The sequence below is a fragment of the Pelodiscus sinensis genome, chromosome 14 (assembly GCF_049634645.1).
Source record: "Pelodiscus sinensis isolate JC-2024 chromosome 14, ASM4963464v1, whole genome shotgun sequence".
In the NCBI taxonomy this organism is placed as follows: domain Eukaryota; kingdom Metazoa; phylum Chordata; order Testudines; family Trionychidae; genus Pelodiscus; species Pelodiscus sinensis.
The window spans coordinates 36,242,501-36,306,279 of NC_134724.1; the positions used below are offsets into that span (position 1 = coordinate 36,242,501).

At 57.0% G+C, this 63,779-nt stretch overlaps 1 protein-coding gene across 2 annotated transcripts; it reads right to left on the bottom strand.

Moving 5' to 3' along the window:
- Positions 1-4,838: 4,838 nt before the first annotated feature.
- On the bottom strand, positions 4,839-50,018 carry RBPMS2 (RNA binding protein, mRNA processing factor 2). Of its 2 annotated transcripts, XR_012895811.1 has the most exons (9): positions 49,430-50,018; positions 21,555-21,632; positions 19,966-20,004; positions 19,232-19,294; positions 17,620-17,770; positions 16,959-17,107; positions 13,455-13,608; positions 6,634-6,703; positions 4,839-6,067 (listed from the first exon to the last, which is right to left on the bottom strand). XR_012895811.1 is itself a non-coding variant. In XM_075897472.1 (8 exons), the coding sequence occupies exons 1-7, from the start codon at positions 49,487-49,489 to the stop codon at positions 6,641-6,643; spliced, it is 603 nt and encodes a 200-aa protein (XP_075753587.1). In that variant the 5' UTR covers positions 49,490-50,017; the 3' UTR covers positions 4,839-6,067; positions 6,634-6,640. The 2 variants fall into 2 exon arrangements, 1 of the variants encoding a protein (XP_075753587.1); XM_075897472.1 differs by lacking the exon at positions 13,455-13,608 and having other exon boundaries at positions 49,430-50,017.
- Between the last annotated feature and the right edge of the window lie 13,761 nt (positions 50,019-63,779).

Here is a 63,779-nt window from a genome sequence, read left to right on the forward strand (position 1 = left end):
GCAAGGGCTAGGTCAGCACACACACACACACACACACACCCCAGCAAGGACTAGGTCAGCACACACACACACACACACACACCAGCAAGGGCTAGGTCAGTGCGCACACACACACACCAGCAAGGGGTAGGTCAGCACACACACACACACACACACACACCAGGAAAGGGTAGGTCAGCACACACACACACACACCCCAGGAAGAGGTAGGTCAAAGCACACGCACACACACAAACGCACACACACACGCGCGCGCACACACACCAGGAAGGGATAGTTCAAAGCGCACACATGCGCACACACCAGGAAGGGATAGGTCAAAGAACACACACCCCAGGAAGGGGTAGGTCAAAGCACAAACACACACACAAACACACACACACCGGGAAGGGGTAGGTCTCAGCACACGCATGCACACACACACACACACCCCAGGAAGGGGTAGGTCAAACCACACGCACGCGCACACCCCAGGAAGGGGTAGGTCAAAGCACGCACATACACACACACCAGGAAAGGGTAGGTCAGAGCGCACGCACACACACACACACCAGGAAGGGGTAGGTCAGCGCGCACGCACGCACACGCACACACACACACACACCAGGAAGGGGTAGGTCAAAGCACACGCATGCACACACACACACCACAGGAAGGGATAGGTCAAAGCACACGCACACACACCAGAAAGGGGTAAGTCAGAGCGCGCACACACCCCCCCAGGAAGGGGTAGGTCAAAGCACACACACACACACACACCAGGAAGGGGTAGGTCAGAGCACACACACACACACACACACACACCAGGAAGGGGTAGGTCAGAGCACACACACACACACACACACACCAGGAAGGGGTAGGTCAGAGCACACACATACACACACACACACACACACACACACACACACACCCCAGGAAGGGGTAGGTCAGAGCACACACACACACACACACACACACACACACACACACACACAGCTGGCGGAGGAGCCCTTGGAGCTGCTGACCTACTTTGGCGGCAGCATGGGCCGTGCGGTGGGCACCCAGCGTAAAGCTGCCTGGCGCAGGGTGTCAATTATTCATGGCCAGGCCATGTTAATGCATGTGCTAAAGGTTTTTTAAAATCTCCTCCATAATTTAGAGCCCCGCAGCCCGGCCGCGCTGGCCTCCGGCGCTCCCCGGGGGGGCTTTCCGCCTAGGTGAGCAGAGCAGAGATGTGGCTGGACCTGGCAGCCGGAGGAGGCGAAGGAGGAGAAGCCAGCCAGGCAAGAGCGCTGAGTGCTTGGGGGAAGGCTCCGGGGCAGGAACGGACCCCCCCCCCCCCAGCTCTGAGAGAACCCAGCCCAGCGACAAACCCGGCCCATGCCAGGGGCAGGCCTGGGACCCCAGAGCCAGCCTGGAGGGGCTCAGAGCTGGTGCTTGGCACCCCCCGGGGATGCTGCCCCCCGCCCCACCTCCAGCCAGAGCAGGCGCAGGCAGGAAGCAGCCCTGTGCCAGCTCTCGGGGGTTCACCAAAGCAGGGAGCCCAGGCGGGAGGCGCTTGGAGCAGGCCAGCGGAGGCTCCGGCTGCCCTGCTCCGAGCTGTCTCCTGCCCAGCGGACGTCAGCGCAAGCCAATTCCCAGGCACTGGGGCCAGGAGGGCTATTTTTAGAACTGACTTTTTAAACTCCTCGGTTTCACTTGTTGCCTTTATGAAGCCTCCCGGCTCTGCAGCCGGAGCGCTGGGCCCGGCTGCTGGAGGGAGAGCAGAGTCCCCAGGAGCCTAGGCAGAAGGAAGGTCCGGCGGTGAGATCCGGGCCTCTGCCCGCAGACGGCACGGAGCAGCACAGCGCCCCCGGAGCTGGCCTAGCTCAGGGCTAGGAGGGTCCCCGCCCCTGCAGCCAGCACTTCCCAGCCGGCCATTAGAAGCCTCTTCCTGGCTGTGGCTAGCGCCTGCACCCCTGTGCCCGGGCTCTAGCATGAAGGGTCCTGGTGGGATGAGCCGCCCCTCTGCCCCCCACTGAGCAACCCCAGAGCAAAGCAGGGGGAGGGGGAGACAGCCGCAACCAGCTCCACCTCCCCCCAGCAACCAGGCCACCAACAGGCAGCTTTATTGCCGCTTCCTCGCTGCTGGGACCCCGGTGGCATCCTGGGCCCATAGCAGCCAGGCCACCTGCACCTGGGAGCCAGCTCACAGCTGAGCTCAGACGCCCCATGCATCTGGGGGCCAGCGAGGTCCCTCAGTAACCCCATCAGCTGCAGGGCCTGTTTCTGCTCCAGCCCCACGGACCCAGTGTGGTCCCTTGTGCCCACCGGGCCCTTGCATCACCCACAGGAATGCACCTGGCCCTCAGCTCCTGCTGCGGGTGAGGGGGCTGCCTGTGCTGCCAGCCAAATAGCAAGAGCTGCTGTTTACCAGAACCCGCCATGCAGAACAGGCCCCGCCCTGGCACAGTGCTGCTTGCGCCTGGAGCACTCACACCGCTGGCTCCCGCAGTGACAGCCTGGGAAACGGGGGGTGCCCTGGCGGAGCTTTGGGAACCTGGAAGGGGCCTGTCAGCGTGGCGAGCAAGCTGAGCCTGGCCAACCGGCAGCTCCACCAGCCCCCCAGCCCTTGGGGGGGAGGGTGGCAGGCTGGGCTGCTCCCCACGTCAGGAGCACAGCAAGATGGGGGTGGAGACCTTGCCCACCAGCCCCTGCTGCCAGCTGATCAGAGCAGCTGGGGGAAGCTGCTTCAAGGTAGGCACCCGGGCTCGTCTGGTCTAGCTGCAGGCCCCAGGGAGGCAGCACTCAGCGGCTGGGCTAGTAGCCAAGGTGTAGGTGATGGGAACAGCTGCCAACAGCCCAGCCCACATCCAGGCCTACCCCGGCCAATGCTGCCTTGTACCCCACTCGCTGGTGTCTTCTTCCCTGCCTTGGGCAGGGCCATAGCAGGCAGCAAGGGCTGGGCTGCTGAGCCAGCCAGCTCCCTCCAGCACAAGGGCTCAGGGACAGAGCCCCACACTGAGGAGACGACAGCCCAGGCCATTTTCCCATCTAGGGAGATCTCCGCTTCCCTGCACTACTGAGGGGAAACAGCAAAGCAAGGCAGCTGGCGGGAGGGCAGAGGGGCCCAGGGAGTCGGCGTGTGGGGGAGCCAGATGGATGAAATCCACTGACTGATTCACCTACAGAGGGTGGGACACCTGCCAAAATCAGCCCCTTGATAAGCCCCCCCTTGTCTCAACTACAGTCTGACAGCTTCAGCCAGGCCCAGCCTGGTCCCCTCCAGCCGGGGAGGGGAATACAGTCCCTGCCAGGCCAGGCCAGCTTGCAGTGCACTGGGGGGAGTGATGCCCAGTGGGGAACAGGGCTACAAGCAGGGACATACCACAAAAGCAGCACCTGGCCCTTGGTTGTGGGAAGAGCCCAGCCAGGGCCAGCTACCTCTAAGCCTAGGGAACAGTTGGTGTTTCCAGGGAGAGGCCGAAGTGGGCCCTGCTACCACAACAGCAGCTGCCAAGGGCCTAAGGCCCTTTTAAGTGGCCCAGAACCCACTCAAGTGCACATGGGGTGGTAGCATGTGTGTGGGGGGGCAGGGAGAGGGGCAGGTGGAGAGCAGGGCACAGCCCGGGCATGCAGCACTGGCCACAGCTCAGGGGAACACATTGCATGCGTCATTGTACCCCATTGCTGGCCGGGGGAGGAGGAGGAGGAGGAGAGAGAGAGAGGACAGGAGAGAGACACACTCCTTTTGCCTCCAAGTGGCCCAGACCAGGCCTGAAGAGATGCTACTGGTGTGCTACAGCAGAGCTGCTGGGGGAGGCAGCTGCTGCTCTACGTGGCCTGCTAGCCACAGGCCGCCAGAGTTTACTTGTTGTCCTCAGTGCTCCCCTCTGTGTTGGCTGGAACTGGCCGCACAGAGCTGGTGGCACACCACATGCCAGTTGTCCCCACAGTGGAAGGGCCTGCAAGACCCTCATGCGTGCTCGATGCTGACAGGGAAACTGGCCCCCCTGAGACAGTCAGGGCCTGAAGCAGCTACTCCCTCCCACGCCATGCTGGGCCTACATGGCCTAGAGGCTGGACCTCAGCACCATCATGCTGTACACAGCTGGTCACAGCCTGGGGGGGGGGGGGGTTGTCATCCCCACGAAGACCATCCCTGTGGGCAGATGACTCTGCCTAGCTGGGGCCCCTTCAGCCTGAGAATGGAGTGCCAGCAGCTTGCTCGCATGAGGGGGATATTAATTGAGCAGGGGCATAGCCCCTTTACAGCCAGGGCATTGCCTGAGGAGCTGGGCCCTTCTGCCCAGCCCCAGGCCCTTGTCCACCACCTGCTGAATTTGAAAATCAAGGGCTACAGGCCAAGAGGGAGATCACAGCAAGGCCTCATTGATTACACAGCTCCTGGCACTTAGGACAGCCAGGGGCAGCTCCCAAGTTCGCCCAGGAAAGGGCAGGAGCAGCTCCCAAGTTTGCCTAGGAAAGGGCAGGAGCAGCTCCCAAGTTTGCCTAGGAAAGGGCAGGAGCAGCTCCCAAGTTTGCCTAGGAAAGGGCAGGGTGCACAGAGGGCGCAGAAGGGAAGATGCTGTAGGGCTGGTAAAATTTGTAGGTTTTCCCCTGAGAAGGAATCCAAGCTGCAGCCTGGGAACGGACAAGCCTACCGCTGCACTGCCAGCCACGCAAGTGAGGAAGTTGGCACACTTCTCCCAGAATGCCTGCATTCTGCCACTGACTTGCTCTAGGGCCTTAGGAAAGTCACTCATCCCTTGTGCCTCAGGTTCCTCACTCAGGACAGAGCTGAGAGGGAGGCCCACTAAGCCAGAAGGAGCTTTGAGATTCCTGGTGTTCAGCTGAAGAAGACACCACAGACAACAGAAGGGAGTCACAGCAGCCTCTGGGTATATTTTTTTGCATTTCATATATTATCCAGTTTCACATTCTCATAGGATCAGCAATTCTATAGCAACTTATTCTCAGAAGTCTTAATACAAGCAAAACAGCCATGGTCGTATAGAATACTTAAGCACTTCAATACCAAGCAATAAGATGCTAAAATAAAAACAAAAATTGCACAGTTTGTTTACTACGCCTGACGGAATCATGTTTACAGAAAAAACTTTTCTTTCAAGCTTTTAACTAAACATTAACTTATTACAGGATTACAGTTTCTCTTTAATAAATTGCACACAAAACACAAGTTCTTTATGATGCATAAATATTTCCTTATTACACATGGTACAAAAATACTCGTACTTTTTTGTTCTGAATTCCCATAAGGATAGCTGATTTGGCAACACTGGAATCTCTCCAATCGGAAGGACGCAGGAAAAAGTTAGATATAGAACAGCTGTAAAATATCTAAGTGAAGGGGGGAAAAACATAACCCTGACTTTAAAAACCAAGAGGAGAGAACAGACAAGAAATGAAACCCAGTGCATTGTACTTGAAAACGTTTTTCAAATCTGCTGGTGAGACCGGAGACTACAGGGCAAATGAGGAGGGGTGAAACAAGGATAGTAGTTTTGAAAGCCAAGTCTTTCACAGAAGCAAGATGAAAAAAGAAAAAACCAACCTTGCTGGATCAATAGTTAGGCCAAGACCTGTTGCTATGGTTACACAAACGCTAGAACAAACTTACACTCACACATACACAAAGTGTTTTAAATTCATGCCAGAAAACATGCAAAACTGATTGTCTTTCGTTTCCTTCAGCAGAGTGGCAGAGTCGAGGGCACGGCCGACAGGTATTGCTCTGTACAGGTAGGTCTCATTTTGGCACCAGTGTCTTGGTAGGGACAAACCTGCCTGCGGTAACCAGCAATGAGTCTCTCCATCCAGGCTTCGGCGGCACAGAAAGGAGAAACTCATCTGGGGGATCTATGAAGAGGGGAGGGAAGGGGGGGGGGGCGGGCAGAGCCCAGGCCGCAGAGCTGGGTTGTATGAACAGAGTCACAGTCTAAACGGGGGAAGCCCACAACTCCGTACCAGGAGACGTCTGAGGTTACTGCGGAGCGTCCACAAACCAGATGGATTCTGATGGATCCACTGCTTCATCCCTGGCACATCACTCCATGGAGAGACAAAGGGAACCAGCCAAGAAGCGACACTGGAACAGAAGAGCAGAGCGATGCTCAGGGCATGGAGACGGCCCCTCGTCACGCGGACAGAGGGCAGGCTGCCTCCTTGCTGAGGAGGTCACGTTTCCATGCATTAGAGGGACACCCGAGCATCTGCTCCCCAGGCTCTCCAATTAAGGAGAGGGCCTGGAGGACAGTTGTGGCCAGCTTGCTTTCTGCTAGCCCAGCAACACTCACTCTTCGTTAAAGGTTCTCCAAGCCAGTGGGTCGGTCAGCCCTTCAGTGCAACGCACCCAGGCCAACACTGAGCATTAATGGGACCCAAGTTCCCTAGAAAGTCTTTGCACCGAGGTCTGCGCATTCGCACACCTGCTCTTGGGAAACGAGGGCCCTAGAACTCATTCCGTTAGTGGAAGACCAAGGGAAACTGCTACTATACTGTCCGCACAGGATGCTGTTGGAGACAGGGCTGTTGAACACTTGTCACTCCAGCCAAACATTGCCTGGGTGGCTAGAGAGCAGGGACACCCCCACCCCACCAAAAAAAATGGACAGCAACACCGGTCCAGCCCCACTGCCAAGCAAAGATACTTACTGAAGAACTAACAAAACTGACGGGACTTCCATCCTTGCTGGGTAGCTTCGGAGGGAGGATACCAGCGCATCTGGAAGAGAAAGTCGGCCACTGTGACAACCCTGGCACCGTGACCTGACCCCCAGGGCGTGGGGTCTCAGACAGCTGCCCTGAGGCTGTCCATCAGCGCCTGCTGCGGGCTGCAATCCAGACCCCAGCACGAGTGACCATGCAAGAGCCCGTGAAGTTACTGTGGCCTGAGTCAGGAGACTCCTAGATCCCATTTTATAGGTTTAGCCTCCTGGAGTCTCTTTCCCTACTTAGCAGCTAAGATTCCGAGCCAGTTTGGAGTTGAGCCAAGAGCCAGAAGTGGTCTGGATTTGGAAATTATTAACTAACCCCCAACTCCCCCATCTTAGCAGCCCCTCCCAGACCGACACTGGCAACACCAGCCTGGCAGCGTAAAAGGAGCATGGGCTGTAGACCCAAAATAGGCCCAAACACGTCACTTTAGTCCTGGTCTTAACACCGACAGAGTACTTGCTTCACACCACTCTGCTTTGAGTCCAAGACCTGGCACATTGCCAGCAGCCTTTCGGTCTGTGTACACGGGCCACTCATTGGCAGCGGGCAGCCTAGGCGCTCCTGTTACACTTCTTCCCACGGACTCAGCCCTAAAACCAAGGGCATGCCTAGACTCTGAGTGGGAGGCAGCAGAGTCCCACTGCCCAGCAGTCCCGGCCTCAGGACAGGAAGCTGGAAGAAGTCCTGGGCCACGCCACGGTCTCACATGGAGCAAGGCAGGGAGGGCTCAGGCCCAGACTAACCCTCAGCATCCAGACACACAGGCCCCTGCCGCGACCCAGTAGCGCTGCACCCTGAGCAGGACGGCACTGCGGCGTGCTGCCTTTCCGAGAACATGGCTTCGCCCCCGCCCGGCTGCACACAGCCCGCTCCAGCACCTGGAGACAGGGAAGGGACACCTCCCCTTGCTTGCCACCTCCTCATCAAGAGCAGCAACACTGAGCGGCAGAAGATGCTCAGGCCACCAGCAAGAGGGCAGGGGGGCATCATGAATGCTACATGGTTTGAAGACCCCAGCTGGGTCCATCACCGTTACACTGGCGATCTTGGAAGCTGTGGGAGCAGGTTCCAGGATCACCTGTAGAACCAGAACCACCCCCACACATCTTCCCAGGACCGTCAATCCTGCCCCCCAGGAAAAGTGGCAGACACAGACATGAGCTTGAACAGATGGGCGAGGAGGGGGGTGTCCTGCCAGCACAGCTGGGTCCCTCGACCCACTTGCTGCTCCCCCCCTTCACTCAGTGGGCCCCAGTTCCAGCAACCCCACCTCCCAGTCTATCCTAAGATGGGGAGAACAGGTACCCAGCCATCCACTTTCCCTGCCTGCCCGTGGGGGTGAGCTGATCCTGGGCACGAGGCTGCATGTTACGGAGAAGCAGAGCCAGGACTCTGACTTCCCTGTGAAGGCCACGTCCACAGTGCAGGGGAGGGGTGTGCGCTGGCACAGCCATGACCACTGGTGATGGGAGCCTTGGCCAACATCAAGACCTGATGTCCCAGAGCTCCCCCGCACCAGGGGATCGTGACAGGCCAGCCCTGGGGAAGGGCAGCGCCTAGGTCCTGTGAGCAGCCCAGAGTGGGAATGTAGCAAGGTGCAGCCAATAGGGAAGGCAGCAGCATTCCCAGCACCTCCAAGCTGCCTGTCCTAGTACACACCGGGCCTCTCCAAGAGGGCAGGCTGGGAGGCATGTGGGCCCCCAGAGCTCCTGGCCTGCAGGAGCCAGCCTAGTGACAGAGCCACACAGCCATTTCCTGGCTGCCTGTTGCAAGCAGTGGACTGTCAGGATTAGCTGGGAGTAACCCCTGGCAGGCTACAGCTCTACTCCCGGCAGGGGCCCTCGCTCCAGCCCACTGCACGACTGTCTGGAGGCAGTGCACTGCCGCCAGCTCTTTGGAGGAGCGAGAGGTGTTGCTTTGGCAGCACCAGGACAGTCGTGTGCTGCTGGAAAGCTGCAGCGTTGCCCTTTGAAGCAGATAGCGGCACCTCCCGGATGCTGTAAGAGGCCCGGTGCACGGAGCTCGAGTGCTCCTTGGAGCTGGCACTTGGTCGGGGGTGAGGCTGGCATCTGGCAGGGCAAAGCCGCACCCGCTGTCGGCAAGCGAAAGGGCACCGAGCCAAACACTCTGGCTTCAACCAGACCAACATGAGGGAGGAGCATGGTGCTGCCCTCTAATGGATGGGCCGGCAGGCAAAGGGCCTTCTCCGCTAGTCCCGGCAAAATGGGCCTTCCCAGCTCCGTGGCAGACGCCTGTGCAGCCTCCTGGCTCTGCCCAGGCCAGGATTGTAGGTGCCCATCCAGTGACTTTTCCCAGCTCTCATGTGGGAGCTCTGCCAGCAGAGGCAGGGCACCGCTATGGGCTGGGCCACCAGCACGCTGGGGACAGCAAGGGCTGCAGGCAGGTGGGCTGACACCTCCAGTTTGCACCGACCGCAGGAGAGCCAGAGCCCTCCCTCCCGCTCAGCCAGCTGCACGGACCTGCCTGGAGGGGTTTTGAGGGCCCAGGCAATAAGCCGGCCTGGTGCACGGCCCCTCCGCAGAAGGGAGGAGCCATCTCTGAAGCTGATTTGGAGACCGAGTCCTGAAGTGCAGGCAGGGCACCGGGCTCCATGGCTGAGCTCCCGGCTAGTGGCCAGCTGCAGGAAGGTGCAATAAGCCGGCCCGGTGCACGGCCCCTCCGCAGAAGGGAGGAGCCATCTCTGAAGCTGATTTGGAGACCGAGTCCTGAAGTGCAGGCAGGGCACCGGGCTCCATGGCTGAGCTCCCGGCTAGTGGCCAGCTGCAGGAAGGTGCCACCCACCTGCTGCCCCTTGCGCTCAATCCTGCTTGGCAGCAGCAGGGTCAGGACAGGCTGGAGCCGGGCAAGCTAACCCCAGCCCAAGTGCAGGCCCGGACGAGACACCCAGCTGTGCCCAGCATCCAGGCCCACGGGCCTTGGCCCTGGTTTACAACGCAACATGGATGAGCTTGGGGTTTGGTGGCTTGGGGAGTGGCTGTTCTGGGACCAGCTGTGAGCCTGCCCCGGCACCAGGAGAGCTCGCAGCTGCTCTTGTCAACACTGGATTCCTTGCTCTCCTGCTGTGCCCAGAAAGCGTGTTGAGGTTTAGTGACATGAGCATCATGCAACCAGCTCCGGCGGGTCAGGGACCAGCGTTCCTGCGCGCCTGCTTTGCGCCAGCTACTTGCGGCTCTGGCAGCGAGATATTCCAGAGTCCAAGGGAGAGACGCCACCGCTGGACAGCCCAGGAGCCAGAATCTTGTGTTCTGCTTCTCCAAGGGCTTCCCCGGCATTGGGCTGAGCTAGGCGGCCCCAGCCAGGCCTGTCCCCGATTCTGGGCCGTGGAAACGTCAGCAAGTTTGAAGACGCCCCAGCCTGTGGGAGGAACTGGAAGGTTCAGGGCGGAGGGTACTGACCCGACCCACCACAGGTTGTGTGGCAGTTCCCAGCTGCAAAGGTAAACCGCCCCCACAAAGGACCGGGCCAGGCCAGCCACCTAGCATGTGTCCACACAGCAGAGACCCAACCAGCCTAGGAGGCAGCTCCTGGGACTGGCTGTTTAATTGCCATGTAGACACTTAGGCTCCAGCACCCTCCCATCTCATAGGCCCTGGGCTACAAACTAAGCCTGACACTTCACAGCCACTGGAGAGCTGTCAGCTGGCATGGACCAGCCACAGGGCTTCAGTGATGGCAGAGGTACCTCAACACTCCCGATAGCGTGTCCTCTGCGCAGCTCCTCACCGGGCCCAGACCAGCTCCAGCTGGCACAGCAGATCAGAGGTTCAGGTTGGGCAGAGGCCCCATGGCAGGCCCCGAGTGACTGTACGGCAGCTCCGTGCACTGAGCTCTGTCCGCCTCAGTTCCCACGAGGATGCCGGCTGGGGGACTGGGGCAAGCTCAGAGCCCCCAGCACCACAGAGATCCTGCCTGGCAGCTATTGATCTCCAGACCCTGCCTGGGCAGAAAAGCTGCAGCCCTGACCTGCTGCGAGCCCGTGGCCTGGCAAAGGCAGGAACATGCTGCCAGGACAGCCAGCCACAGGCAGTTAGCGGCTGTGTGTCCAGCTGGCCACAGGGCAACACGCTGGTCCCCACCCTGCCCAGCCCACAGGTCTTCAAGAGGCAGAGAAAAGATGTGAGCAGAGCCTAGCAAGGAGGGGGAGAGGGAAAGTGTTTTCAGCTGATGCGGATCTAGGGCCCAGGCTGCTCTGCAACATGGAAGTGACCATCATCCAGTGGGGTGGGGAAATCCAGGTACCATCAGCCCCCCACCAGCAGCAGCAGGCTCTCGACTCAGCTCTGCTCCCAGGGGGCTAGGACAGGGTGAGGAACCTTTTGGGGTCAGGGTCACTGACTCACAGGGGAAGAGCCAGAGGCCAAGGGCTGGAGTGCCAGTGCAGGCTCCCCAATGCTGGGGGAGGCCCTAAGCCTCAAGGGCCAGATCCAGGCAATCCGGGGGCTGCATCCAGCCCCAGTAAATCTCCAGGGGCCTAGCTGGAGGAGAGCTGCACCCACGCCGCGCCCAGCTCCCTTGCAGCCTTGGCTGTGGGGACAGGAAGGAGCTTCGCCTGCCGTGGCAGCCCTGGAAGGGGCACGGCTGGTCACTCAGAGGCGTTGCCAGGAGCCTTCCAGCCCCACCTCAGAAGGAAGCTCTGCTAGGCCTGAGCAAGCGGGACATAGGGGATGCGGCCACTTCTCTGGCCTGTCACTAGATGCTGCGGGCACCAGCGTCCCCGGCCTGCATCTGGCAACTAAGCAAACCGGCCCCTTCGCGAGGCCTGTTCAGACCGGCCCACACAGGCGCTGCGCTATGGGGCCACACGCACTCACGCCCCGGGGCCGGGAAAGGCCTGAGTGCGACGGGCATGGGGGCAGGACTGGAAGACGTTCGTGCCCGGCCTGCAGACGTGAGGCAGCTCTGGAGGACGAGTGCCGCCATGTTGCCTGCAGAAAGTCAGGCCTGCCCGCTGGTCGGTCACAGCTTCTCCACAGGTACTGCACCTCAGAGGCCAACTGTGTCCCAGCCACTGCTCAGAACCTCCCCTGCTCCAGCGAGTCAGAGAGGGAGCTTGGCTGCACCAATGAGACCTCCCCAGAGTACCAGTTGCTCCACATCAGCCCTGTGGCCACCACTGTCCTCCAGCAAGCGAGTGGCTGGCTCCCATAGGCCTGCGCAAGACAGAAATGCCAACTGGGAGGGAGACGGGTTAGCTAGTCACTGACCTTCCCCTCCAGCGACAGGCTCTGCCACCATTCACTGGGAAGCCCCAGGGCCATTGGCCTCCACGCTGTCTGGAGGAGGAGTGTTGGCAAGGAGGAATCCCTCTGCCACCTCCAGCTGGCTCAGGGACATGCCTTGGGGAAGGGAGCCAGCCATCGCCTCCAGGCAGCTGGGTGCAGAGACGGCCGCAGCCAGCCTCTGACCGGATGTGTTGCTGGAGTCCATCCCCTCATGCTCCGCTCTCCAGCTGTGTCCGTGGGGAACACTGGGGCGCTCGTTTCTGGTCTCTGCTACGTACAGGACCTGCCAAGGCAGCTGTGCAGGATGAGGCAGCCGAGAGAAGCCAGGGTAAAGGCCCGGGGAGCTGCAGGACACGCTCAGTCACGCGAGGGAGCAGCCAGAAGCAGGCAGGTTCGTCCCATCTGCCTGCAGGGAGCTCAGCGAGGTTCTCCCTCGTGGGAGGCCAGTTCCAGCAGAAGCTGGGATGCAGGAATTTCCAGGCTTGAACATGTTACAGATGCGGCCAGAGCCCCACACTCCCCTGGGCCGGGCATTGGCCACCACTCCGCAGCAGTAGCGGCGAAAGCAGACCCTTCGCCTGTGCTCCGTTATCTCTGGCTCAGTCTGTCCCTCAATCCAGCCAGGGCCCTGTTGTATGGGGCCAGGTGACCTGCCATGCCCGCAGCAGTGCCTAAGCCACAGGCTGCATGGGTCCTGGCCCTACACCAGCCTGGGCCCGGAGTAGGAAAAGCCTCCCTGCACCTCAGGCCAGGAGAGCCGCCCAGCGCCCAGATGCTACAACTAACCCCTCTGCTCGACTGGAGCACCCAGAACCCCCCCCCCCCCATTCTCCCCACCCCCAGGAGCACACGGCTGGGTTGCTCGGCCTAGCCCCAGACCCTCAACACCCGTTGTTCAGGCTCTCCGGAGCCACCTTCCGGCCAGCAGCCTGCCGAGAGGCGCCAAGCCGGCGGCAGGGGCTGGCTTTGCCTGAGGTAACTGAGGAGGAAAGGTGAAGGTTAGCCCTGCCGCAGTGGGGCTGGCTCTAGCCCCTCCGGAGCGTCTGCCGGACGTGCCTGACAAGTGCTGCTCTCGAACGTGCACAGGAGAGAATTTAGTCGTGTGCTTCCGGCGTCACGTCGCTCGCCTCCCCCACCACGTGACAGGAGTGAGACAAGGGTGTGGCCGGTGGCCTCGAAGTGGGGGGCTGGGGAGAGATGAACGCCTTTGACCCCAAGCAGCAGGGTTTTTCCTGCCATGGTTCAATGAGGTTCCTCTGCCCGGCCCCAGCCAGGACCAAGCCAGTCCCGGCTGGCTCGGGAGCTCAACGGAAGACGTGCCATGCTGTGGTGCCATGTTGTGCTGCCACGTTGGAGCTGTGGGTTAGAAAGAAGGCCCGGTATGTCATTCCCCAGGCTCTGGTGGGTGGGTAGCGTGAGGCCCATGCACTGGTTGCCACGGAGATCTGGGCTACAGAGATGGGCAGAAGCTTGCAAGTCCCGCTGTGCGCCCTGGAGAAGGGATGGTTACCTTACCAGTCTTTCCAGATGTGGGGGCCATCATGCTTAGGAAGGAAGCTGTAGTACAGCCACGCCACTAGCGGCAATTAGGCATCACTAGGGTGGCCCAGCTCCAGGGACAGCTCTGAGCTTCAGGGCTAGCCTGCGCTGGCATCATGGCTGGCGGTCACTGGGGACATCAAAGGAGGGATTTGAGAGAGGGAGGGAGGGAGGGAGGGAGGGAGGAAGGCAGACGGGTTCATTTCAGTCAGTGACTGGCCAACAGTGGCAACTATGGGAGGGCCAGCGCCGGGATACAGCAATGTCCAGGCACGAGTGGGATGGGCCGTAAGGGGGTTACTGAAAGTGTCAGGTTCAGAGTTAGGTCTACGACCAGCCCAGGAGCCCCCTTGCCAGCTAAGCAGGGGGCACGTGCACCAGGCCCCCCGGAGCCCTTAGTCACCTCAAGTTAGAGCCACGAAAGCAGCCAGTACCCACCTGTCCAGCTGCCACACCACAAGGGGCAGGGCCCGTACGGATGGGCATCTGCCACCCACCCAGACAGGCCCCAGCCCCAGGTCTGATGTTACTTGGGGTTGTTTAACCCTTTGGTAGGGTGTTCCCAGGCCAGGAGCCAAGGTTTCAGGAGTTTCTCCAGCAGGCCGGGGTGGGGATGAGGGAGGGGGTAAGGGGCAGCAGGGGACCATCAAGGCAGGCCAGCACTCCCTGTGCCCGATTGCCTGGCAGGGAGCCTGCTGGAGCCGCGTGCTCAGTCACTACCTCGGCAGCGTCTCCACCGGCCAGCAGGGACGGAGGCCTCGGCCCATGGCCTGCTTTGCTGTGCGTGGAGAACCGGGTTTGAAGGCCACTTACTTGGCAGCGGTTTCAGCCGCAGTTCAGGCGCTACAGTCACTCCCATCTGTCACCCCACCCTGCAGCCCCACCCAGGCCTCAGCGGCCGAGGGAGCTGGCGGCTCGGAGCTGCCAGCAGCTAAGTCATGTTTAACTCTAATGTTTTATGGGTCACACGTGCACTGTGGGAGCGGCTGGGAGGACAGGCCAGCACGGGGACAGCCCCCACCTCAGGATAGGGTGCCAAGCAAGCGCGAGGAGGGTCGGGTTAGACAGCCCCTGCCACGCTCCTTCCCTTCCCGCGTGGAAAGGCCCAGGGAACGCCGCTTGCACGGGGACAGTCTGGAAGAGTAGCCCTGGGACTGCCGTGGGGCCGAGCAGGCTGTCCTGCCTGGTGGCTGGGGCCTTAGCTGCAGAACGCCTCCCACGGGCATTAGTGCGACCCACTGGCCCCACAGGGCACCTGAGGAAGCCGAGAGACCAGCCCTGTTGGAAGTGGAACAACCGGAAACGGAGTGCCTGAGCGAAAGGGGGCAGAGTGGATCTCCTACAGCGAGATGCATAGACACTGCTCCCCCCCAGCTCATGTCCTAGGGAGCCAACAGCCCCCATGGGTCTCCATGCTCCCAGAAGGGGGCACCCCCCCAGCCTTCAGAGCCAGATGGAGCACCCTGTGCTCTGGCACCAATTTAAAGGGCCCGGAGCAGCAGCCAGGAGCCCCAGACTCCTTGAATCACTAGGCCCCGACTCCCTTGTGCCTCCTCCGTGGGCCTGCATAGATCAGGCTTCCAGCTGGTCTTGCCCATCAAGACATGTATGAAGCAGTTGCAACTGCTCCCTTCCACCCTTCCTCTAGGCATCTCCCAGGGCCCTAGCGCCCCACCCTGGCTCGAGGAGCCACCGGAGCCAGAACTCAGCCATTCTAGACAGAGGGCCAGATCCCATGAAGGGTGGGCATGCACTTCAGACTCGCTCCCACCCCGCTGTCAGGTCATGCCAGAACAGACCACCAGGTCAGCCCAGCCCCCCCCCCCCCCCCCCCAGGCCAACGGCAGCCACTGGGTGGCCTAGTGGCCCTAATGAGCCAGGCTTTGGCCCTTTAGTAAGGGGGAGGCCCAGCTGGGCCGAGACGGTCTTGCCAGAGCTCAGCCTTTGACGGGCAGGCTACGGGCAAGCCTGCATGTGCCAGCGCCTCCCACGCAGGGGGCAGAACCACACGGCAACAAGGACTAGCTTCCTGCGCCCTGGCTGGATCCAGACACTGAGCAGCAATACACGGCTGGCAGTTTGGGGGCGGGGAAGTATCCCCAGTAGCTCCTGTCCTGCTGCACACAGCCCTGCCCGGCTCCCACAAGGCTGTGCACAGGACAGGAATGGACCCTGATCTCCCATGGCTGCAGTAGAGCTCTAACCACTGAACCTTCCCTCTGCCACCCCGTGAGGATGCCAAGTACCTGGCAACGTTGGGGTTCCGGATCAGCGTCAAAAGCTTGTTTAAGCTACCGCAAGCTCTGACGTGCCCTCCCCCACAGGGCATCTTGGCAGGCAGAAGTATCCAGAACTTCACCATGTTTGGAATTGGGTTTAAGGGCAACTCTCTAGGTGGAGATTAGTAACCGTGACAGCAGCCACATTTGGGGGCCTCCCGGAGGTGCACGCCCTCCCCCCAAGCCCCATTTTACTCCAAGTAACCTTGGAATTCCATGGCTTTAACAGGGGAGGGTGTCAGACACCAACCTTAAGATGCCCAACAAGAACGCAACAGTGTTTAAAAGCCGGTTGTAGCCAACTCTCACGCTAATGTCAGAAAGGCAGATTCACGGGCAGGCCTAAGTACCCAGCATGCACCAGCTGGGTGAGCTTTGGCAGCAAACGTGTCAATCTGGTCCCAGTCAGAGCCTGGGCCAGGGACAAGACTCCAAAGCTCCTGCCTCAGTTTCCCCTCAGGGTTACCCTTGCAGCCAGGCCATTCAAGGTGCCTCAAGCAGTGCTCCAAGCCACACATGGCCAGACCAGTAACCAACGAGTCACATCAGCAAAGTGCCCTGACACATCCAGACTACCTCACTGCTGGAAACAGGATCACCGCATGCAGGCAAGCTACAGAAGGGCTTGGATGGGTGGAGCTCTCCGATTTGGCACCCGAGTTCTTGGGCCGCCCCTGGCTACAGCACAGCGAGGCAGAGTTCATTCTTGGCGGTCTGAGGGGACTCGGCCTATGCACAGGGGCTGACCGCTTTAGCTCCGAGGAGATCCAAGAGCACCGTTCAGAACAAAGCCGGATTGGTCCTCCACGCCCAGGGAGAGGGGTACACAGCCAGCTAGCCGCACACTTTCCTTTTCACGGGTCAACGGCAGAGTCTCTGCCCCACGTGCAGAGTGGACTGGGCTCAAGCCGTGACCCACCCTTCAGCTCACCCGTCTGCCAGACCTTTCCTCCCCAGGCCTGCAGGGCAGGAAGCCACCTGGGTGGGTCGCCGCCAGCCACGTCCCAAGGGCAGGCTCCCCTGCTGTCGGCAGCCAGCCTGCCCTGAATGCAGGGCCCAGCACAGGAGTGCACGCCATGGCTCAGCAGGTGGGCCAGGTGCCGAAACCCACGGCCAAGCCAATGGGCGGGGGGGAAGCAAACAAGGCTCCGAGTTAATGGTTCTCCAGCAGGCGCGGGAGGCTTCTCCGGGCGCGACTCACCTGAGCGTGAAGGGCAGCAGCGGCGGCAGCAGCGGCTGGATATGTGAACGCAGCATGGGGGATGGCGGGGGTTAGCTCTGTGGTGTACAGTGGGTAGGGGGCCCAGGCCTCTGGAGACGCTGGGATAAGAGCTGCTCCAGTCAGGTCATCTAGGTGAGAGAAACAGTGTTTGAGACACGTGCCGGGGTCTGCAGGCCCAAGCAGAGCGCCAAGCGAATGGGAGCTCCCTGGTAGCGCCCCGCCTCCGCGCCCTGCACAGCGCCTCACACCCGGCGCAGCTCAGCCGCTGGCCAGCCCCAGGGGCTTGGCACAGGGATGCCGGCCCTTTCCAGCAGTGAGCCCTCCCACCAGGGCAGCGCAGGAGGGGCTGACAGGAATGCAGCCGCCAACATGGCAGCTCCTCCAGCAGCCTGCACGCAGTGCTGTGTCCCTGGCGACCCTTGTGCTCCATGGAGCTGGCTGCTCCCGCAGAGCCCACCGGCAGGCCCTGCAGCACCCACAGGTGACACTGGACTCCCCCATATCAGCGCCCTTCCACAGCCAGGCTGCAGCAGGGACAGCAGCACACCCGAGGGCAGGCCTCAGCACAGCTATTCATGAACGTGAGGGAAGCTACCCCCACACCCGAGTCCCTCCTCCCCCAGCCCCCCGGGGCACTCACAGGGGTCCCGTGCGATGAAGTGTGCGCCCAGGGCGGGGTGGATGTTGGTGGGGTTCGGTGTGGCCATCAGCTTGCTCTTTGCCATTTTGGTGTTGGCTTTGGCAAACTCCAAGCGCAGGGTCTGCGGGTTCTCCGGGTCGAAGCGGATGCCCTGCAGGAGGGGAACAGCATCTTGCACTGCATCCGTGTCCCCCCCCCCCCTCCCCCGGTGGGTTCAGACGAGTGCTGGACTAGTCACATCTTCCCAGCCAGGGGCCACAGCCCACCCAGTTACACAGGGCAGCTCAGGACACTGGAGCGGCCCATAGCAGGTCAAGTCTCCCATAGAACTGGCAAGCTCTTCCCCCTCCTCCCAAGCAAGCTGTGGCTGATCTGGTGCCATGAGTGCACATGGGGGCAGGCCCCAGCCATGCTCAGCAGTGCCACGTGTCAGAGGGTGGGGCAACTGTGCCCAGGGCATGTCCGACTGGGCTGGAGACAGGAGAGCCCTGGCCCTGGGCACGGCTGCTCTCCTGGGAGCCCTGGGTGGGGACACCAGGCTGCAAGTGTCGTGGAGAAAACAGGAGCATGAGCCCATGCAAGCCACAGGCAGCAGCTGCTTAGCTCAAGTTCCGGGTGTGTATGGGTCTCTCCACATGGGCAGTGCCCCCTGCATGAGCCCGCCGGGCCATTGGTCCTGGCTGGTGCCTCCTGCCACGGGGATGGAAGTGGAGCCAGCCCTCACTGGAAGCCCCACAGGGAGAGTGATCCCAAGCCCACCGCAAGCCAGGTGAGCTGACCGGTCTCCTGGCTGCTCAGGCAGCACCCGCCGCCCCCCCCCCCCCGTGGTGGCGCCACCACATGGGTGTATCTACTGGTGCCCAGGGCTCTGTACGCCTCCCGTCTGTCCGCCCGTGAGGGCGCTGGTCACTGCTGCTCTTGGAGGACAGATTCCGTGGGGTCTCTCCCATCTAGCCAACAGCACGAGGCAAGATGTGGGCTGAGCAGAAACGGGGCACACGGGCGTCAGAGCAGCCTGCCACGGACTGCAGCTGCTTCTGCACCGCACAGGCTGGAGAGCTCTTGTTCAAAGGGAATGGCCACGGGGCAGGGGCAGGCCTGCATGCTGGAGAGCATGGGCACCGCTCTGGACACGCCCCTCTGTGTGTCTGGCCATCCCACCACGGGGAGCCAGAACCCACCTGCGTTATCCTCTCCCTCCCGCCAGTCCAATCCAGTTCTGCAGCCACCCGCTGCAGCGCCCAAGGGGTTCCCTAGCTGGGGAGGTGCTCTGGGCCTAGGAAGCGCATTGCCTTGGGCGCAGCTAGTTCCAGAACAGGCTGGAGCCCCAGGGCAGCTGCTGGTCATTGCCAGACTAGGCTTCTGAGGCCAGGACACAATGGCCACCCAGGCTGGCCAAAGGCCCATCCAATCCAGCAGCCCATGTGTGGCCAATGCCAGGTGGCATGACCCTTCCAGGGATGTATCCCGCTGGCCCTCCACGAGCTGCCGACAAGCCCCCTGTTCCTTCAGCTCGGCAACTGGCTGGACACAGCACTAGGTGAGCGGCCAGCCGGCCAGCCTCATGGGCAGCCACACGAGGCCCCCGCTGGAGTCCCCAACGGGCACTTACGTTCAAGGCATTCTTCGCTGCTTCCGCACCGGCTCGGCTATCGAAGGTAACGAAACCAACTGGCTAGAGGAGAGAACAGTGGGTTAGGTGCGAGCGCCTCCTCCCCACGCCGCCAGCCACAGAGCCAACACCTACGGCACTCGGCTAGGGAAGCCGCTCTAGCCTGGACTAGTCACATCTAGCCTGGAACTCAGGGCCGAGCTACATGTCAGAGTAGCAGAAGAGCTGTACGCACCCTCCCACCGTGACCTGGGCCTCGGGCTGCCCTGTTAGTTGCCTGGGACTTCGCCAGTGGGGCACTGGGCCGGAAAGAAAACACCGGCACTTCCTGGCCCTGGGGTGGTGCCCGATGGCAGCGCCAGCTGGTGTCCACGCTGTACCAAGAGCTGCTTGGACATGGGGCAGCCGACTGCTTACTCCTGGGGAGGGAGGGGCAGCATGCCTAGCCCCTGCGGAGGCTTCCTGCGAGAGCCAGCAGGTTGTCAGCCAGACAGGACGTGGCACAGGCCAGACGTGGCCAGTGGGCCTCTCCCCGGGCCAGGCTCCGCGAGACTCGCTGCCACCACCCAGCCGTGCAGAGAGAGCTGGGAATCACACCGGGGCATGTGCAGCTACTGCAGGGAGGTAGCTCAGCCCGCAGGGTCCGTGGGAGCCTCCCCCAGCCCAGACCCCTAACCCCAGCTGTTCTACCAGAGCCACGAAACAGTGCACGGGAGGGGAGCAAGGAGCCTTACCTGCTTGGAGGTTAGTTTGATCAGTGAGCCTTCATAGCCCTGAGGGAGAGAAACAGGCCAGGCGGTTACTGACCCCAGGCAGGCCTTGACAGCGCGCCCGACTCCAGGGACCCTGCCACCCCCACCAGCTCCTGACCCAGAGATCAGTGGCTGATCCAGCTGCACCCTGTGGGGAGGACAGGCCCCTTCCTCCCCCAACCCCTGATGGCCTTAGCAGCGCCCCCCCCCCTTACACCCCCACCCTCCCCTCTGCACACACGGGACAGAGGCAGTGGGCAGCAGAAGCCACTTCCTGGGAATGCCCCCAGCAGGACTTGGGGCTCCAGGAGCCTGAACAGAGGCGGCACTGGATGGGACATGTGACTTGGTCTGGGTACTGCCGTGGCCTGGCAGGAGCGCACAGAGCCCAGGGCCAGGCGGTGGGGAGGGTGAGACTTGCCCTGGCGAGCAGGCCTTGCCCTTTGGTGCCACCTGCTTCCCAGCCTCACCCAGCAGCCCAGGGAAGCTACCGTGGGCTGACACAGGAGGGGACTTCAGGGCATCCAGGCTCAGCTATGGGCCACCCCGTCCCTGCCAGCTATTGTGTCTGGTGGTCCCACACCCAGCCCAGCCAGTCGCGTATACAGAGCCCTCAAGGGCCAGGTGGGAGGTGTGGGCCCCATGGAAGTGAGGCACAAGCGGCAGATCCGCAGGGCTGAAAGGCGCCAGCCTGGACCATGCAGCCCAAAGGCCAGGAGCAGTTTCAGCCCATGGTCTAGCTTCCTGGCCCAGTCACATGCCCTGGTTTGTCCAGGAGGGAGGAGTCGTTTTGGGCCGGGTTAGGCCAAGTGACCCTACGCAAGGTTCCAGGGCCCCACAGGGTCACTGACAACAGGCAGCACCCAGACATCCCTGCAGTAGTGCCTGGCAGCAGAAGGCCTTGGCCTGCCCGAGGGGCGCAGGCCTAGCTGGAGACAGGTGGGCCCTGCAGCGTTGGGGGGGTCCATGCCCTTCTGAGGGGCTACAGCCGCCCCCGAAACAGGCCTGTCCTCCAGGTGCAGAGGGGAAGGAGCCCTGGGAGCTGTTAGCTCTACTCAACTCCTCTCCCCTCCACCCCCCAGCAAGGCCCTGGCCCCACTTTGAGCATCCCATGGAATCAGACTCCCGCCAGGGCCGGTTGTTCCACCCCGGGGGTGCTCTGGGCTTCCCTCAGCACCGTGAGCAGGATCCAGAGGGACAGCCACAGCCTGCTCCCTTGTGCTCCCCGGCCCCGTGGGAAGCAGGCAGCACCCGCAGTGGCTTTTAGTACCGGAGCACGAGCCGTGGGGGAGGCAGGAGCGGCCAGAGAGCCAAGGGGCTGGCAAGCTCATAGCCGAGCCTCTGCTCCATGCCTGGAGACTCTGCTATGGGACCGGCCGCCCCCAGGGTTAGAGGCCTCGCTCGCTCACAAGAGCATTTCCTGGGCTACACAGAAGCAACCCAGGTCCCTTCATTATTCCCGGCAAGCTCGGACCCACCGCACCTCCCCCAGGGAACCCCCTGCAGACGGTGGCCAGTGCTGGCCAGCCAGGCCATGTGTTCCCTACAGGGCTGGTTTTGCACCGACTCACCTTGAACGGCCGGAAGAGCAGGTAGAGCTCTCGGGGCTTGATGTCCACAGGCAGACCGCTGACAAAGAGCGTCCGGACCTAGGAGAGAGGGGCGTGCACTGAGCACCGGCAGGTGCATTAGGTACCACGCGCATGTCAGGGAGCTGGCCTCAATCCACTGTGTGCGCCCGGCCTTTCCCCGGCTCCTGGCAAGTCGGGAGTGCTGTCTGTCGCAGTACGGGCACGGAAGTTGGCTGCTCCAGTCCTAGAATTCAAGCTTCCTGCAAGGGGCTGGAGTTTCCCGTCTAGCTGGAGTGGTCGTTCAAGCCACCGGCCCACCTTGGCACAGCAGCTCCTCCTGCCTAATGCCCAGGGAAGCAGTGGGCCAGCATCTTCTGTAGCTGGCACCCCGGAGCCATGTAGAATGGCTGTCACACCCCAGAGCTGCCTGCACTCCATTGGCTCCACTAGGCCCAGCCCCTCAGTACGACCTGGGCACTAGAGCAGGGCTCGAGACCCTGGCTCGAGGGCTCGAGACCCTGGCTCGAGGGCTCGAGACCCTGGCTCGAGGGCTCGAGACCCTGGCTCGAGGGCTCCGAGGTGAGTTGCGTCGCCTCGGACGCCATCTTGCTGGGGGCCCAGAGCAGGCACCATGGGATTGATGCTGCAGACTTCCACTAGCCCAGAGAAACCTGCTGGTCACAGGAGTGAGACCTGTTCTGTCCCCATGCAGGAAGTGTCTAGCCACACTGGACAGGAGAGTCTTTCGGCTTCTAAAGAGCGCAGGGTGCTAGCTACTTGCAGGTGCTCAGCGGGCTACAGACCTGCCGGGACCCTTTCTGGCAGCCTCCCAGCAAGAGTCCAGTCCTTGCTACGACATCCATCCAGGGCCTCAACGCCTTCTCCAGAAGTGCTCAGTGCCACACCAAAGAGCATCTCTCACTCGGCCAGCCTCACCGCAGCTTAGGCAGTCGCTTTTAGACCTCTCCGGAGTGCCATTCCCTGAGGGAATTCGCCGCCCCCCCACACACAGCAAAGGGCTTTCAGCACAACTAGAGAAGTGAGGGGGTACGGGTGCCTCAAAAACCCTCCTGAGGCAGGGGCTGCCAAGTCAAGTGGCAGCAGGACAGCCCATGGAGACCATGCTTGTGACCATGCAGTGGTGACAACATTGGCCCCGATGGCTGCCGCAGCCTGCCCAGACTGAGTTACTGGCTCCACCCTCCACGTCCACGAGTCTTTGGAGCAGCCTGAGGACACCAGGCAGGCTCCAGCAGGGCTGGGTTAAGTCTCCCATGGGCCCCCGACTACTGGATTTGTGGGGCCCCAGTACACGAGTAATGTAGCACAAGTCACAGTTGTGTCCGGGTCTAGTACTGCCGCACTAACCCTGCCTTTTAGTGAACAAAGCTGTTCTGTGGCTACATTTCAGGCTTAAAACTCTTGTGGGCTAGAGTCTATTCAAAACAGCCCGCTCTTTACCTCAGAGCGGTCACTCCCCTCCTGGGAGAGCGTGGGGGAAGGGGGGCTCCAGGCCGGGTGTAGGAGCGGGTGAGGGGCTCTGACCTGGTAGTGTGTGAGGTGCAGGCTCTGGCCTCAGGCTGCCCCTGGAAACGGCCAGCCGCTGGCATGTCTGTGCACCCCTAGCTGGTGGGAGGAGGGGGGCAGCAGGTCACCGTGAGCTGTCTCTTCCCACAAGCGCTGCAGGAATGGTGCTGGTGCAGGCAATGCAGAGCCACCTCCCTGCCACACTCCAGGCCAGGTGCTGCAGAGACATGCCAGCTGCGGGTCACTTCTGGGAGTGGGCTGAGGCCATGGCATGCAGGCATCCTGCCTGAGCCCCATGGTGCTTTTAGCACCCCAGACAGTGTGACTGACTGGTTGTGACCCCTGAACAGATCGGGGCCCACAAAAATACCCCCCCCCCCCCCCCCCGCAGCTGCAACCATCTGGCCCCAGGCAGTCACCCTTCCTGCCTCAAAGGGGCAGCTTTGTGCCTGGCATGTGGGTCTGTCCCCCAGGAAGGGGGCATGCGGACCAGCAGGCAATGCACTTCTGCATGCGGCAAGTTGGCAGAAGCCTAGACCATAGCAAGCCAGTCCAGCCACCATGTCAAATCCTGAGCACGACAGTGGCTATGGAATGCCTCACTGGCCCCATGCCTGCCTGCAAGACGGTCCAGCCTGCTGACCCACAGAGCCATCAAGGCAGGACAGACCTGCTACAGCCTGAAGTTTGTAGCCCGAGAGGTTTTCTGCAGCCACAGATCAGACACAAACTTTATTCTAGGGATGCAATAGTGCAGTCAATTAACTGATAAGCAAAAGCGTATAGGATAATGCTATGGACTACATGCATTTCCCTCCCCCCAGTACTTTTAGCAGGCTAGCCAGGAGTCTGACTCAGTCCTGGCTCACACCAGGTCTGGGACCTACCCCAGCTGCGGCTCTGCATTTGAAGTGTATTAGGAGCCAGGTGGGCAGGCAGCCTGGCTCATGTCGGGTCCAGGAGCTCAGACCACCCCATCCTGCTGCCTCTTTCAGAGGAGGCAGCACAGGGTGACAGGGCAGCTGGTCCGTGAGGGGAGCTGGTTTTTTTAAACTGGGGCCCTTGTGGGCCAGCTCCCTGGCACCCCAAGCTGCTGCCTCTGATCCAGAGGCAGCAGCATGAAGTGGTAGGGGCTCCTCAGGAACGGGGCTATTGTGCACTGGCTGCCAGCCCCACCCCCGGGGACTATCACATAGTCAAGTAACCAATAAGAACTCATTAGACTGACTATTCAGTTAACCGATGTTTAACATCCCTACTTCACACCAGAGGCAGCTAGACCTGCTGTCAAAGGGCATCTGGGTTTGCTCGTGGCCTTGGTCAGAGGTGCTCAACCAGACCAAGCTTCTGGACCAGACCTTCTGGTCGGGAGGCATTCAATCCCGTACTGTGGGCGGCAGCACCAAGACCTTGAAGGATCCCACAGAACCACAAGCATAGGGGCAGAAGGGGCCTGGAGAAGGTCAGCAAGTCCAGCACCCCATGTGGTGGCAGGAAGAAGCCTAGACTATCCAACAGGGCTTGATCCAATTTGTCCTTAAAAGCTTCTAATGACTGTGGGACTTCCTGGGAAGCCTGCTCCAGAGCACAGCTACTCTTACAGGTCTAACCAAGTCTCCCTTTGCTGAAGATTAAGCCCATTGCCTCTGGTCCTCCCTTCCCAGGACATGAACAATTGATTAACTGTCCTTAATGTAAGGAAGACTTGAGAAGAGTGATTCAAGTCATGCCCCAATCTTCCCAACCCCCGAAGACCTGTGCCCAACCCACCCAGCCTTTCCTCGGCAGACAGGTTTTCTCCACCTTCGTTTGTTGCTCTCCCTCTTGGGCAGCACAACCTTTAGGGAGGGTGTGGACAAGCTGGAGAGTCCAAGACTGACCAGTATCCCCCTGGGTCCTAGTCACTGGTAGGACAACTGCCTCCTGCCGATACACCCTGGAACAGTGGTGGGTGGCCAGTGGCCCCACACTGGTGGGTTGTGGGAGATATTTTACTGCTGTCAGCCATCTATAAGCTCAGTCCCTGTAGCTCCCACTGGTTGCAGTTTGCCATTCCTGCCCAATGGAAATAGTCAGAAATGCCAGCCCACTGTGATCCACTAATCCCCAGTTCCCTTTCAGCTCTGGTCTGCAACAGCCCCCAGCTGCTCCTGCCCTACATTTTTAGTTGTGCATTTGATTTGTCCTTAAGTGAGAGGAAACAAAAATCCTTTCTACTGGCCTTTATTGGCTTTCACTTTGTTGAATTCAGACCCACTCAAAAGGGCTGACAATCCAGGAGGACAAGTTTAACAAAAACAAACAAACTACATTCTCACAATCCCTTCCAGCTGCAAGGATCAGAAGCTTGTCCGCCACTTCGTTAGGCACATCCTTAACGAGGAGGCTGGCCAGTACTGGACCTAGGGGCAGCCCTGCAGGACCCCACTAGATAGAGTAATGAACGCAGTAAAATATAATCCCACATAAACTGATGGCCTAAATTAGCGGAACCCATCAACAGAATCATTGTGGATAGTTCTGAAAGTGTTTGCTCCATGTCTAGTGACAAACTAAGAACATTGGCACTTATTGCTTTCCTAATAAGAGAAAATATTGCCTCTATAAATCCATGGTGCACCCTTCTAATCTTCCCACAGTATTCAATAGATCACCCAACTGCAATTAGTAAAGGTATAGAGATGGGCAAGAGAAAGTAGGTCCTGAACACAGTCCATATAAGGAGAGATTACGGAATGACTGGAACATCTCAAATTGGAAGAGATATGATTAAGGGGAAGATACAACAGCTTTAAATCATGACTGGAAAGAGTTGAAGGAGGAAGTGTTTTACTCCTTCAGCCACCACAAGAACCAGGAGTCACTTAATATGACTAGGCAGCACATTAAAGAACATTTTTCTTCAGTCAACCTGCAGGACCGTTGCCAGGAGGAGGTTTTTAGCCTAAACAGGGTTAAAAAAAGAATTCGGTAAATCATGACAAAGTCAGTCCCTCAATGGCTACTGGCCAGCATGGGCAAAGATCCAACACCATCTTCTGCAGGTCCCTCACCTCTGTTTGCCAGAAGCTGGGGATGGATGATAGGATGAATCACTCAGCGACTGCCTGTTGTGTTCATTCCTGTGAAGCAACTGGCACTGGCTACAGTTGGCAGACAGGATACTGGGCTAGAGGGATCTTTGGTCTGACCAAGTTTGGCTGTTCTGATGTTCTTACATGAAACCCAGTTGTATCTGCCCCTGCAGTAACCCACTAGACCCCACTTCTGTCCCAGAGTGGAAACAGCACCTCATTGTCCTGTAGCAGAACTCCTGGGTTAAGTAACAGCATGGATTTGTGAACAAATCACATCAAACCAACTGGATCAACAAGGCTTGTTATCCTACAAGGGGGAAGCAGCTGATGTGGTATACCCAAGCTTTAGTGAGGCATTTGTTAGTTTCATGACACATTGAACACACTAGGGAAATCCATAAGATGGGGCTACAAGATAGGCACGTAACTAGCACATAACTAGCTGGATAACTGTTCCCAGAGTAGTTTTCAATGGTTCTAATCAAGCTAGAAGGGTCTAATGAGTGGGATTCCACTGTGATCCATTTTCGGACTGGTTCTATTCCATATCTTCAAAACCGCTGTAGATGATGGCACTGAGACACATGCTTAAAGTTTAGAGGATACCAAGCCAGGAGGAGTTGCAAGTGCTTTGGAGGACAGGGTTATAACAGATTGGCTTGGACAAACTGAAGAAGTGGCCTGAGGTGAACAGGATAAGAACATAAGAACAGCTGTACTGGGTCAGACCAAAGGTCCATCTAGCCCAATATCCTGTCTACCGACAGTGGCCAGCACCAGGTGCCCCAGAGAGGGTGGACCGAAGACAGTGATCAAGCAATTTGTCTCCTCCCATCCCTCTCCAGCCTCTGACAGAGGCCAAGGACACCATTTTATCCCCTGGCTAATAGCCTTTTACGGACCTAACCTCCATGAATTTATCCAGCTTCTCTTTAAACTCTATTATAGTCCTAGCCTTCACAGCCTCCTCTGGCAAGGAGTTCCACAGGTTGAAAGTTCTTCTTCACACAGTGTGTAGTCTTTTATTAGTTTTAAACTGCTCCCCATTAATTTCATTTGGTGTCCTCTAGTTCTTCTATTTAGGGAACTAATAAATAACTTTTCTTTATCGGCCCTCTCCACACCACTCATGATTTTATATACCTCTATCATATCCCCCCTCAGTCTCCTCTTTTCTAAACTGAAAAGTCCCAGTCGCTTTAATCTCTCCTCATATGGGACCCGTTCCAAACCCCTAATCATTTTAGTTGCCCTTTTCTGAACCCTTTCCAAGGCCAAAATATCTTTGAGGTGAGGAGACCACATCTGTACACAGTATTCAAGATGTGGACGTACCATAGTTTTATACAGGGGCAGTAAGATGTTCTGGGTCTTATTTTCTATCCCTTTCCTAATAATTCTTAGCATCCTATTTGCCTTTTTGACCGCCGCTGCACTCTGCGTGGACGTTTTCAGAGAACTGTCCAGGATAACTCCAAGATCTTTCCTGATTTGTTGTAGCCAAATTAGCCCCCCATCATACTGTACGTATAGTTGGGGTTATTTTTCCCGATGTGCATTACTTTACACTTATCCACATTAAATTTCATTTGCCATTTTGTTGCCCAATCACTCAGTTTGGTGAGATCTTCTTGGAGTCCCTCACAGTCTGCTTCTGTCTTGACTATCCTAAACAGTTTGGTATCATCTGCAAACTTTACCACCTCACTGCTTACCCCTTTCTCCAGATCATTTATGAATAAGTTGAAAAGGATTGGTCCCAGGACTGACCCTTGGGGTACACCACTAGTTACCCCTCTCCAATCTGAAAATTTACCATTTATTCCTACCCTTTGTTTCCTGTCTTTTAACCAGTTCTCAAAAGAAGAAAGGACCTTCCCTCTTATCCCATGGCCATGTAATTTACACAAGAGCCTTTGGTGAGGGACCTTGTCAAAGGCTTTCTGAAAATCCAAGTATACTATAGCTACTGGATCCCCCTTGTCCGCATGTTTGTTAACCCCTTCAAAGAACTCTAACAGATTAGTAAGACAGGATTTCCCTTTACAGAAACCATGTTGACTTTTGTCCAACAAATTATGTTCTTCTACATGCTTCAATTTTATTCTTTACTATTGTTTCGACTAATTTGCCCGGTACTGAAGTTAGACTTACCGGTCTGTAATTACCAGGATCGCCTCTAGAGCTCTTTTTAAATATTGGTGTCACGTTGGCTACCTTCCAGTCATTAGGTACGGAAGCAGATTTAAAGGATAGGTTACAAACCACAGATAATAGCTCAATTTCCCATTTAAGTCTTTAGAACCCTTGGATGAATGCCATCCAGTCCCGGATGATGAAATTCAATAAGGACAGACCGACCAAGTACTCCCCTTAGAAGTATCAGCTGCACACATTTATTGTGTCCAGTTCTGGGGGCCACATTTCGTGACAGATGGGGACAAATTTAGAGACAGTCCAGAGAGGATTTTATTTAAAGGTCCAGGAAATCTAACTACTGGGTACTCTGATTGAAGCAATAGTAGGGAATGGAATCTTCTCCAGAAAATTCTGACGAATAGTCAATATTTTTTTTTCCCTTTACAAAAACAAAGAATTGAGGCTTGTTGACAAGGGAGACAAGCCAGTGGCTATAGAGCATTTAGATTCCCAGAAAGCCGTTGACAAGGACTCAAAGGTTCTTAAGCAAAGTCAGCAAACAACCCTGATTATATATGTAAAATGGGGTCTAGCTTGGGTCTAGCTTGCCTGCTACAAGATTTGAGTCATTGAGACTAGGTCGCCAAAGATCAGTGTGGAACAGTCAGCGATGCTGGGAATCATTAAGGGACAGAGAAGATCGAAGAGTGTTTCTGGATACAAATCCATGTTACACCCACATCTTGAATATTGAGACCACATCTGCCTGGTTCGTTGCAAAAACCACCACACACCCCCACCCAACACCAACCCATAATTAGAAGAGGGGCAATAAGAGTGACTAGCAGTATGGACAACTGCCCTATGAGGAGAGAGTATGACAGGGACTTTCCAGCTGAGAATATGAGAGCAGCCCATAAAATGACAGAGTGAACGAAGAATTTACTTCTTCCCATAACACAACTAGGGGTCACCAAGTGACATTAATAGGCAGGAAGTATTTCTTCACACAACACAGTCATCCCCAAATTCCACAGGTTAACCATGTACTCTAGTACACTGACAACGACTCATCACTTAACTCTCCATTCCATGCAGGGGCCCCAGCCCCCCAAGCCAGGATGCTGGTTCCCTGCACATGCGGGCTCCTGCAGAGCCACCTGCCATGCTGTCTCTGATACAGAGGCAGCAGGACAGAGGGGGCAGGGGAAGACCAAGAGCTGGTGTTCCTGGAGAGCCAGCTTAAAAGCCAGCTCCCACGCCCTCCCCCACAGGAATATGCAACCACTACATTTCTGTGGTTACATGTTTACACTCATTAACATCCCTCCGGGAACTCTTTTCCGTAAGATGCTGAAGGCCAAGACCAACGGGGTTCAGCAAAAACTAGATCAGTTCATGGAGGCAAGGCCCATTAGTGGCGACTAGCCAGGATGGGCAGGGCGGGTGTCCCAAGCCTGTCAGAAGGTGGGAATGGATTCCCTGTTTCTGTTCATTCCCTCTGGGGCACCTGGCACAGGCCACTCAGGAGATGGGATACTGGGCTGGACAGACTTTTGGTCTGACCCAGCGTGACCACTTACGACCGGTCATAACAGGTCATTAGAGCTGACTGAGTCCAATAGTTTAATATAGGAATTGCATACAGGGCTCCTGCCAGCTAGCTGCTAAATTATCTGCCAGAGTTTAAGTGTCTAAGTAGCTCCCGGGGAGCCATGGTTAGAGGTGCCCCCTCCAACCAAAATTCAAGATGGCGCCCTGGTCACTAGGAGACTGGAGTGGCCATGGCTTGTCTGCTGTAGACACCTGGGCTCTAATCCCGCTGGGAAGGGAAGCCTTGCTCAAGGGGCATATTAGCCACTAGGTGGGTATAGGATTAGCGTGGGGCTTCAAGCTGAGTGCATCCTTCCCTGGGTGAAAGGTGTTTAGATTGTCCTCCCCTTTCTCCTCCCCCAATTATCCTGAATCACCTGCAGATGAATGAGAGATTTTTTCCTGTGGCCAGAGTCAAAGGGAAAGCGACTGTAGTGACCACGTGTGTCAGCTCGGAGAGTCCCGTCTCAGTGCCCATGCGCCAACTGCCAATCATCCGTTCCGATTTGGTGATGGTCTCATGAGACTGTAGCAGTGGCACCTCCCAGATCTCGTTTATGGGCCAGGGATGTCCCACCTCCCTCTCCTTATATTGGGCATTGAAAGATCCAGGACCAAGCGGCCACTGCACCATTTGTGTCTGGCCTTGGAGAGTTGGTGAGGGAGGATCAGTTGGAGCAGAGCCGTGATAGGACCTCACGGCCTCCTCTCCCCCATGCACAACCCTGGTTTTCTTATCCAGTCCCACTCGTCGCTGGACTGGCTGCACTGCACCTTTGCTATGTTGGCAGGGAGGTGCACTTTTCCACCTTTCTGCTCATCAGTCAGAGCTAGCATTGCAACAAGCCCTTCTGCCCACTCGACCCTTCCCTCCCAGCCCGGGGAGCCGAGGACACAGTCCTAACAAGCTACATGAAGCCCAGGGTACCCAAGTGTCATGATCAACTAAAGCATCTCAGCCAGGCTGCTGCAGTGCCAGCTCCCCAGGGAGTGGCGAGGTCTGGAGGCGAGAACATGGGCACTCCCCCGGCTTCAGTTCCAAGGAGCCATTTTGCCCCTACTCTGGCACTTCCTTGCCAGCTTAGCTTGGAAAAAAGGGCCAACATGCAGGTGACACAAATGTGTCACCTCCTGGAGGTTCCAGCTGTGTCCAGGCAGCATGAGAACAGGATGGGCAGTGAGCAGAGTCTCCATCTCCTCGGGCCCCAGACCCACTTGGCTTAGGTAGCACCACCCGACACCTGATGCTTTCGAAGCCACTGGAGCACACCCCTATCCAAGTGCCTGCGACCGGCCAGCTTGGGGGGCGGGGGAGGCAGGACAAAGCAAACCCAAGACGGGGGCAAGATACTAGTGGGATGGGTTGTAGCCTAGCAGCAGGAGGCTTTCGCTACCTCAAGGTCAGCAAGTCCAACCCCCTGCCCAAGGCAGGAACATCCAACTAAATCAACCCAGCCAGGGCTTTGTCAAGCCATGATGTCCTACTCTAGCCATGAACTGCCTGCCACAGAGGCCAGTCAAGCCTTTGTTGCACAAGAGGACTTCCCAAACTCTTCCTCAGGAGAGGAGGGGTGTGGAGGGGGCCCTCCCCCGGTGTCTGAGGAAAGCTCTTGCCTCCATTCCTCGACGGGGCAGACCAAACAGAGCAAGCCTAAGTTGACTAGCCAGTTTCTGTAGCAGCTAGGAGGGCCTGACACCTTCAGGACGTTACCAGTCTACACACCTTTTGAAGGGCTCTGGATCTATGCACCAGGCCCATCCTGGCAGTCCATGCCACACAATCCCCTCGCTTCTCCCCTACACAGAAGACAGATCATTAGCGCCAAGGAGGCAGCCCATGAAGTTCTGCACTTGCACCTCGTGGCCTCATGTCACTGTCTGGAAGCCCTGGGTCACCGAGCCAGGCATCTAGGAACTAGCCACTGGGCAAGCAGCGCTTGCACCATTTCGTTAGATGGTACGCGGAACCTCAAGCTATTACCTGGGCAGCTGGTTGACTAGCAGATACCTAGAGACCAAATACCTTTTCCAATATAAAGTTCTGTGAAGGCAGGAGCCCGCCAGATGCTGCTGAGACTATGGCTTCCCAGCAGTCAGACTCCCCTGGGGAATGGCTAAATCGGCATTTGCTGAGGGAAGGGATGGTCCCCGAGGCCTGTTCAGGTTCCATTTAACTCAGTAGAACACAACAAGTTACCCCCTGCAACCACTCAAGTCCAGCAAGTGACTAAAAACTGCTCCTGCCCATCTGTAGAATTGGAATCTTCCTTCTTTGCTGCAGCAGCCTGAGACCAGACCTAGGCTCCTTCTGCCTCCTTTAGTCTGCACCTGGGCTTAGCAGGCTGGACCCTGGGGGTGTGTCTACACTACAGAGTTGTCAAAAAAATGGACTTTCCAAAAAACTTGAGGAATGTCCACACTGCAATTGCATTTTTTCAGAGGGGTTTTGGTAATCCTCATTCAATGAAGAATGCCTTTTTGCAGAAGAGCTCTTTCACAAAAAGGTGTGCATGGATGGGAAAGAGGGAGGTTTTCTGGAAGAGGGAAAAGCATGGGTGCTCTGGTGGCCACTCCGTCCATAGCAATTACTGCTTACATGTGAGACCGCGTCCAGGCAATCTGGACTCTTGAAAAAGCAGCTGGCTTGACACTTTTGCAGTGTGGATGCTCTTTTGGAAGATCTCTTCTGAAAAGAGCTCCTTGTGCAAGAAGCCTGCCGTCTGGACTTAGCCTAGGAGGCCAGTCCCAGGAGAGCATTGGGCTGTGTCAAAAGCTGCCATGGTCTCGCTGTGCGGGCCAATCCTGCAGCCCCGCTAAAGATCTGCATGAGAGCTGGTCACCACTGCTCAGAGCTGCTCCGATTAGCCAGGGACCCGGTGGCTCGGTCACAGCCTGTATGTAGCTGACGACAGCACCACCGGAGAGGTGGGGAGCAGCTGCTGTGCTCCAACGAGACCAGCCCATTCTGCGCACAGGCAGCGGCCATGTCACACCAGCGCTAGGCCTGTGCCTCAGTCGCCATGTGGAACTGCCTTCCCTGCCCAATATTTCAGGGTGTGCTCTGAGCAGCAACACCGGACAGATTGTTTGTTGCCAGGCCCTGCTGTGGTGACCAGCGAGCCTTTGCCAGCATGTTAGAATGGAGAAGCAGCTTTAGCTCAGGGGGACCAGAGCAGGTGACAGCCCTGAGGCAATGAGGTGACCCGGAAAGACCAGAGACAGGAGGAGGGTGCACAAAGCTCTGGCAGCCTCAGGACAGAGGGGGAGGTGGCTGGTATCCTACTCTGAATAGGAGTCCCACTGTATGAGGGATGGGCTGCCAGCAATGGCTCCCAGAGAGCCCTACGCCCCCATTTAAGATGGTTTTGCTGCTTGTGTGGCAAGAACAGAGCCTTTTCTGCACCATGGCAGAGACCTAGGTCTCACCTGCCGGCCTGTGATGGGAAGCCTTGTTTGGGCACCAGCTTTTGAAGGCTGGGACCCATCCTGTGGGGCCTACAGCCACAGCCAGCACCAGGCTACTTCCCCCTCAGAGGAACAGCCAAGCCAGCTGATTGCCTCCCTGCCTGGAGCACCCAGGCTGTGCCCCATGCCCCCACACCACTGGGGCGCTTCACCAGCCTCAGCTCCGGCCCAGCCCTAGCGCACAAACTTCTCCCCACCCCATCCACCTGGAGGGGAAGCAGCGAGACTCATCACCTCACCAGCGCTCAGCCAGGCGGGGACTAGACAACACCATGGCTGGCTTGTCCAGCCAGCGAGGTACCACGTGTGCCCGCAACATGCAGACGCAAGACGTGACGGTCACCCATTTCCACTAGCTCTAGTCCTAGGTCCAGTGATGGACGCGGGCAGGGGGCCCTCATCAGGCTTAGCCCCAGGGAGACCCTGCCCATGGCTGAGGGGTGGACTTCACCCTGTTCCAGAGATGGGACCACAGGAAGTGGTTTCCTACCCAACATTGGGCATGCAAGCCATTTGTCTCTACCCCTCCCTCTGCCCAGAGCCAGTTCCTACCCAGGGCCAGTGTGGCTTTAGCGATCCAGGCTCAGCTCAGAGTATTCTGCTGGCCCAGGCCGGCATGGGCCCTCACCTGCTTTAGTCTGCAGGGCGAGCCCCTGAGCCCCTGGCTGGTTCAGAGCAGGGCATGGCTGCAGGGCGGCTTTGGGGAACATGGTCCCTGACCTGGAACATTGTGTCTGCCTGCGCAGGGGAGATGTTCTGCAGCAGCCCAGCCACAAAGCCTTGGAGCCATTTCAGAAGCAGTGGAGGATTTTCTAGGTAATCCTGAAAGTCCAGGGGACAGAGAGCCTGACCCTGTGGGAGCAAGCCTGGTACAGACAAGGCAGTCATTCCCCCTCCCCCCTGCCCCACAGCCATCTGTGGCACCCTCCCAGGCAGCCCTCTCCTCAAACAGCCAGAGTGGCTGCCTGTCATGACAGCTAAGAGACCAGCAGGCTGAGACTGGAGAACCCTATTGTACCCCCCCACACACCCATCCACACACCCTTCAAAAGCTCTTGGAGCCCATGGGATCAGACAGAGCCCCATGGACCAAGGCTGTGCAGACTCTCCCCCTGGATTGGGAGCAGTCTTTTTAGGAAGCCTTAAAACCAGGGCACCTCCACAGGCAGCCGCCCTGTCAACAAGCCCTACCTCAGGCTGGAAGGGTGCGATGCCCAGGCAAGCATTGATGTTTATCACCTTGTGGATGGTGGTGAAAGTGTTTCCCTGTACCCAGAGAAAGCACTGCCTGAACTAGGAACAGCCTCAGAGAGGCCAGATTGCAAGGTCGACGTTTGAATCGCTAAAGCGATTCTGAATTTCAGCGATCAATGACACCCACTCACTCCCCAAACTGATAGTCAAATGGTAACAAGCCTGTAGAGGAACATTTTAGCCTCCCTGGACGTTCCAATACTGGATTTTAAGAGTAGCCATCCTTCTACAAGAGAACTTTGTCACCCAGTTAGAGAGAGCAAACTAGAGTTCTTACAAATTCAACACTATCAACTTAGGCTCGAATAAAGATCTGAACTGGTTAACACATTACAAAGGCCATTTTCCCTCTTGATGTTTGCATCTCCATATCCAACGCTGAGAGAGAGACAGACAGAGACCGCCACCCTGATGTTAACCTCGTTAACACCAGCCCTACAATTAACAGGTAGCTTCTGCTGTTATACATCCCTCTCTGGATTCTGTCATTTCTGCTCCAACTCATCTGATGAAGTGGGTTTAACCCATGAATGCTCATGCTCAGAGGTGCAACAGGACTGTTTACAGTTACAGACTAACCCTTTAAGACAGAGTTGGAAGCATGTCCATATGCAAAGTAGGATGTCACAAGGGGGCTGGGCCAGACAGAGGTCAGAGCAGACAGATGCTCTTGGCTTGGCCACAGGCCGCTAGCCCCAGAGGGCTGTCAGCGAAACGCCGCCTCCCAGAGCACGGTTCTAAATGTCGGCCATGCCACCCTTTAGGCACAAGGTGCTGAGTGCCCTGCTCATGAGGCAGCAGGGCAAGGCTTGTGGGGGGCTAGGCCAGCCTGTTCTCCGATCTGGCCACTGCACATGGCTGCTGTGCTGCAGTTGTGTCAGCGCTGGATGAGATGCAGCTGGGGCACTTGACGCGAGCCTGATGGAATGTCGAGGCAGCGGCCGGCTCTAAAACCCGGGACTTATAAGGCACTGAGTGATGCAAGGAGCACGGGGCTTGCAAAACAAAGCCGGCAGGAAGGGAACATTTGGAATCTTAGCCATGAAGATTACAAGGAGGACGTTCGCTGGCAGCCTAATCTTTCCGGCCCAGCTATTCCAGCAGTGCGTGTTAGCGACAGGCACATCAGCCCCACATTAGGGGGAGCAGAGCCAATGATCCTTGGAAACTGAGCCCCACACACACCAGTGACTGTCCCCTGCCCACCTCAGGCTGCTGCACTCCCCTTTACAGTCTGGCCCTTAAAGGGCAAAGTGCTAATGGGACGTAGTTAACTAGTCAAGTCCCAGCAAATTCTGCCTTCTTAGAGCTCAGAGTCAAGGCCAGAATCACAGGAGCTCTGGTGTGGCTCAGAAGAGGAGTCCTGCCTGAAGTCCCAGTCCCCTGCTCTAGCAAGAGGGCATCCCACATAGGGTCCAAATGCCGGAAGCCCTGTAGACCTGAGCCCCAGCGCAGGGTGCAAGGCTGTGGCTCAGCTAGCCCAGTGGTGGCCTCAAGCCTGGGGGAGAACCCCCCACAACACAGAGGGTTTGGTTTGGCTGGTCGGCAGCCAGGCGACTTCACATGGAAGCAGGCGTCTCCCCATCACTTGGGCTGTGGGCCACATGGCTGCAGCAGGTACCATTTTGAGTTAGGAGGCTCCAGGCAGGGGAGTTCAAAGCCAGTGCCGGATGGCTGGCAGCCTCCCCCTTTCGGAAGCGGAATGGTGCTGGCTGGCGCCAGGCAACCCCACACTGCAAGGCCCAGCCCTCAACCAAGCAGGAGAGCTAATAGTGGCTCCCAGTGGGGGGTGCCCCCACATCCCACCTTGGAGAGTCCAGCTCCAGTCAGAGCCCTCAAAATGCACCATAAACTATTCAGGATGGGGGGGTTGTTTACAGCCCTACTGTGCATGGAGGACCAGCTGCGGTGCTGCACCCCAGAAGTGGGCGCATCCCTGGAGGGGCTAAGGAAACACCGAGTGCCCGCAGCCGTGCTACAAAGAGACTGTTTACTTGTCCCTTCAACACCCCCCACCCAAAGCAGATCCAGGCAGGCCGCTGACAAGCATATGGAGCTGCCTCTGAAGCCCTGTGGTTTGTGGCTTGGCCACACTGATCCAGTTGCTGAGACCAAGCCAAAGATCTTTCCACTCATTTGCATGTAGAAGAGTTGCCCATCCCCTTTACCCTCCATGCGGTCAGAGGCCACCCTTCCCCTTGGGTCACTAGGGCAGGGGGTACCTGATCCCACTAACAGCCGGACACTTACAATGGCAAGCCCCGCAGGGACGTCACTCTGGTGCCACAAGCCTCTATTGGATCAGAGACCCAGCCAGTAGCAGAGGACGAGAACGGGGAAAGACTTGGGTGCCCTGTGTGTCGTACATGGTGGTGAGACGCAGGGTTCCCTGTAAGCTGAGTAATTGGGGGGCCACCCAGGAGAGATTCAGGTGCTGCCCAGAAGTAATGCATGTGATGGATGCTCTACTAATGGTGCACACATGCACATAACTTTTTCAGCCCATGTGTGGAATAAATTGTAGGTAAGAGGGAACATTGGTGGGACAAAGACTTGTTCTGAGAGCACCAAGAGACTAGCCATTCACCTCCCACCCTCCTTGCTGCCTGGCTCCCTATGTACCATGCCCAGCCTAGCATGTTCAGCCTTTACAACTGGGACTGTCAAGCAGGAATGACACGCAGTCCTGGATAAGAATGATGGATGGAGCGAGAGGAAGCCTGTGCTAGTCCCCCCCAGGAGAGCATCAATATCTGGGCCCCACAACGTGCAACCGCTTCAAGGAAAGGGAAGGCAGCCTGAGGAAGCCTTGGGCGTCCATGATAGTCCGGGTTTGTGGCAGGTACTGGAAGCCGATACAGATACAGCTGTGCTGGCTACAAGGCAGAGCCATGTGCACACTTGGGATGTTCCCTGCCTCATCCAACAGGAGAGCAAAGAGTCCAGCATTCCTGCACATCTGGGTGGGAGCTGCTCTAAGCCAGGCCTCTAGCCCAGCCACAGCGGGTAGGGCAGGATACAGCCCCGAGCCAGGCGGGAAGTCGTGGGTTTCTGCCTGACGGAGCAGGAAACCTACAGCTAGAGATTAGCGTGGTGCACCAGGCTCAGCACCGTGTGCACCCAGCGATTAGGCTCGCGGGCCCTGCCTGGTGTCCCCCTGTGGTGCAGTTGCCAGTTCAGCAGCAAGCCGGTTTACTGCTCTGCTTGCCCGGCTTCCCTCTCTGGGGCGTTTTGGATGGTGTCGTGGCCCCGTCGGCCACAGGAGCACCTGCTGAAACGGCAGCTTTTCGCTGGCCCTGCCATGTGATCAGGGAACACAAATCTGCCATTTAAACAGATCGCTCACATGCATGATGGGCAAGAGATGCTCCACCCCAGACACCCAGAGCTCAGCAGAAACCATCAGTTCCAGAAAGCCCTGGCCTGGTCCCAGGCTAGCCAGTGGCATCAGTAGCGCCGAGTGCCGGGATGCAGCTGGGGAATAAGGAACAGCCGCCATCTCACAGGCCACGCAGCCAGGCCTGTCTAGTGTTCGTTGTACGAGGCGACAGTGCCCCTTGAACGTGAGGTTCAGAATCCATGAGGCGCATCTGCCTGGTGCTCACACGGAGCTGGCTGGGGAAGGTTCCTCACACCGAGGAGTCGGGTCGCCCCGGCGACACCACACAACCGGGCCATTCAGGAAGCGGGTGTTGAGACCACAGGGGCGATAGCTCACAGGCAGTCACCCTGCTAGGCAGCTTGTGTTGGAGGCAGGTGAGGTGGTCTGGCCAGGTCCTAGTGACTGAGCCCTTGCGCTACAGTAGCACAGAGCCCAAGGCCTGGGGTGACTCCGGACGCAGCTGCTCACCCCTACAGGAGTTTGGGGCAGGGAAGCTTGCCCAGCCTATGCTGCATCTGACCTGGGGAAGCAAGAACACCTGGATCCACAGCCACCAGCCTCCAGCAGAGCTGTCAGGGCTGCCCCTCGCCTAGGTGTATATCTGCTCTGCAGCTGTGGAGCACTGGCTTTACCAGCCCCTCTGCCTGGCTTTACTAGGCCTAGATGTTCAGTTTGAGGGACATGCATGCCAGTGAGCAGCTGCCCTCTAGTTCCTCAGGGGGATGGCTCCCTGCAGATGTGCTTGCTTAGCACCCCTAACAGGTACCCCCCTCACCTGCCAGCAGTACCCCATCCCAGCCGGTTGCCAAGCCCTGGCACATGCTAGAGCCCTAGCGAGCCTCACACCAGTTGCCTTCAAGCTAGCCCCTAGCCTGGCTCTGCAGCATCCTTCCCGAGGCTGGGAAGGGAGGTGCCAGCTCTCTGGAGATAGCCCCTGACCGAGGAGCTGCAGGGGTAACAGGAGTTGCCTGAAGCAGCAACAGGCCTTGCCCAGCAGCCCCACAGCTCCTGAGGCCCTGTAGTCCGGACACCAGCTTCAGCAGCCCACGGGAGGCACTGAACCCAGCCTGTACTAGTCCTGGGCCAGCGCTGCTGGGGATAGGTCTACATTAGGGATAGGCAAGAAGGTCTCCACAGGCCAGATCTGGCCCCACCAAGCAGGTGGATCCAGCCCAGAGACCCTGCTGCTCCCCCGCCCCCAGGCCAATTAGGACCTGGGGGTAGGGGAGCATGTAAAACCTTCTCCGCTCTGAGTAGCGCTTCAAAGCACCACATGCTCCTGGCAGGGTGGGAGGAGACTCTGTGCACTCTCCCACCCCCCAAGTCCTAATTGGCCTGGGGGCAGGGGAGCAAGGGAAGTCTCCTCCCACACCAGAGTCATGTGCACCTTGGGGAGGGAACATGGGGTGGGGGGAAGGCACTCCCTCACCCCCATACCAATTGTCTGGGGAACCCGGAAATACTGGCCCCACCTCTTCCACTCAATGCCCCGCCCCTTCCTGTGGAGCCTAGGGCCCCTTCAAAAATTTCCAAAGTGCCCCTGGCAAAAAATGATTGCCCAGCCCGGTTTACAGGGAGCCATGCTCTGGGCCCCCTCCCACGGCTAGCCCTGGGGTGGGGATGAGGTTGAGGTGTCCGCACAAGGGCAGGAAGCCCAGAAGGGTCAAAGAAAGGGCCAAGTTAGGACCGAGAAGAGGGACAACGCTGTGAGAAACCAGTCAAGAGAACACAGCTGGGGAGAACACAGCTTCCCACCCCCTCCAACCCGAGGGAGCCCTGGAACAGCTACCAAGGGGGCCATGGGGCACAGAGTGCTGGAAGGGCTGCATGCAGGGCTACCCATGCTAGCTGGGCTCTTGGTACCCAAGTGACCAGTTCCAAGCCACCACAGCACAAGCTTAGCCAGCTGTGCTGCTGCCAGGGCCTTGATTCGAGCCAGCTCAAGGATCTACCCATGCAGGCTCCTCTGAGCCACGTGTCCCAGCAGGGGTTATGCCCAGAGCCCAGGCAGCCCACCTAGGGGGTGTTTGGGCCATTCCCTAGGTCAGCTCAGGATGCTCCAGAAACCAGGTGGGCCAGGGCAGAGCCCAAGAGGAGCCCTGTCTGGCCAGGCACACCAAGGCCTTTAGAATAGCTGCAGAGCTGCCATCTTCCTTCCACATCCCATATGCCCTGCCCCCCGGGGAGCTGAACGAGAATCACAAGGCAGAGGCTGGGCCCCAACCCACTTGGTTCTTTCCCAAGCTTGGGCAGCCTCTGTATAGCCAGCCTGTTGCAGGGGAAAATGCAGCAAGATCCCCTGACCAGAATACCCTGCACCTCTGGGATTCTCCCAATCCCTGGGCCCAGCTCACCCACCCGGTGGTTAAGGTCAGTGCTTTGAGGCCACGTGGTGCCGGGGCTCAAGGCAAATCCCTCCTACAAGCCACTGCGGAGCTCCTGGCCAGGATCCATGCATGGCACGGCGTGCAGGCAGCCATGGAGTCGGGGAAGCCATGGGACAGGGCTGTCTGCCTTGGACTCCCATCTAGGGGCTATGAATGGGGACCAAGGATTAGTACGTGACAAACCTGCACATGGGGTAGCTCAGCCTAGGCCAGGGTAGGCTGAGTACAGCCCGTGGGCTGGATCCAGCCTGCTAAGCCACCAGACCTGGCCCACCACAGCCCCATGGGGCAATGGCCAGTCTTCCTGCCTGCCACTCAGCGCCTGGTTGTGGGGGCCCATGTTCATTTGTGCACCTGAAAGGGAGGGGCTTTGCATGCTAATCCCAGCACAGCTGTGCAGTTCCCATTGTCCAGAAGCCAGCCAATGGGAGCTGCCTGGGCCGTGCTTGTGACACAGGCAGTGCGTGGCCTGTAGGGTGCAGAGCACATGGCCCATGCAGCCAGCTGGTTGAACAGCATGTGGGGCTGCTGCAGGCAGGGAGCCTGCCCACAGGTCCCACCAGGCTGCTGGCCAGGAGCTGCTTCAGAGCAAGCAGCTCCCAGACAGGGTCTATACCCAGCACCCCAGTCACAACCCCCTCCCAGACCCTGCACCCCCCCCCTCCAGGTCAGACCCCCTTCACCCAGCCTCCAGCTAGACCCTGCCCCTCCTCCATTAGGACCATAGAACAACCTGGCCCTAGATCAAAGTTCAACCCCCTTTCCCTCCCAGATGATCACTGCTGTTGGGGCTCCCCTCTCCACTGCACCTTCATGATCACCCCCTGCTATTCCCCACCCCAGGCAGCAGCACCCCTGGGGAATGCAGGCCGGACGACTCTGGTGGCTGCACATGGGCCCTTGCTAGGCCAGAGGTCGCTCTCTGTCTGCAGCTCTGGCCCCAGTGCAGGAAGTTCCTGAGGCACCTGTTTCTGCCAGCCCCTGGCCACTGCCTTCTAGCAGATAGGTTGGCACCGCCTCCACCCCAGGATGTCAGCAGCAGGGGGCACCATCCGCCTGGACCACTGCCTGGAGCGCTGCTTGCTGAGGTCTGCTACAGCTGGTCTATGAGGACATGCTTCCCCTCCTCCCACGCATGGGCCGGAACTCCGCTTCCGCAGGAGTGCCTCCTCGCTCCACCTGCCAGGCTGGCACCACAGCCCCTGGCCCCCTGCGCAAGCGCCTCCCAGGTCGTAAAGGGCCGGTTTACGAGAGTCCTGGAGGACTGAGACAGGTTTCTGCGAGTGTGCCCAAGGGGGTGGGGCTGGCTGTGCACCAAATGCCAGCGAGGCCACGGAGCCCAGGAGCATGTTCAGGCCCCTGGGACGCACCCCTACTTTACTTGGGCTAGGGCCTCCTCTTGGTATGCAGCTCGGGCTTGGACTAACACCACGCCCAGCAAGCAGCTGGGCAGACTTCACTGCTACTCCGACCTCTGAAAGTCCCCAGCATCCTCTCCCACTGTGGCTTGGGTTTTCCTTGGCGGGACGGGAGACCCCTGATGTGACGGCCATGTAGCCACCCCAGCTGTCAGAGGATTGGTACCACAGCGCACCCGCGAATATCAGGCTGGGACAGATGAAGGCAGCAATTTAGGGGTCTAATGAAGTAATTGGCAGACAAACGGTACCCTCATGACGATCACGTTGAGGACCCCGTCCAGCATTTCTCAGGTCAGCAACTGCATCATGTACAGCCACTCCAGAAGATGGTAACCTAGTGCAAAGATTTCTTTTTACCTTGAACTGGGCCTTGAAACATCACCAGATTTCAGCTCTCTCGCCATGCCACAGAGGGAGGGGTCACTCCACCATACGCATGTGGTGTCTTTACAGCACAGGCGTTTCCCTGGCCTTCTGCAGAGGCAGCTGCCATTTCAGACTGAGTCACGTGACTGGTTTTCCTGCTCTGACTACGTGTCAGAGGGGAGAGAACACGTTAGAGTTTAATCTTACGACTTGCCTGAATGGGTGCACCACCTTAGACAGGTCACAGGGAAGGACTGGTTGAGCTTTTGAGATTAGATATTAAATTCTTCCCTGTTAGACCAGTGAAGTGAATCTAAACCAAGCCAGGAGGTCCCATTTGCTTGCCTGCTGTACAGAGGTAATGCCTACTGAGGTTAGAACTAGTCAAGAAACATTACAAGATGCTGGGGACCGTGGAACTCACTTCCACAAGATGGAAGCCAAGAGCATAGGAGGTTTCACAGGAGAAACCAGGCTATGTACATGAATAGCCTTAGGACAGACATTTATCGTGACAAAGCCTCCTGCAAGATGGCACTCAGCCATTAAGCGGCCAAGTAAATGGATAGGTGCCAAGTAGACACTCGACTGGTGTGCTCATGGCACTGGTAGGATTCTACCTGCCCCCTCAGAGCAGGACCGCCCCCCGCTGCATGACGTGCCCAGTGCCTGTCGCATCAAAATGCAGCTGTGGATTTAGAGGCAGAGCTTTTTGCCCAACAGCTGTGGCCTAGGCCCAGTTTCAGTTTTGTATTCAGAGCGATGGTGCTTGGCAGCAAAACCAAGGAAGGTTTTAGGATTGGACAGCAGCTCCCTCTCCCCGTGTCTCCCACATCGCAAGCAGCATACGAAGGAGGAAACCCAAGACACCATTTGACTACATGGAACAGGGGCACGTTGCTTGCACAGCTCTGCAGGGAAAGCTGGTGCTCATGACCACGGGACCATAGGCAATGCGTTAAGGAGACATTGGAGCAGGGTTGTTTCCTCTGTCAACTAGAGACTAGGGCTAAAAGCCTCCTGCTTTAGCAATGGCAGGGATTTCAGGGAAGGGGAACAGCCCAACAGATAGGCTTCACATCAGAACAGTTGTGTTGGGAGAGGTGTCATTAAGACTACATCGTGTCTGCTGGAGAGGTGCAGAAGTGGAAGACAGGGTCCTAAAGCCAGGCAGTAGTTCCCCCCGGGAATCTGTAGCCATGTTCTAGTGGTAGCTCTCAAACTGTGATCCTGACACCCTCTCAAGTGTGCTGGAGGTTTGCAATCGCATTGTACTGTCACCCCTACTTCTGTGCAGCTGGTAGAGGCACTGCCTTCTCGTATTGCCCAGCTCTGAGCAGCAGCTGCTGGCCAGGTGCCCCAGCTCTGGCAGCAGCAAAGGTGGCATGGTATTTCTGTACTTCTTGGTCCCACCACCCTAGCAGAGTCCTCAGACCTTTAAATAGGTCACCTATTTTACACTTGTCAGAAGGCCCCCATGCTTTGACTGCAGCAGTGAGAATGGTACCACATGTAGTACCGATCACTTGAGGGAATCATCACAGCCTGAAATATTTTGGGGGGCCCAGCAAAGAGTTTGAAAACCCCTGTTCTTACAGCATGGGCAAGCAGTGCATAAAGGTGCTCAGCCATGGAGACAGAAGTCCTCAGCTGGGAGCTCACGATAGCTACAGCCAAACTCTACTGGGGTGCAGACCAGGGAGAGGGGGAAAATGGTCACTGCGCATCAGAAGCATTTGCAGCGAGATCTCATTGGACCCTTGCGAGTTATTGAAGGACGTGGAATTGGGAATCAGAAGTAGGTCCACAAATGCACCATCTACCACAGGAATAGGATTCCTAGATCTGTCCTCCAGGCACTTTAGTGACATACAATGCCGACGCCCCCCTCCCCCCACCACCACCATGAGACTAGAGGCTGTTAGGAGAACAACGCTGGAACCTACCGAGATGTTCTCAACAATCCTGGCAATAAAGGCACTGGTACAGCCCTGGCTCTCCTGTTTTCCTACCCTGCTCAGGAAGCAGCAACTGAGGATAAGAAAGCATGTGGGTGTGGTGCCAAAGAGTGACTAATAGGCCCTGTGGTACAAGGCACAGGACAGAGAGGGGGGAGTGTAAAGCGATGGCAGCTAGTGCTACTAGCTACCCAAACTCTCCATAGTAAGGAATGGAGACCTTTCGAGGTCAGGAGAGCCCTCTTGGAGGGGTGGCAGGAGCCTAGCTGGAGACAAGGACGTTCACTTGGGGAGAAGGCAGCTTAAGCATAACTGAGGTCAGACTACAGTCCCTTTAAAGGGGGAAAGAATAAGATCTGGCCATATGGTCCCATGTGGGACACACAAGGCTCCACCAGCAGAATTCGCAAACAAAGTATCTTGCCAGCTGGAGACCAGTAAGAGTGATGAGCAGGGAGGCTACCCAGAGCCTCAGCAGGTCAGTCTGGAAGAGGTTGAGTTTCCATCAATCACTCTAGCCAAGCCTGAATTAAACTCATTTTGTCCAAGGGAGACAAAGCCAGCCTGGAACCGGAAGGTGGAGAATAGAAGAACTTCAGCAGGAGTCGGGATTCCTGTTGAATGCTCAGGTGAGGTAGCCTCTAGCTAGGGTAGCAGATGGACAGAGATTAGTCTCGAGTCAAATGAGATCCCACAGCTTCACCAGGTCTCTGCCCCAACCTCACAAGTGCCTCCAATCCCCCCCATTGTTTGTGCTACTGGCTAGTAGCCATATGGAACCTCGTGGCGGAGGAAGGTAAAAGTTAAACTCCCACCATACGAGGGGGCAGCATGACAGCCATCTAGCAGATCACAGCAATACTGCTGGGAATTCAGTGTTGGGGCTCCATTGCACTTCCCTGCCCCTAGCTGTAGGTACAGCACCAGGCCCACGGGGGCCCTGAGGTGCTCGTGCAGCAGCAAGATGTGGACATGTGAATTTGGTACACAGGCTAAACCAAAGCAGCAGTGCTGCATGCTAGGACGGCTTGCCTGAGCCAAGTTGGGGGCTGGAGGAAGGGCTGTAGAGACAACTCTGTGTATCAGTTGGGAATAGCTTGGCACATGTCTCGTGGACAGATGACTGGCTTCGACATGTAAACAAAGGCTAGCGCTAAGTGGCAGCGTATCAAGTTTGGAGGTGTCTGGTGAGGTAGGCCAGAGAATGGTGTGAGGCCCTACTATTTAAGCTTTCCATTATGGCCAGCAGTGGGAGAGAGGCATATTAACGAGATCTGCTGAGGACTGTAATCAGGAGGGATTGGGAAGGGGAAGGGCTAGGAGATTAGGTGCCAGTGAGGTTACATTTGGGAGCTACCCAGTGCCAAGTGGGGAGAAGGAGCATTAAGCCAAGGTACGTGTCCAGTGGGAGAGACATTGTTTTGAGGAGACATTTAAAGGCTCCTTATCAGAGGGGTAGCTGTGTTAGTCTGAATCTGCAAAAACAAGTAGTCCTGTGGCACCATATAGACTAACAGATTTATTGGAGCGTAAGCTTTCATGGGCAAAGACCCACTTCGTCAGATGCATGTAGTGAAAGTTACATGCATCTGACGGAGTGGGTCCGTCAGATGCATGTAATTTTCACTACATGCATCTGACGAAGTAGGTCTTTGCCCATGAAAGCTTGTGTGCTAATAAATCTATTGGTCTATATGGTGCCACAGGACTCCTCGTTGCTTTTAAAGGAGCCTTATGGACACCAGCTTTGATGGAAGTTTACCATGTTAATTTGGTCTCCTGTGCCACATCACCCATGCAGAGGAAGTCTAGGAAGAGACGTCAGAGGGCATTCTGGGCACAAAGCAGTGTTCCTGGGGCAGGAAGGGTTGGCTCCGAGTGAAAATGCCAGGTACAATACTGCTCGCCTCAAACCATGAGGCGCAAGAATAGCCATCGGTCAGAACTCAAGTGAGCTATGGGTCAACATTGGCAACACTGACTACAATTCTAGTCAGTTTCAGGACCCAAAGGCAAAGAGACAAACAATGCCCTGCTGGCGTTAGTCACTTAAGCAGATCTGAGACCCCCCACGCAGCAGGGGAATGGGCTGTACCAGGAAGAGGCAGTCTTGCTAAGCATATTCTCAAGTGCTCAGAGCACACATGGAGGAGAACTCCCCTCCATGCCAAGCCCCCCAGGTGGCATTTGTAGCCCAAGGAGCAGAGCCGCTAGCCTGATGTGCATTCGGCATTGGACGCGTCTCCCTCAGATGCAGATACCAAGGCGAGAGAGGCAGGTGGGTCTGTAAACAAGGGCTTATGCGATGGAGAAAGGGGGAGGGGTCAGATGTGAGAGGACACCACGTGATCCTGTCCAGCTGCACAATGCTCTTCCCCAAGCAGCGGTTCAAGCCCTGTACCTTTGGGCATTAGGCAGCTACACCCAACAAGGAACCCCGGGCGTTCCCTAGAGTACAAGGCTGCTGAGGGGTGGGGCCAGCCCTGTGGAGACCTACTGTTCTCTTCTCTAAGCCCTCGCTGCTTGTCTGCGTCCTCAACACACCCATGCAGCTCTGCCAATTTTAGGATTGCAGATGCTGCCTTCCCCCTAACCTGGGGCATGCACAGCAGCTCCCGCCATGGGAGAACCAGGAGGGGGAGAAGTCAACCAATTGTTTCATTCACCTTGGTTCTCACCCGGCTTGGTGGGCAAACATGGACACCGTTTAGAAACTGGCTTTCTTGGAAGAGTCAAGTCTCATGCTTATGCCACACGTCAGTCGGAAGGGCCAGATGTTCCTACCTTGCCATGCTGTGGCAGTGTCATGACAATGCCCGGGCATAGCCAAGGAGAGCAGAACCACGAGTCCCGCCTTCACTAGACCAGCCACAGCTCTCAGCCAACACAGCAATAGGAAACCTTACTCCAGCATGAACATGGGACAAATTACCTTGCCCAAGACTTGCTAGTGCACCCCATAGTGGGCCAGTTAGTAGCTGAAATGACTCTCACCTGACAAATTAAGTGACCCAGGAGCTCGGATTTCAGACATCCTGCAGGCCAGCGAAGAAGCAAATCAAGGACCCACAATGGGTTTCCCAGGCATTAGTAGCTAGGCTGTACTGTACGAGACTGCCATAGCTAGTGCCCATCAGCTGCTGGTAACAAACCCCTCCCTGTGTTCTCGGGGCATTAATTGGACTAGCCTGTGAATTGGGGTGAGAGGGAGAGGGGAGATTAAGGAAGTGCCAAGTGGGGGGCAAATCTGAACCTAAATCATGACATGAAAGCCAGGTGGGCGTGAAATGCTGCTACCGCATCTCTAGAGCCCTGCACAGACAAAGTGCGTATCTGCATCTGCAAAAACAAGCCATGGATAGCCACACCCATGGATGCGGGTTCCCACAGATATACGGCAAGTATCCACGGATCTGCATCTCCAGCTGTACCGGGGCACTAAGCGGTCAGTAGTCCCCCTTTGCCACCTAACCCCCCCCCCCCCCCCAGGGTGATGGAGTAGGGTAGTGCCTGTCCTTTCCAACCGTACAGCGCTTTGAGTCATCTCACACCACTTGCCAGTCAAATCTTCCCCACCACTGCTCAGAGATCTCCTTTGTTCCAGCAACCCCCCCCCCCCACCTCCAAAAACAGCCAGAGGTAGGGCAGGCAGCATCAGAATTAAGAGGTTCCCAGATGCAGCTGTGGGGAGTTCATTGATCAAGAGCGCCACATGTGTCGCCAACGTACAAGAGTGTTTCGTCCAATGCTGGGGTGGAAACACGGCCGCCATTCTGCACCAGCAATGCTACACGGCTCCTGCTAGGAGAGCTGGGGGAGGGGGCAGGAATAGCCTAGCCAACTGAAGCCGCAAGGAAATCGGCACGTCCCTCCAGCCCGGAGGGCTGCCCACACATGGCAGATATGTCAGCACCCAGAGGTCAGCATCCTTGGGACTTACTTCCAAGGCTTCTTGGAGCCCCAGGAAGGGTCAGAGAGCATGCGAGGGTCCCCCAGAACAGTAACTCAAGGGGGACAGACTCTGGTGCAGGAGGAGGATATCATGATCCATGGATCATCTCCCCTGCTGCCCAGCAGTACGCCACAAGGAAGGAGTCAGAGCAGTGCACCAAGCAAAAGGGTGTTGTTCTGGGTGTCTCCAGCACATGCCAGTGTCCCAGGCTGTTCTGCTTGCCCTTGCCGCACAGGCGCTCAGAGCCAGCCCACTGCCCAGCACAAAGCGAACCAGAGTCCAGATCTGCACCATCACCAGGGAGGAGACAAAGGGGGCAGACAAGCCCGCAGGGGCTCTTACCACCCTCCCCCCGCAGTACTGGAAGGGGGTGGATGTCTCCAGCCACACGCAGCAGTGCTGTGCTGGGGCAGGCTCAGCACACTGCAGCCAGGGGGTCCCCTCAAGGCTACAGGCTAAGGGGCCTTGCTCTCCTGCCCCCTGGGGCTCCAGCCCCTGGCCAGCCTAGCCTTGCCCACCTCCCCAAGGTCACGCAGGAGGTCAAACCAGAATGAGACTGGGTGATGGGCCGGACCCCACCTGGCCCCCGCAAGCTAGTGCTGTCCAGGGGCAGAACAGGGAGTGGACCATGCCGATCCCCCAGACTGGTGAACACACCGAGGCCCCTCTCCACACCCCGCCAGGCCTATGTCATCCACCACACCGGGGACTCTACCAGCCCCCCCCCCCCCAGCTTTAGGGTGAAGGGTGTCACCCTCCCCCCCCCCCCCCCAGCCTGCAAGACCCCTTCTGCCCAGCGATACCAGCTGGAACCGGCTGCACCAAGTAAGGGGGGGGGGGGGGAGAGAAGAGGTAGGACAGATCCTAGACCCAGCCAGGGTTTCTTTGGACAAGATCCAGCCAGGTCACGGAGGGCTCCCCAAAGCTGCTGCTTTCGGGTTAGGGCAGCCCCGCCCCCGCCCCCCAGCCACGCAAGGGGCTCCGCGGTGAGCTAGGAGGAAGAGCCCCCCCCGGCCAAGCCACCCGCAGCTCCACGCCCGGGCTCCCACCCGGCAGCTTTTCGGAAAGTTAGTTTGCTCCGCGGCGGCTCCGCTCCGAGCCGGAAGAGCGGGGCTCTGCCCGCCCAGCGAGCCCGGCCCCAGACACGGGGGCCGCTTCGGGACGAGTGCGCCCCCCCCAAGGGGAAGCGGGGCGCGCTTGGGGACCAGCCCGGGGCAGGCACCCCGGCGAGCCGCGCTCAGGCCCCCCCACCCGGAGGGGGGCAGCCCCAGGCCCTCCCCGGGTCCCGACTCCCCCCTGCACCCCTGCGAGCCCCCCCCCAGGCAGGGGCAGCCGGCCCCGCTCCCGGCCCTACCTCCTCCTCGAGGTTGTTGCTGCTGGCGCTGTGCTCGCTCTCCTTGTTGAGGTTGCTCATGGCGGGGGTGCGAGGGGCTGAGTGGCCGGTCCTGGGCTCCTTGCAGCGGCTTTGGCCGGGGATCGTAGGGCTGCCCGCGGGCTTGGCTCGCTTGGGGGCGGGGGGGAGCTGCGGTCCCGGGCCGGGCTGGGAAATGGTGCCGGGGGGGTGGCGCTGGGGTGCAGCCGGGTGCGGGGTGCCCTGGTGCTGCCCGGGAGGGTGCGGGCCGGGCCGGTTGCTGCCCAGCGCGGAGGGGTGCGGCGTGGGCGAGGTGCGCGGTGCAGGGGGCCGAGGCGGTGCGGGGTCTTTGTACCCGGCCGGGCTCACATGGGGTTGGCGGGGCAGCAATCAAGGGAGGGGGAAGGTGCCAACGAGCTGCAGCCGGCCCCGAGTGCAGCCCCGAGCCGCCGCCTGCGCCTTTTCAATACGGTCATCAATGGCTCGGCGCAGCCCGCCCGGGCGGGGAGGGGGCTCAGCTGGGCTCCGGCCCGGCCCCTCGCCCTGCATCACCGTCTCCCGGGGAACCCGCAGCCAATCCCCGCCGCCCGCAGCCAACTTTCCTGCCCCCCCTCCCCTCCCGGCCGCTTTTTTTTTCCACGAAAAACTTTTTAAACTTTGATGAACTCGCACGATTGAACTTTCTTAAAGGGCCAGCGGCCCCGTTCCGGGCCCCCGCTGTGCCGGGCCGCTCCCCCGCCTCTGGCCGAGCCCCCGGCTTCCCCCACGCCGCAGCAGGCCGGCCACGCCCCCACACGGCACCCCCCCCCCCCGGGCGGCTTTGGCCCTTCCCCTCCCCCCGCACAAAGCCCGCAGGCAGGCGCCGCCGGGTCGGATCCGCCCGTGGGCCCCGAGGTGCCTGGGCAGTGGCAAGGCGACGGGCCTTGCGGCTGGGAACTCCCCAGGCTGATCTCCCTAGGGAGAGGTTGGCTGAAGCCCTGAAGCAGGAAGTGCCATCGAGCGAGGGGAGTCTGGTGCATCTCAGCACGTCGCCCTGGGCCCCCCTCTATCCCCTGGATCCAGCCCAGACGTCTCCCCCCGCAAAGACCGGCGGGGGGGGCGGTTGGCCCCAATGCCCTCTGGACCTGCCTGTGGCCTGGCAGCAGGGTAAAGAGCCTGGCTCAATCCTGCCGCCTGTGAGCACCCAGACTTGGTTGGCTCACCCAGTCTCTGAGGGGCCCCCTGTTAGTCTGGGTCTGCAAAAACCAGGAGGCGGCTGGGGCACCTTGAAGAGTAACCCATGTATTTGGGCATAAGTGTAAAATTAAGGCATCTGGCAAAGTAGGTTTTACCCAGGAACGTTTGTGCCCAAATACATCTCTTAGGGTGTGTCTACACTGCACACTTATTTCAGAATAAGCTATTCTGGAAGATATCATCCAAAATAGTTTATTCCGAAATACCACGTCTACACTACAGGGAAACCTGGAAAGGAGTCCCAGGCAGGCTCCCCTAATGTAGACGCACTACCTTGATTTAGAGCCCCAGGAAGCACTGGAGTAATTAGTTTGAATGGGGAGGAACTATTTTGAAATCGCAACAGTGGAGCGTCCACGCTACAGCTATTTTGAAATAGCTGTTTCAGAAGAGGCGCTATTCCCCGTGAAATGAGGCGTACAGAAGTCAGAATGAGCCACCTGTTATTTCGATTTCCAAATAACAATTGCTCGCATTGTTATTTCGGAATAACGGCTGTTACTCTGAAGTAACGCTGCTGTGTGGACGCACCCTTCGTCTCTGCGGTGCCACAGGACTCCGGCTTATTTTCCCCATGAGAAGTTGGTCCGATAGAAGATATCACCCCCCCACACACCTGGTTTCTACTCTTCTGGGGCCCACAGGGAGTAGCAGTGGATGCATTCCCCTCACAGGCTCTCACACTGTCGCCCCAATTCTAATGTCTGAATTAAACACATTTAACTGCTCCTACTTCCGCAACAGCATCCAGAGACCAATGTAATCCAGGACGGTGGCACCACCCAAACCCAGTTCTAGCATCCGGGGGGATTCTATGGAACCGGTGGAATTTTCAGGATGGGGGGTCTAATAAGGGCTGGATCCATGAGATCCATTTTTCCGGTGTGGTTATGCCAGGATGCGTAGATCTCCTTCCTTTGGCTCCAGGGAGCAGCTAGATCTGATCTCCATTTAAGCCAGCAGAATTTACCAGACTGCTAACCGCTGCTCATCTCCCTACTGTTGGAAGGCCTGCCCCTGGGGTGTGGGGGAGAGAGCAGGAGAAACAGTGATCCTAAAAGAGAGGAGGGAGCCTGTGAGCTCTGTGACAGCAGAGCACTTGGAATCGTTCGTCTGCCTTTGGACTGTGTGCTCCAGGCACAAGGTGGGGTCTTTCCTTTGTGTGGCTTGTGACTATCTGCCGAGTGGGATTTTTGTTCTTGTGCCTCATTGAAAACATCAGTAAATGTAACTTCCCATGACGGGAGGCAGGAAAGAGCCTTTTTGGGACATGCACATTTGGATTTCACTGTGCAAAACTCACACACCAGACAGGTGGGAATTGTCAGATCCGAAAGAGGTAACGAATCCCAGGGCTTCCCAGGGTCACTAGGCGGTGTGACACACATGCTTTGTTCATGAAGATGGCAATTCTAGTCCCGCTCGCGCTAATTCTGCTGTTTACATAGAGAACAAGACTAGCCATTGTGACTGCACCCATAAAATCCATAGGGGTCCCACCAATAATCAGATCTAGCATCTGGGCCCAATGAATTTTGACCCTCCCCTGCAAATTCCGATGCCTGGATAGAGAACTGACACTGGTCCCTGTTGTGTTTGACTGGAGGGTTGTTGAATAATCCTGTAATTGCTTCTCCGCCCTATCCTCCTCCTTGCACTTCTTTGCTCTTTAGTTTAGCGGTTCCCTTGGGGGCAAGGAATCATGTGATCGCCACGGCGGCTCCTTCCCGTAGCTGGGGTTGCTGTGGATTTACCAAGCCTGCCGTAAATGCGTTTGAATCTTCAGCTCCACTCTTGTCTGCAGAGCGAGGCCACGTGCGGGTAGAAGGCCTGCGTCCCGTTCTACGCTGCAGCGTCCATTGCGAGTGGATCTGCCACCGCGGATCTGCAACACCTGCTTCTAAATACGGCAGGGCCGTCACAGCTCTAAAGCAGGCCCCACCCCCAACCTCGGGGCGGCCTCTACTTTGTTTAAAACTTCATTTCCCCCCACCGGCTCTTGTTGCCTGGGGCTGTTCGGGCAGGTGACTGGCAGGCAGTGGGATCCAGCAAGCAGCGTGTGGGAGCTGGAAGCAGAGATGGGCCCGTTTGTCCCAGCAGACGGCGTGTCTGGTGAATTTCGGTTGGTGAACTGTCATGCTTCGGCAGAGTGCATGTGAACCACTGACGTGACCATTCGCTGAGGATGCCCTATTGAGGCCATGTGTTTAGTCCCCAAAGTCAGAGCTTCCCAGAGTCTGCTCCGTGGGATCTAGCTGATCACACCGTGCGGCTCTTCCAGTGCACAGCTGACTGCAGCACAGACAGCTATAGTACATTCAGTGCCTTCCGGGAAGCAGGCTGCTGTTGGCACGGGGATGTGGGATGGGAGGGGATTGGGGCAGGGATGGCTGTGAACGGGAGGGAGGCCGATGGCTCTGAGAGGACACGGAGGTGATCTGTGGGACCACAGCAGGGAATTGGGGAGACTGGGTCATTGTGGGCGGTCGGGGAGGTGGTTTGTGGGATCATAGACCATCTCAGCAGCTTTTCAGGTGAGCATGGAATGAGCTTTGTGTAAAGCTGTGATCCAAAAAGTCTGAGCCCCTCCGACTTGGGAAAGCCTCTGTTCTCCGACTGGGCAACCTACCCTTTAGCATCCACTTCCCCAGCTGCCCAAAGTAAACGGAGTCTCATGACAACGTTCAATTTGTCACCCTGTGGCCTTGGTCTTATCGCTCACAGCCGCCATGGATTTGGGGTGACTCCAGCTGGAGACACAGGAAGCAGGATTCTCTGAGCCGCAGAGAGCTTCCCCATCCCCCACCCCCACCCCCACACACAGTTCTCCTGGGCATTTCCACAGCTCCGACCCTACCCTTTTAAGCAGGGTGCCCAAAAATCAGATATGCTCCAAATCAGAAGCTGCTGTTGAAAATTCCACCCCCTCCCCTACAGACCAGACTCCCCCTCCCACGGCTATTGCTGCAGCTCCTTGGGCTTGCGGAGGGAGGTGTAGAAGGCTGGCCCTGCAGCTGGATGGAGTTACAGTTGTGGTGCATGCTCTGTGGTGGAGCTAATCATAGAATCCTAGAACACTAGACCTGAAAGGGACCTTGGTAGGTCATCAAGTCCAGTCCCTGCCCTCACAGCAGGACCAAGCACCATCTAGAGTGACCATCCCTGATAGGTGTCTGTCTAACTTGCTCTTAAATATCTCCAGCGATGGAGATTCCACAACCTCCCCAGGCAATTTATTCCAGTGTTTAACCACCCTGACAGGATGTTTTTCCTAATGTCCAACCTGAACCTCCCTTGCTGCAATTTAAGTCCATTGCATCTTGTCCTATCATCAGAGGACAAGGAGAACAATTTTTCTCTCTCCTCCCTGTGGCACCCTTTTAGATACCTGAAAACTGCTATCATTGTCCCCTCTCAGTCTTTTATTTTCCAAACTAAAGGCCCAATTCCTTCAGCCTTGCCTCATAGCTCATGTTCTCTAGACCTTTAATCGTTCTTGTTGCTCTTCTCTGGACCTTCTCCAATTTTTCTACATCTTTCTTGAAATGTGGTGCCCAGAACTGGACACAATACTCCACTTGAGGCCTAATCAGCGCAGAGTAGAGCGGAAGAACGACTTCTCGTGTCTTGCTCACAACACTCCTGTTAATGCCGCCCAGAATCATGTTGGCTTTTTTTGCAACAGTGCCACACTGTTGACTCATATTTAGCTTGTGGGCTACTATGATCCCTAGATCCCTTTCAGCAGGACTCCTTCCTAGACAGTCGCTTCCCGTTCTGTATGTGCGAAATGGATTGTTGCTTCCTAAGGGAGCACTTTGCATTTGACTTTATTGAACTTCATCCTGTCTCAGACCATTTCTCCAGTGTGTCCAGATCATTTTGAATTATGACCCTATCCTCCAAAGCAGTTGCACCTCATAGAGTTATAAGCGTCTGTGAAAGGGGGAGTAGACGACATAGACTATTGGGATCTTCAACTTTTCATTGCCTTGCTGCAGTCCATTAAGAGCAACCTTAACTCACATGCAGCACCGAGTTTTTGTGCATTTGTGTCCCAGTCATTTCCAATAGACAATGACAAAGCAGCGACTCCTTTTTACTAAGATCCTGGGTGCATGAAATGAGCCACTGCTAAGTCAGAGATCCGGAGCGTCATCAAATTGGCTCTCGAGCTCTGGCCTGAATCAGCTAGAGCAGTGCTTCCAACCTGTGATCCGCCGACCCCTGGGGGTCCGTGACTGTACTGTAGGGGTCTGCAGAAAGTTTAGGAAAGGAAAGGAAAAGTAAGGATCGGGCCCACTGCGGGACTGGGACTTTCCTCCCGGTGATTCTCGCCCAGGGCTCGCCGTTCGCGACTGGCCGCACACTCGCTGCTTCCCGCCCTTGGGATGGGAACTTGATACCCCAGGAGACACAGTCCCTCCTCCCACTGCCAGCTGTGCTGCCCTGTATGCTCCAGGCCTCTTCCTCCACCCAGTCCTGCAGTGGACCCAATCCTGACTTTTCTTTTCCTTTTTTCTCTCCAAGGGCTCCATGCCCAGGCAAGAGCAAAGTGACAGGGCAGGAGCTGCCTTTGGCCCCCAGATACCTCCCTTGCTGTATAGTTCATGGATGGGCAGAGGATGGAGGGGGCAGGAGCTGGCCACCGCTTCCTGCCCCTCCCCTTGGGGGTCTGTAAAATTTTAACAGATTGAAAAGGGAACTTAAATAGGGTATGCTTGAATAGGGTATGCTTGAATAGGGAACCACTGAGCTAGAGAGTAGAAGTACTTGGCGTTTTTTAAATACGGATTTTTGTATACAAAATCCTGTGCCTTATTTTTGTCTGAAAACGCTCTATTTATGTTTGTATGCATGTATGTATTTAGTTATTACAAAAATGATTCACTTTTTACATTTGCTTTAAAGACCATTATCTGAAGCACGGGGAGAGGGGGATTTATCCAAAAATCTGGCTTGCAAAGAGCCAGATCTTTGCCACAGTGATGGCTCTGCTCCGTCAGTGCAGAACAAGCAGCGCTGGATTGTCCCACATCCTGTTCTTCTTTACAAGCTTCGGCCGGTTCAGGAGGTCTCAAGAGTTTCCCGCAGGCCTCCTCTCTGAGAAAGCAACAGTTTCTATGGTGAAGATCCTGACTGTCAGGAAACTATAACACTTGGGTCTCACTGGTTCCTGGATTTGGTGTCTGGGGACTGGGTGATGCTGGTGGCCTGTGAGACACTGGAGGTCAGACTAAAAGATCTGGTGGCAAGGCCTGGGGCAGAAGCAGAGAAGCTGCCCTCAGCTCCGCCCGGACCAAGCCACTTCACTTCCCCACCCGCGCCGTCCGGAGTGCACAAGGGCTGGACCAGGCCGGCTATGCTTTTCTTACAAGCAGCCTTCACAGGGCTTAGATGTGTACATAAATCAATGGAGGTTCGGGGGCGGCGGAGCCAGGGCCTCCAGCATCGTTTCCCCATTTCTTGCTGGCTGGCTGTGATAACAGCAAGGCCTGGAACTCGTCCCAGGCCAAAGGGGAGAACACTGAGCTATTTCCTGCTTGTTTAGATTTATGACCGAATTTAGTAGTTGTGAAAGCAAGGCTGAGAACCCTGGGTTCCTCCAAATACAGCAGTAGGAGATGCTGGGAATTTCCTCGGACGGCTCTGCCCACATCTCATTCACCACATGGAGGTCCCTTTCTATGCCAGTCCTGAGCTCTGCCACATCAGAACTATTGGGCTGTGCAGTGAGGAGCCGTGTCCCCCCCTCCCATACAGATGCGGAGGAGATGCCACAAGCCACCTGGTGGGAGGAGCCAGGAGAGCCACACCTCACATGCTGGACGCAGAGGGGCGGGACAGGAAGGGGAACGATAAAAGGCCAGCCCGGCTGCTCAGTTAAGAGGAAGTTGCCAGAGATCATAGATGCGTCTTCCCCACTTCCATTTGATCTCCGCTGTAGGGTAGACATGGGTCTTGCACGCACATGTCCAGAGACTGCTGCCCCAGGCTAGCTGCTGTCTGCAGCCAGACTTGATCAGGCTCTCTATTACCCAGTGCCCTCGTCTAATAGGCATTACATACGGTGCGACTCGACACCTAGGAAGGGAGCCTCCGGGGCCATACACTGACCCTAAGAACACGCAGGTCATGTTGCATAAGAGGGCAGCCTCTCTTTGTATGGTTAGACTGAGCACAGCAGACACTGTCCACATGGTGTTCCTGAGCGGCCGCCAGGGGGCCTTTGTAGGTTTGGTACTGTGGTAGCTCCTGGGGCGGGGTCACTACAGTATCAAAGATCTAGAAATGTGTCTACCCGTGTGATGCCTCTGAGGGTTGGCGTCTGATGCTGACCCATCTCTCCTGCTACAATACCCTTAGCATGGGCCCTTGTTTGGGCTACTCTACCATTGGTTTCTAGCCAGGCCTCTGTCTTCTCTGCTGCCTCTTTGGTAGCACACGTCTGAAGGTTTTGGATCCAGTTTTGGCCTGCAGTTGGTAAGACCTGGAGACATTGAATGCGACTGAGTCCTGGACTTTTGAGGCTTAGAGAGCAGGGTCACTTTAAAACTTCATCCTGAGGGAGAAGAAGTGATTGTTCCAAGGGGGAGGAGAGTTAAAGTGGGGCAGGGGTGAGCAATCATTTTTGATGGGGGGAGGGGGCGATTCCAAGATTTTAGTAAATGGTCAAGGGCTGCACTTTTCTATGGCAAGGGTGCAGGGTCTGGGACAGAGGCTGGGTGCGGAAGGGAGCTTGAAGTAGAGGACTGGGGTGCAGGAGAGCGTGTGGGATCTGAGAGGGAGTTTGGATGAAGCAGGGGGTTATGACCTGGGGGAGGGGTGCATGAGGGAGTGCAGGGTCTGGGAGGGAGTTGTGACCTGGGGCGGGGGGCAGGGTTTAGGTGGTGACCTGGGCAAAGGGATTGGGGTGTAGCAGGGAGTGCAAGGTCTGGGAGAGGGTATACGTGCAGGAGAGGATTCTGGCCTAGGGGATGGAGGTAAGAGGGGTACAGGGTCTGGGAGGGAGTTGTGACTTAGGGCCAGGGTTTTGGTGGTGACTTGGGGCAGGAGGGCGAGGAGTGGGGGTTGGGGTGCCAGAGACAGGCTCTGGCCCGGAGGACCTTACCTAAGTGGCTCCCAGCCAGCAGCCCAGAGGGACTCTCGGGCAAGTTTCCTGCCTGCCGCATCCCCAAACCACTAATTGGACAATGACAAGCCAAAGCCGGACCCGGTATCACTGCTGCACAGAGCTCAATGGGGCCATGGATACTGGGGTTCATGACTTTGCAATGAGATCAGGAGGGAGGCTGTAGCTAGTTAAGTAGAGAAGCTGCCACTCTGTGTCCGTTTGCAACAAGCCGCCAAAGAAGGTACCAGAGCAGCTTGTAAGGGAAGGATCTACTATATTCAAGGTCTAACTATGAAGCGAGGGGCAAAGACATCCTGTGATATTGCTTCCTAGCCAGCTGTTTCTTTTGTCTAGATGAAACTCTGTGGACTTTTGGGAGCAGATCCAGGCCTGAAAATTCAGTCAGCAGGGTTAGAGGGAGCATGTGGTAAGGGAATTCACCTCGAATGACATCTGATTTTAGTATGAGGAAGCATTTTATCTTTACTCTCTTGTAACCATTTCTGACTTTAATATCTTTTACTTGTACTTGCTGAAAGCCTGTCTCCTTGTAATTACAGAAACTTGGTTTATTCTTTAATGAAAACATTGTTGTGAACTGTATGGGTAACTCCATGTAAGGATAGCAAACTTTTATCTCTTGATCCGCTTAGAAGGGCCACAGACGTAATATATCTGGAGTGTCCAGAAGAGAGTTGGACAGGGCAGAATGCACCTTTTAGGGGAAAATCCAGAACTGCGAGTGTGTTGGTGTCACCGTGCTAGTGTTCACCAAAGCTGCTGGAAGCCAGAGTGTGACTGATACATAGCTGGCAGGCTGCAGCTATACACATATTCACAGTGTGACCTGCAGGCTGGCTGTAAGCATCTCAGCTGGGAGCTTCAGTAGCAAAGTATTGGGAGGCACCCAAGGTTGTAGGGCAGGGTGACACTCCCCCTCACTGGTGTGGTTTGCACCCCACAATGTCATGCTCTCCCTGGCTTTTTTCCTCCATTCATTCCTCTGTAAATAAATGTTTTGCTTTCCTGTCTCCACTGTACCATCGTGGAGCGTGTTTACTCCAGGGCGGTTGCGGTGCCCATGGGGTAGAAGGGTTTTTTTCTGCTGTGTTTCTGCATGCATCTTTTCTTTTCCAGAACCACCCACAGAGTGGACTCCATTTTTGCCATTAGTTTATCTAATGAGTTTAGTTCAGGATGCAACCACCGTGTTGCCAAGATCTGTAGGTGCTGATTCACCATCATGGGACAGTAAACCCCAAGGAAAAGGCTCTACGCTAAGGCGTGTGCCTAGGCTTTGGAGAAACCAGTCTCAGATTACCATACAGGAGGCTATGAAAGATTTTGCTTGATCATCTGGTGGGGTGTGATATGTGACTTGTGCTTCTCCCACCCAGGCTGTCCAAGACACAAACCAGTTCTGAACCCCCATATCCACAGTTCAGAACTAAATTCTAAGGGTCTGCAGGAATCCTGACATTCATTTTAACGTGTTTTTTTCAAATCACTAATTTTTTTTAAAGGTTTGCACTTCCAAAACCTGTGACAGTCAGGGTACGTCTAGACTACATGCCTCCGTCGACGGAGGCATGTAGATTAGCCAGATCGGCAGAGGGAAATGAAGCCGCGATTAAAATAATCGCGGCTTCATTTAAATTTAAATGGCTGCCCCGCTCTGCCGATCAGCTGTTTGTCGGCAGATCGGGGCAGTCTGGACGGGCCGCGCCGACAAAGAAGCCTTTCTTGATCGGCACAGGTATGCCTCATGAAACCAGGTTTACCTGTGCCAATCAAGAAAGGCTTCTTTGTCGGCGCGGCGCGTCCAGACTGCCCCGATCTGCCGACAAACAGCTGATCGGCAGAGCGGGGCAGCCATTTAAATTTAAATGAAGCCGCGATTATTTTAATCGCGGCTTCATTTCCCTCTGCCGATCTGGCTAATCTGCATGCCTCCGTCGACGGAGGCATGTAGTCTAGACACACCCTCACAGCTGAAGGGAAACTGTAACCAAAAACCAGTCTCTAAAGTGACAACTGCTTGCATACATTTCACAGCACACAGACACAGAACCATGGTTCATTTTATTATAATAAGTTCCAGGCATTTTCATGTGTAAACTTTTGTTTTAAATAAAATGGTATTCAGTTAAAAAATCATTTCGAGGTGCGTTGTCTCTCTTCTCAGACTCCAGGGCTATGTCTAGACTGGCATGATTTTCTGGAAATGCTTTTAACGGAAAAGTTTTGGCACGGACGTTTTTCTGCAAAAGCACTTTTTGCAGAAGAGCATCCGTGGCCAATCTAGACACGCTTTTGCGCAAAAAAGCCCCGCTCGCCATTTTCGCCATTTCAGCTGTCTACACTGGCCCTTTTGCGCAAAAGTTTTGCGCGAAAGGGACTTTTGCCCGAATGGGAGCAGCATAGTATTTCCACAAAAATCACTGATTTCTTACAGTAGGAAGTCAGTGCTTTTGCGGAAATTCAAGCGGCCAGTGTAGACAGCTGGCAAGTTTTTCCGGAAAAGCGGCTGATTTTCCGGAAAAACTGGCCAGTCTAGACACAGCCCAGGTGTCCCGAGGCATGGTCTGGTCATACTGACAATCTGTGCTGAGCGGTGGCAAAATGGCTGCCTGCTTCTGTGGAAACTAGAACAGTATTTTCAGTGATTTCAAAGATCCAGGACTCAGGCCCGTAGCTCCAATTCATCACATCTCCTGTCCAGAAGACTTTCATTGAGGGGCTAAACCACCATATTTCCTCTATAGTCTCTTCTCCCCTCCCCCCATTTCCACTTCGTCCCCCTACTCCCAGACCAAGATGCAACTGGGCAAAAATGTCAGGGGACAGATTATTTTGCAAGCCTGTTTGCTCCCCCCTGGGGTGACACTGGCCTCTGAAATGAGGACCAGGCTCGCAGCCAGCTGTGCATCTCAAAATCACCTCAGGTTATGCACAGGTCTTCACCTGGGTGCCCAAGGGGAGAGGCTGGGGAAACTCCAGCCTGAGCTTGGGCTGCTCAGTGCCCCTGAGTCAGACTACCGGTGTCTGAAGCTGGGCCCTCCCGTGAGCATGGGAACTACGCGCCGAGGTAATTCTGGGGGCAGGCAACACATTTTCCATTCCCCCCAGGAGATATTGGACAGAATGCCGAGCCTGGCAAGACTTGCCCCTCTCAATGATGGATCCTAACCTCCACCGCCAGCTTCCATACAAACAGCACCTCCCCTAGCCCGGCTAAACCACTAAACAAACTCTCGGCCCGGCAGAGCCCCGCCTTTTCAGTATCCGTGACACTCTCCCCTGTGCAGAGGGCCTTAGGCAGCTCTTTGTCAGGATGCTAACCCGGGCAATCAGGACCAAGCATCAGAGCAGAGTCAAACCAGAGGCTGGGAGTAGCCAAGGATCACATACCCAGGGTCAGAATCTGAATGCTTTCAGGGGCCAGGTCAGGAGGTGAAGTCCAAAGCAAGATGAGGTTCATGTCAGGAGTCATGGTAGCTACAGGCAAACCACACTGCTGCCTGGGCATTTCCTGGAACGCCCCTTGAGTCTATATAGGGTGGAAGCCAAACAGGAACCGGGAGGCTGCTGCCTGTCAGATCCTCTGAGGCAGGACTTCCAGTGGTCTGGATCCACAGCAGGTCATGGAGAACAATTTAGGTACAGCATCTGCTGGGGGTCAGCCTGGAGATGCTGGCTGCCAGGTAGCTCCCTAGACCTGGGTTTTAGACTCCCGGGACCTCATCCTCTTCTAACCTCAAAACAGAGTTTTTGTTAGATCCCCTTAACCTTAGGGTGGCTGTTTGCACAGAGGTGAATGCCACTTCTGCTCCAGATTGGATGCCTCGCATACTCTCCTGTGCTGCTAAATGTGTCGCAGTTCCCGTCCAAACACTATGAAAGACTAGCTGTTAAAACAAGAATCTGAGTAAATTCAGAGTTTGTCTTGGCCCAGCCTGGATTCCTCTAGCAAGTGAAAAGTGATGTATCCTCTGTATGCCCCAGGGAACGGAATGCTGCCTCATGTACCGCCTTGTCAAACGGTACCGGCCTTTAGAACACTTTGCCCCCTGCATGGGAACCAAACAGCAGAGGAGAAGCCACTTGGAGTCTGGAATAGATCTGATGTCAGGATGTTTTCCATTGAAGACGCACACTTCCATACGCTGCTTGGAGCAGCGTGGCCAGGGCCCTGGGGGGTCTCCTGGAAGACTTTCAGTTTGCAACTGGGTTAAATAAATTAAAAATTAAAAAACAAAGAATCCAGCCAGCCAGGACTGGCACGCCTGCCCGTTCGCCCCCACACAAAGCCATCTGGCATTGCCTCCCAGCTGGGAAGAGGATGATGCTTGTGGCAGTGCCAAGGGGCCCCTTTGCACTACGTGAGGTACACAGTATAGTAATGCCAATAGCAAGGGGCATGAGGCTCTAGGCTTTCATTGTGTCTAAATAGTTGTCTGGAATTTGGCAGCCTCCTGGCCCTTTGAGCCCTGGTAACTGATTCAATGGCCATTGCTAAACTTTTACCCGACAAGGTTTATGAATCCTGCCACAAGAGAGTGAAGGTCAAAACAGCTTCCTCGCCCTCCTCTCCCCCAACAGAGTCCCTCAGCCTGCCCCATTCCAGAGATGCATGCGAAACCCTCCCAGCTTTTAACTTCTCTCGCCTCCTTTCTCTGAACTGACTCAGGTGAGAGCCAACAGTGACACAATCCATGATCATGCAGGCCCCCCCTCACAGACTGACCATCCGTGGCCACACAGGCCCCCCTCGCAGTCAGACTGTCCATGGCCGTGCAGGCCCCCCTCGCGGTCAGACTGTCCATGGCCACGCAGGCCCCCCTCGCAGTCAGACTGTCCATGGCCGTGCAGGCCCCCCTCGTGGTCAGACTGTCCATGGCCACGCAGGCCCCCCTCGCAGTCAGACTGTCCATGGCCACGCAGGCCCCCCTCGCAGTCAGACTGTCCATGGCCGTGCAGGCCCCCCTCGTGGTCAGACTGTCCATGGCCGTGCAGGCCCCCCTCGTGGTCAGACTGTCCATAGCCACACAGGCCCCCCCTCACGGTCAGACTGTCCATGGCCACACAGGCCCCCCTCGTGGTCAGACTGTCCATGGCCACATAGGCCCCCCTCACAGCCAGACCGTCCATGGCCACACAGGCCTCCCTCACAGTCAGACCGTCCATGATCACGCAGGCCCCCCTCACAGTCAGATTGTCCATGGCCGCGCAGGCCCCCCTCACAGTTAGACCGTCCATGGCTGAGCAGGCCCCTCCCTCACAGCCAGACCGTCCATGGCTGATCAGGCTCCCCATCACAGTCAGACCGTCCATGGCTGAGCAGGCCCCTCCCTCACAGCCAGACCGTCCATGGCTGATCAGGCTCCCCATCACAGTCAGACCGTCCATGGCTGCTCAGGCCCCCCCCTCACAGTCAGACTGTCCATGGCTGATCAGGCTCCCCATCACAGTCAGACCGTCCATGGCTGAGCAGGTCCCCCTCACAGTCAGACCGTCCATGGCCGCGCAGGCCCCCCCTCACAGTCAGACCGTCCATGGCCACGCAGGCCCCCCCTCACAGCCAGACCTTCCATGGCTGCGCAGACCTCCCTCGCAGTCAGACCGTCCATGGCCGCGCAGACCTCCCTCGCAGTCAGACCGTCCATGGCCGCGCAGACCTCCCTCGCAGTCAGACCGTCCATGGCTGCGCAGACCTCCCTCACAGTCAGACCGTCCATGGCTGCGCAGACCTCCCTCGCAGTCAGACCGTCCATGGTTGCGCAGACCTCCCTTGCAGTCAGACCGTCCATGGCCGCGCAGACCTCCCTCGCAGTCAGACCGTCCATGGCCGCGCAGACCTCCCTCACAGTCAGACCGTCCATGGCCGCGCAAACCTCCCTCACAGTCAGACCGTCCATGGCCGCGCAGACCTCCCTCACAGTCAGACCGTCCATGGCCGCGCAGACCTCCCTCACAGTCAGACCGTCCATGGCCGCGCAGACC

Bases quoted from the DNA above. Each gene is read 5' to 3' on its own strand.
- RBPMS2 (XM_075897472.1), bottom strand. From the start codon at position 49,489: ATGAGCAACCTCAACAAGGAGAGCGAGCACAGCGCCAGCAGCAACAAC. The intron at 17,771-19,231 runs GTAAGTGCCCGT...CCCCTCCTGCAG, and splicing joins CAGCGAAGAATGCCTTGAAC to GGCATCCGCTTCGACCCGGA. The intron at 6,704-16,958 runs GTGAGTCGCGCC...TTTCTCTTCCAG, and splicing joins CTGCTGCCCTTCACGCTCAG to ATGCGCTGGTATCCTCCCTC.